The 70378-nt window shown below is 46.3% G+C and overlaps 6 protein-coding genes, 1 long non-coding RNA gene and 1 pseudogene across 7 annotated transcripts; 4 read left to right on the top strand and 4 right to left on the bottom strand.

Moving 5' to 3' along the window:
• Positions 1 to 497: 497 nt before the first annotated feature.
• On the top strand, positions 498 to 10626 carry LOC100831949 (serine/threonine-protein kinase Nek4). Its single transcript, XM_003568311.4, has 15 exons — positions 498 to 773; positions 1098 to 1320; positions 1410 to 1476; positions 1557 to 1622; positions 1712 to 1758; positions 5832 to 5877; positions 5966 to 6046; positions 6123 to 6165; positions 6281 to 6330; positions 6610 to 6691; positions 6780 to 6829; positions 7734 to 7807; positions 8112 to 8163; positions 8255 to 8914; positions 8994 to 10626. Exons 2-15 carry the CDS (start codon positions 1223 to 1225, stop codon positions 10422 to 10424), a joined length of 2847 nt encoding a protein of 948 aa, XP_003568359.1. The 5' UTR covers positions 498 to 773; positions 1098 to 1222; the 3' UTR covers positions 10425 to 10626.
• A 2709-nt stretch (positions 10627 to 13335) lies between these two features.
• Positions 13336 to 13983, top strand: LOC100822111 (transcription repressor OFP6-like; the record flags this gene model as incomplete). Its single annotated transcript, XM_024458786.1, is given in 3 exon segments — positions 13336 to 13520; positions 13640 to 13697; positions 13699 to 13983. Coding segments are annotated over 3 exon segments (528 nt in total), but the record flags the coding sequence as incomplete, so codon positions are not given.
• Positions 13984 to 14692: 709 nt separating this feature from the next.
• On the top strand, positions 14693 to 14785 carry LOC112271230 (annotated as a pseudogene).
• Positions 14786 to 18362: 3577 nt separating this feature from the next.
• LOC100831640 (transcription repressor OFP13) lies at positions 18363 to 19526 on the bottom strand. The gene has a single exon (XM_003568310.4). The coding sequence runs from the start codon at positions 19296 to 19298 to the stop codon at positions 18534 to 18536; it is 765 nt and encodes a 254-aa protein (XP_003568358.1). The 5' UTR covers positions 19299 to 19526; the 3' UTR covers positions 18363 to 18533.
• Positions 19527 to 30803: 11277 nt separating this feature from the next.
• Positions 30804 to 32051, bottom strand: LOC100831341. Its single transcript, XM_010233021.3, has 2 exons — positions 31785 to 32051; positions 30804 to 31657 (listed from the first exon to the last, which is right to left on the bottom strand). The coding sequence occupies exon 2, from the start codon at positions 31603 to 31605 to the stop codon at positions 31216 to 31218; it is 390 nt and encodes a 129-aa protein (XP_010231323.1). The 5' UTR covers positions 31606 to 31657; positions 31785 to 32051; the 3' UTR covers positions 30804 to 31215.
• Positions 32052 to 43019: 10968 nt separating this feature from the next.
• On the bottom strand, positions 43020 to 44324 carry LOC100821489 (transcription factor DIVARICATA). The gene is made up of 2 exons (XM_003566158.4): positions 43778 to 44324; positions 43020 to 43504 (listed from the first exon to the last, which is right to left on the bottom strand). The coding sequence occupies exons 1-2, from the start codon at positions 44257 to 44259 to the stop codon at positions 43327 to 43329; spliced, it is 660 nt and encodes a 219-aa protein (XP_003566206.3). The 5' UTR covers positions 44260 to 44324; the 3' UTR covers positions 43020 to 43326.
• A 16730-nt stretch (positions 44325 to 61054) lies between these two features.
• On the bottom strand, positions 61055 to 62529 carry LOC100831034 (NAC domain-containing protein 90). Its single transcript, XM_003568308.4, has 3 exons — positions 62116 to 62529; positions 61693 to 62006; positions 61055 to 61585 (listed from the first exon to the last, which is right to left on the bottom strand). Exons 1-3 carry the CDS (start codon positions 62273 to 62275, stop codon positions 61265 to 61267), a joined length of 795 nt encoding a protein of 264 aa, XP_003568356.1. The 5' UTR covers positions 62276 to 62529; the 3' UTR covers positions 61055 to 61264.
• Positions 62530 to 62569: 40 nt separating this feature from the next.
• Positions 62570 to 63764, top strand: LOC106866159. Its single transcript, XR_001406081.2, has 2 exons — positions 62570 to 63044; positions 63447 to 63764. It is a non-coding gene; the product is annotated as an uncharacterized LOC106866159 (long non-coding RNA).
• Positions 63765 to 70378: the final 6614 nt, after the last annotated feature.

The raw sequence follows: 70378 nt of genomic DNA, 5'->3' as shown, positions 1-70378 counted from the left end.
GTCTTTCGTTGAGAAAGCGTTTCATTTGTAGGCTACAAAAAATTATGGTTCTACTCTGTACATTTGTACCATACATCGAGTTTTTTTCACAATTTTCTAGAACCTTTTGATTTTTGAAAATTTGGACTCCACGAAGCCTGAGCTCAAATCCACTACCGTAAGATATGCACTTTCAAGTTTCAAAGTCCGTCATGAGTGTGTCTCACGGTTATAAATTTTCCTTTTGGGTTACAAACATTGTATCAGTCGATAGCGAGACGTCGACAGTGAATTAGTCAGTTTCGACGCTTTGCAAGTTTCAGAAGGTGTGTGTAAATGTGTGTTTGCCTGTGACCTGTAATTGGTGTTTCTATCTTTTTAATATCCCTTTTAAGCCACTAGCCATGTCGTTCCCTTAATTTTATTCTCCTGTCTTGCTGTTAACCCCAACCCCCGTCAGGTCATCACCGCCACTCGTTGTTGCTTGCAGTCATGCCCCGTATATAAGCCAGCGAGCAAACACCTTCGCCCACACCCAACACCGTTACGCCGAATCAAAACTCCACCGAAAAATTAGAAAACAAATCAAGAAGCCGAAGCGAGTAGCGACTACCAGCGAGGCCAGCAGGGAGTGGCGCCCGAAGCTGCGCGAGCGAGCTGAGGCGCCCAGCGAGCCAGGAGATCTCGCCGCGACCGCCCCCGACGCCGCGCGTGTCGCCGCCGGATCGTAGCCAGCGGTCTCCCGCCAAGAGGCGCCACCGACCGGCCGGCCAATGCAGGTGGACACCCCCGCGGTAAGCCCTCTGTCTCGGCCGAGTCGCGGTGGGAAATCGGAACGCTCTGGAGTCTGTGCCGCGTGATCCCGTAAAAATTCTGCTACCACTGTTCTGGATAACTGATGATCTCTGTCTCTGATGCGCTAGTTTTTCGCCAAGTAGTTCATCGATTCCCGTGTTATGTGTTCACCCCCCTTGTGCAAATAGTGCCTCTCCTGGTCTCCTTTCTAAGAAAAGGTCGCAAGTACTGGATGTTGTGGATTTTGAGTGGTTGGCACGTGACGCGAGTACGCTTTGATTAAAGTTCTTTGGCTTATGCAGTTGTCTCGTCGCCTTTTGCAGGACTCGGTAAAGAGTGTGGGGGATGTTTGAGCTGCGGTATGTCAGGAGGAATGTGATTCGTCTGCGCATTCAGAGGCGACTTGCTGCTGTGAAGCTGTGATTATTCCGTTACGGATTGGGAACGCATGGAGTCCAGGATGGATCAGTACGAGATCATGGAGCAGATTGGGCGTGGTGCCTTTGGCGCTGCCATCCTCGTGAATCACAGGATTGAGAAGAAGAAGTATGATATAGTTTTATTCTCCGAAGCATACATTTCGTTTCCACCCGTCAAATCAAATGCAGTTGATCACCGTATTCTTGTGATTGCAGGTATGTATTGAAGAAAATCCGTCTTGCAAGGCAGACCGAGCGCTGCCGCAAGTCTGCTCATCAAGAGGTTTGTGAAATCTTTGGCCTTTATCTGTTGATCCACTGGTGCTATTTAGAGAAATTGACTAATGGAAAGTAAATATGCAGATGGCTCTGATAGCTCGACTGCAACATCCTTACATTGTTGAATTCAAAGAGGCTTGGGTTGAGAAGGTTTATCATTTAGAAACTTCATTTTACCTTGCTTGTTGCGTTTGAATTTCCAATTTAAACTTATTTAGTTGACAAGGAAAGTTATGCAGGGTTGCTATGTCTGCATCATCACGGGCTACTGTGAGGGTGGAGATATGTGAGTGTTCTTTGGTGCTTTGAAGTTCAGTTTTCTAGTTTACATATTTTATTTATTTTTTATTTTTGTTTTACTTTTTTTCTCGAACATGCCGAGCGGCGTGTCATTTTCATTAAGAAGGCGCAATAAGCGCAAGTACAAAGGCAGCCCGAAGAGCAAAAATGCTAAAAAACAGCAAAAATAAATAAAAAAATGCGCAAGCTGGGCACGAACTCGGTGCCTCCGGTTCCCCTCGTGGACCAGGCTTCCTACGAGGCTGTCTTCGATCAGCCGCTGTCGTCTGCACAGGTGGCGGCGCTGGGTCAGCTTTACGGCCTGTCTCCACCCTCCGACCTTGGTGGAGCGCCTGCGGCGCTTTAGACTGCGATTGCGGTCTCTGGTGGTTCGCGCCATGTCGTTGCCGAATCACAAGTAGGTCGTCTGGAACGTCCGGGGCCTCAATGCTCCTGGACGACGGCTCGGGGTGCGCGACTTAGTGCGCTCTACGGGTGCTATTTTTGTTTGTCTTCAGGAAACTAAGTTAGCGGTCATCTCCTTGTATGATGTTTTGCAAACCTTGGGCAATGAATTTCGAGATTTCGTGTATCTCCTTGCTATTGGGACTTGTGGGGGCATTCTCCTCGCTTGGGTGGCCTCTGAGGTCTCTGTCTCCGGACTCAGCGTTCGCGATTTCTCCATTTCGGGCCTTGTTTCCTTTGGTCGTGATTCTTGGTGGTTCACCGGCGTCTACAGCCCCTCTTCCGGTGTGGACGCCGACGAGGTGGCCTTCCTCTCTGAGCTTTGCGATCTCCGTGCCGGCTGCACCGGCCCTTGGGTGGTCGCGGGGGACTTCAACATGATCTATCAGGCGGCTGACAAGAACAATCCCTCGGTCTCCCGTCGGTCCATGGGGTGCTTTCGTCGCTTCTTGAATGATGTGGAGCTTGGGGAGTTGCCTCTCAACGGCCGTCGTTTTACCTGGTCGAATGAGCGGGATCGTCCCACCCTTGAGCGCCTTGATCGTGTCTTCTGCTCGGCCTCCTGGGCGCAGCTCTTCCCGGAGAATCTCCTTTGTGGTTTGCCGACGTTGATCTCGGATCACTGTCCCCTCCTTGTTCATACCGAGGTGGTTCGGTCGCAGTTTAGGCGCTTCCACTTTGAGCCGTTTTGGCCGAAGTTGGAAGGCTTCCTGGAGGTCGTTTCTGCGGCTTGGGCCGTCCCCACCCCGGGTTCCTCCCCGGCTTTCGTTTTGAACGCCAAGCTCCGGCAGGTGTGCCGTCATCTGCAGTCCTGGAGTGCCAAGAAGGTCGGTGACATTCGGCTGCAGATTGATTGTGCCGTTGAGCTCATCTTCCGGCTCAAGGTCGCTCAGGAGCGTCCCCCCCCTCTCCCCGCTGGAATCCTGGCTTCGCAGAAGCCTTAAGCTCAAGTATTTGGCTCTTTGTTCGTTGCAACGAACTATTGCTCGTCATCGGGCCCGGATCACTTGGCTGCAGGATGGGATCGCCAATACCTCCTACTTCCATTTCCACGCCGGGGCTCGTCGGAGGCGCAACTTCATTGTGCAGCTCCACCATGGCGGTCAGGATGTGGTCGATCAGGAGGATATCATGGAGGCGATCACTTCCTTCTTTGAGGAAGTTTTTGATTCCCCCGATTCCCGGTCGCACTCTTTGGACTTTGACTTCCTCCAGATCCCGCGTCTTGATTTGCGCGCTCTTGAGGTTCCGTTCTCGGAGGAGGAGATTTGGGCTGCTATCCGGACTATGCCGCATTACCGTGCTCCTGGTCCTGATGGCTTTACCGGTCTCTTCTTTTCCTCCTGCTGGCCCATCATCAAGGGGGAGGTCGTTGAGCTTTTTCATTGGCTCCATCAGGGGGGGGGATTTCATAATCTGAGCCGTGCCCTTCTCACCCTGATCCCCAAGAAGAACTGTCCCACTGAGGTTCGTGACTTCAGGCCTATTAGCTTGATTCATGGGGTTGCTAAGTTGGTCGCGAAGGTGCTGTCTCTTCGGCTCGCCCCGCTCTTGCCGACCATGGTTTCGTCCAACCAGTGCGCCTTCATCCGCGGTCGTGCCATCCACGATAACTTCATGCTTGTGAAGCAAATGGCTAGGTCGTTACACATCTCCCAGCAATCCGCGGTGCTCTTCAAGCTGGACATTGCGCGTGCTTTTGATTCTGTTTCCTGGGCTTTTCTCGTGGATCTCCTGCGCCACCTTGGCTTTGGTCGTATGTGGTGTGACTCGATCTGTTTGTTGCTCTCCACCTCGAGCACTCAGATCATCGTCAATGGTCGTCTTAGCCGTGAGGTGGTTCATCGTCGTGGCTTGAGACAAGGGGATCCCTTGTCCCCCATGCTCTTTGTCATCGTGATGGATGCTTTCAACAGCCTCTTCCTTGCGGCCTCTTGGAAACGCCTTATATCCTAGTTCCGCTCCACTCCCTCGGGATGCCTTGCCTCCTTCTACGCCGACGACGTGGTGGTCTTCATCCGTCCCAGGGTGGAGGACTGCACCACTTTGCTGGACCTCCTTGAGATCTTCGGTGAGGCCTCGGGCCTTCGCACGAATATTCTTAAGAGTTCGGCTACCCCGATTCGTTGCTCCCCCAAGGAGATCCAGGTCGTTCTCCACTACCTGGCTTGCCCCTTGCAGGAGTTCCCGATCGCCTACCTGGGAGCCCCTCTCTCCATCTCTAAGCTGCGCCGCCAGGATTTCCAGCCTATTCTGGATAAGATGGATCGCAAACTTGCGGGTTGGCGTGCTGGGATGCTCTCTCGTGGGGGAAGGCTGGTGCTTGTCAAGTCGGTCCTCTCGGCCATCCCTGTGCACACTTTGCTGGCTATCGACACGCCCAAGTGGTTTGGTGATGCCATCAACCGCAAGTAGCGGAGTTTTTTCTAGAAGGGGCGGACTGATTCTCGGCAAGGCCATTGTGTCGTGGCTTGGGCCAAGGTTTGCCTCCCTGTCCGGCTGGGGGGTCTTGGTGTTCGGGATGCCAACCTCGTGAGCACTGCTCTTCAGCTCCGATGGCCTTGGCTCCAACGCACCTCGATGGATAAGCCTTGGGCCTCCTTCCGCATCCGGTTTCGGTCGCAGATTCTCTCCCTCTTCAGGGCAGCTTGTTGCTCGATTGTGGGAGACGGTCGTTCTACTTTCTTTTGGACGGATTGCTAGATCAATGGCCGGTCGATTATGTCTCTCGCCCCGGTCGTCTTTGCCGCGGTCGGTCACCGGGCCTCCCGCTCCCGCACGGTGGCTGACGGCCTTGCGGGGAGTGCCTGGATTCAGGACATTTCGGTCCCCCTTAATGCCCAAGACTTGGCCAAATTTCTCCGCCTGGCTGATTCTCTCGCGTCGGTATCTCTCCATCCCGGTCAGGAGGATGTTCTCCGCTGGACCTGGTCGTCGGCGGGTGTTTATTCTGCTAAATCAGCATTTCTTCACTTCTTTGCCAATCGCCCGAGCTTCGCCCCTTGGTCGCAAATTTGGTGATGTTGGTCGCCCTTGAAGTGTCGCATCTGGGTTTGGCTCGCTTGTGCCAATCGTTGTTGGGCTGCTGATCGCCTCGAGTGTCGCAACCTTCCCTCCAATGTGCGATGCCCTCTTTGTGATCAGGTGCTGGAATCCATGGCCCATCTTCTCCTTGACTGCTCCTTCTCGAAGGCAGTTCTCCATGCCGTCCTGTCAAGAGTTGGGGCTCTTTGCTATTTGCCTCGCCCCTCGGAAAGCCTGGTCGCTTGGCTTTCAGATGGGGCTCGTAGGCTCCGGAGGAACGTGAAGGCAATCAGGACGTTAATCAACCTCTCCCTCTGGCGGATTTGGAAGCTCCGTAACGCTTGCGTCTTCGAGGGGGTCTCTCCGGTGGTCGCTCGTCTCGTTGAGGATATCTTCGTGGAGGCGGACCTTTGGCGGGCTGCCGGCGCTCGGCAGCTTGACCGCCTCCCCCTTCACTCCCGGCCCCCCGATGTAGGGCTTAGTCTTTCTGTATAGGGGCCTGGAGCCCACCCTGCTTTTTCCTCTTCTTCTTCTTCTTCTTCTTTCTTTTTTTTTTTTTTTGTTTTGTTTTACTTTGTTCTTTGATCACAGGGATGAGTTGATGAAGAAATCAAATGGTACTTACTTTCCCGAGGAGGTATGAGATTACTTCTCTCTTTTGTTTATCTGATTGAAAAGGAAAAAGGGCATCCAGCTTTGAGCTCATAATACTGATTGATCCTCAGAAATTGCTGAAATGGTTCGCACAATTGGTATTAGCTGTTGACTACTTGCATTCGAACTATGTCTTGCATCGTGATCTCAAGGTAAGCAACAATCTATATAGTCACTATCAGTCGTTTATACGATGGTCTCATTGACAATTGTTCCTCATAAATGCAGTGCTCCAACATATTTCTTACGAAAGATCAGAATATACGCCTTGGTCAGTTTCTGATACTAGTAAATACAGTATTGCATGTTTGGAGTTATTTCATACCAACATCAACATTTCTGAACTCTTTGGCCTATCAATTTACAATTCATTGCTTTGCATGCAGGAGATTTTGGCCTAGCCAAGACTTTAAAGGAAGATGATTTAACTTCTTCAGTATGATCTTTTCCCCTATTTCCTCCAACTGTTCTTACATTACCTTAGCCTTTCGGACTGTTTGGAGGAAACTCCATTTGTTGAGCTATTAACCCCTCATATGGTACATTACCAAAGACACCTAACATGCTTTTTGTCTTGCGTATATCTCTTACTATTTATAACCCTCCCTTTTTAACCACGGGCACTGTAGAGACATACATTCTTCTGAATTGTGGAAAAGAGAACAACCTATGCTCAAACTCTTACTGGAAATTGATGGTATCATGTTTTCCTTAGGTCGTTGGAACACCAAATTACATGTGTCCAGAGCTTCTGACAGATATTCCCTATGGGTTCAAATCAGACATCTGGTCTCTTGGTAAAAGAAATTCCGACTAATGTTTCTGCACTATTCCTAGATTATAATGTATTTGCATACCAATTTATTTTAACTTTGTCTTGTACAGGATGTTGTATGTATGAGATGGCAGCTCATCGACCTGCTTTCAAGGCCTTTGTGAGCTTTTACCTGATCTATATCTTGCTTCACAGTGATTATCTAGGAGTAGCTTTCCTGGGTGGATTATGAGTTGAATATTTAACTTTTCTATGTAACATATTATCCAAAAGGGTTCATACCCTTTATAGTGGTTCTTGCTTAGCAGTTAATATATGGAAGAAAATGCAATATTTTGGTACAAGTAGCCCAAAACCTGGCTAGGTCTACCATATATATTCTCTTTAGGAAATAATTCAACAGATACTATACAATCCAGAAAAGGAGCACATAATTTAACTTTGCCTGTTTGTAAACTTATTGCCTATGTAAAGGTATAATCATTTGGAAGCAATGCTCAAATGCTTTAGGGCACGTTACAGGAACAACCCAATTAACACATGTAAGTGGTAATTGCATATGGAGTAAAATGGAACTCAGTTAATCTATCAGTTCATAACTGACAACTACTGAATTACACCTAGCTCTTCATATTTTCTAGTGTCTGAGCATAACTTTTTTTTTACGCGATCTTTCAAGTAATTTCTGTCAGTTTGTATTTTTGTTTTTCCAAAAGGAGGGTGAAGCCCCCGGGCTCTGCATTGGTTGATGCACACAGTCATAATGTAAAAAAATAAAATGTTAAAAAAGGATTTCTATTGGCTGTTTATGAGTCAGACAAAGCTAACTATTCCATTACATATTAGCATCTAACATATTAGCTATCCAAAATAATATTTACAATGGAATAAAGTTTGTATGATCTACTTTTTTCTTCAAAAAGGAGGAATTACCCCTGATTGTATGATCTACTTGAACTTTATCAATAGAAATGTTTGGTTTCCTGTTTGTTATTTCGTGATGCTAGTATCTTTAATAGCTTTTCTTAAAAAAAATCAACTTACCCGACCCACAATGCTTGCAGGATATGGCTGGATTGATAAGTAAGATAAATAGGTCCTCCATGGGTCCCTTGCCTGCCTGCTACTCTTCTTCTATGTACGTGCCTTGTCTTCATAGAGTAGCCTGTATGGAAGCTGGGTATTTCTTTTTCTTTCCTGTTTTAAAAGCGTCTTGTGACCTTGTCATTTTTCAATCATTTCCATCACATGACCTGTGCTGTAAGTCCTCGTACTTATTATATTAGTGAGAACAAAGTAATAATTTGGTAGCATCTGCAGTATTTCGGCAAGTTGTTAATATTTTCTTCCTATTTCCCAGTGATAAACTTATGATGTTATTATTATAGTGGCTCCCTAAATAAGATACCAACTCAAATGGTTCATATTTTTTGCTTTTACAGGAAATCTCTTATCAAAATTATGTTGAGGAAGAATCCTGAGCATCGACCTACTGTAAGCTACTATGAAGCGGGAAACCTTCTACTTATAGCTTTGTCTCTTTCATTCCATATGTGTTCTGAAAATCATCATGTCATGTGAGCAGGCTTCAGAGATTATGAAGAACCCATATCTGCAACCTTATATTGATCAATGTCGTGCTCTTTCTGATGCTTCAAATTCCACACGGACACCACAGAAAGCATTGTCCACTTCACGGGGCAGTCAGAGAAGCATGTCTGAGAGCCAGAGCAGTAGCATTTCTAGCAGTGATATAAACAGCACACAATCAAGTGACAGAAGCACATCAGGGGGGGCTGCAGGTACTGATATCAAGGTCGTTGATACTCTAAGCATTCATGATGTGGACAGAGTTGACTCAGATGAAAAATGTACAACACTAGAAGATCTCAGAGTAAACAAAGATGTTTCGTGTGCTGAACTGAAAAGACAAGATTCATCGAAATCCTTACATCAGCATCCTAGAGGTGAGAGTAAGCAACCAAAAATCATTGAGAAGATAATGACAACCTTAAGAGAGGAGAACAGGCTTAGAGAAAGCAGTTCTCCTGCAAGAGCTAGAGGTATAAAGCTGAGTCCTGCAGTCAGTAGTGAGAATGAAGAAGAGCAGTCATCAGAGACTTCAAGAATTAACAGTGGTGCTTCATACAGATCAAAGTCTGGTGACGATTCATCTCATGGATCGGCCAATACCAAGGATGGATGTGTGAGTCCAATTCAACCGTCACCACCCTTGAAGCAACTGGTATGAGCCTACTTCTTTTATCGTTTACATCCATTTTGTTTCTATTGCTAACTGCTTTCTTCTGTTACTGGTCTTGCAGTCACCTCATGTTGAAAACAATTCAAAGATCAATACTGGTCGGTCATCAACTCCTGAACCTGCCAAACAGGTCGTAGAAAATGGTTCTGCAGTTTCAAGGAAGTCAAAGATCAAGACGCCACCTAGTGCTACTAGACGGCCTAGCCCTCAGAGACGAGCGGGAGTAGGGACTACTAGCCTCCCAGTCATTGTGCCAAAAGGAGCTCAGATTAAGGTCATGACAGAGAGTGAGAGAAGTCCATCCCAACCTCCTCATTGTCTAGATGGTACTCCTGGTGATCTTCCACATATTGTAAGAATACCTAAATATCCGTCAGAAGGAGTGAACATCATGCTAGACCATCCACATTCAAAATCTGCTCCTCGAGATTTTTTCGCTGTAGCAACTAAGGAACACTTCAGTGCTTGCTCAAGTTCTACAGTTGGTTCTGTTGAAAAGATGGACCTGTCTGAACTATCTGAACCTTACTCACCTGCTTGCTTGATTGCATCGTACACAGGCTTTGCGCTCGATGCTGCCACAAAAGACGACGACCTTACAGCCATACCATCTTCGGAAAATATCACCAACAATTTGCAGATGACTGTGGCTAGTAATGATGATTCAAGACTTAGCTCTGCTTTGGATCCATCCATTCAAAGCGTTGAGCAAGAGTTTGTTTGCAAGGATGATGTTCAATCCAGTATGCATGGGCAGAAAGCTGCCACCTCACATAGCGGCGAGGATAAATTTACTGTCCAAGAACTTCTTTCATCGATAACACTAGATGTTGCTTCTTTTGTTCCAACCGCAGAAAATAGAATACTTGAGAAGGGGCCCAATTCCATTCAGTCATTGAAGGAACAAACAGGTTCTCATTTAGACCCACTGGTTGATGATGATGTACAGGATATTCTACACATCAATCTCCATGCCAGCAACCAGCGGTGTATATCAGAAAATGTTCAAGGGGAAACTCGGAACATGGATGCCAGCAAACTTCTGAATGTGACAAGAGAAGATCTGGACGTAAAAAGCAGCTCATGTCCATTGAACACACTGCTTTCTACACTTCCTCCTTCAGTTGCTTCCGAATTGAATGTTCCCGAAGGCGATGCTGCCTGTAGGATACCAGCCAGCTCAGACACAGTAAAATTATCTACTGTCGTCAATGTGAAATCTTATACCTCTGAGGCCAACAATGTTGTCAAGGAAGAGACATCCCCTGCTAAGGAAATGCTAGATGTCACATCATTTAGGCAGCGAGCTGAGGCTCTTGAAGGGCTCCTGGAGCTTTCTGCGGACCTACTGGAAGACAACAGATTGGAGGAACTTGCTATTGTTCTGAAGCCGTTTGGGAAGGTTAAGGTCTCCCCAAGAGAAACAGCAATCTGGTTGGCTAGAAGTTTTAAAGGCATGATGAACGACGAAGCAAGTCGCACATCTATGTGAGTATTTGTATTTGATAGCCCTGATGCTTTTTTTGGTTGCTCCCCATTGTGATATGAGTCTACTCAAAATCGCTTGATTTTATAAGAGCGTGTGGTCTGGTTTTGCCTTTTGATTCAACCATTCTTTGTGGCGTATGTGTATGTGTATACTACACAGCCAGGACTTGCAAACAGAAATAAATTTGCCTTCAGTGCTGCAAGAAGTTTCTCCGATCAAGCTGCCAGGGCTTTTTTGGCGCCCGAAAGAGGAAACGCAGCGGCCGAAGTGCGGCCAGAACCGTTTTCATGCCAGCAATTTTTCCGTTCTAATCGAATGCTTTTATATTCCTGTAAAATGTGAAGGATAGGAAGCCAATCCTGTGAAATTGTGAGATCGAGATAGGCAATCAGAGGGGGGGTGAATGATTGCGCGGAAGCAAATTAAAACTTTTCCTGAAAGTTCAAACCCTAAATCATTTTTCTGTCCGTGATAGTAAAACAGCCGTAACTTTTGATTGGATGAAACAAAAAATACGTACGAGTATGCAAAAGAAAGGTATTGAAATTATCTAACCAACGCAAGAAGAATCAGCTCAATCGGACGTACCAATCAAAAGATATGATCAAAATAGTAACAGCTGATAGAAAGTTACGAGGATTAATCTAAAACCAATTTCGAGGAATAACAAGAAAAATGAATTAATCGCAATCTTCACTTGATCTCGTGATAAACCTGCAGCAAAGTATTATGAACTCGTGATGAACCTGCACCAAAGTGTTAGAAAGATCTAGCACGAAGAATCCACGGAGATCCGAGAAAAACAGAGATGACACCGCCAACGAATCTTTTTATTGCAATGATGTTGATCGATTACAAAAGATGCAACCATGCATCCAAGAACTCTCCAAGAATTGATCTAGATCCAAAACTCTGAGTTTCCTCACGTCTTTGGTAAAACCCTAACTAGGATGCTTTCTATTTATAAGGGAAAATTCGCGACCCTAAACCGAGTCCGAATCCAACACGAACTTCTCTGTCCCGGTCGTTATTCTGCCCGTGGGGCCCACAGACGACCTCGGATTGAGATGACTCCAAAAGCAAAGTTGTTCGTCTCGACAACACTCACAACTTCCATGTAGACCACTTTTCCATCCGACGCCATCTTGATGACTCTACTGTTTAATCTTTAAACATCTCTCATCCAGCCACGGCTGGACCTACATATCTTCATGTCGATGCCACTCCATGCCATCAACTCTTCTTGTGATGTCTTCAAAACTCGACCATCACCTATCGAATATCTCCAATACTGTAAATATCCGGTATAAACAACGTACGACAAACCGGTGCCCTCCCGGATCATCGTAGCCTTCATTTCCATTGTTCCTTCGCACGAACGTCCCGCATGACCTTGATCCTCGACCTCAGCTTCTCCCAAGCTTCGTCCCTCGATCCTATCATCGACCACGTTCCTCTAGCTCCGGCAACACCTGAAAGCGAACACACAAATAACCAGTACGAGCACAATTCCACGACTTGACTCAGGGTAAGTTCCACACAACTCACGCCATGTTTTCACATAAGAAACTAATGGATCAGCACACCACTAGCAAAGCACTAAGTCCAAACAAGATACATGTCATCACATGAATATCCATATTATCCAAAATATCCACATCAATATTTCATCTAAAACACTTGCCAATGTTACACATCACATATGATTTCACAGAAATCCAGTTTTCTATTCCTGTGTTCGGTTCCAAAGGGCACCAAGAAAAATGATCTTTTTTTTAGAGGACCAAGAAAAATGATCTTATTCCACAAAAATCCTACTTACAAGAATTCGTTTTTCCAAACGAGACCTTAAGGATTCATCGCATAGGCCCATCAAAAATCAACTTTTTGCTTAGCTATCGGAAATAACTCTTTGGTGGCTAACTGCCTTATTTGGTGGAGTTAAACCCGATGAGCCCCACTCGCGCTCCTTATACTCTCCCATTCTCATGTCTTCATCTCCTCCGCATGTTGTTCTCATCTCTCTCCCGAGCAGTCTCTCTCTCCTCTCTTGTTCTCGTCACTGACTCTCTCGAGCAGCAGCCGGTGGCGACATGACGGAAGCGAGGCACCATCGATCCAGAGCCAACAATGATGCGGCCGGCCATATTGTCAGAGCCGAGGATGAGAAGGAAATTAGTCGCCGGTCCAACTTAGGGTTGTGTGTGTGGAGTGGGAGGGTGGGGGGAGGGGTGTTGGCTGGTGCTAGAGAAGATGGGTGGTGTGTTGGGTTTGCCCACTCTTATCTGCTGCGGACACTGTTCCGCCGCTGATTGCTCGCCTCGAGGCGCTAGCACATCACCTCGTCGGGGCAAGCACGTCTTCGAATTTTGAACTTGGCTCTCATAGAAAATGTTGGCTTTTTCCACTCTTATCCGCGGACACCGCTCCGTCGTTGATTGCTCGACCCGAGGTGCTAGCACATCCCGCGCCTCCCCGGGGCAATCACATTTTCAAATCTTGGACCTTGCTCTAATACCAAATGTTGGGTTTGTCTAAAGATCAATCATACGAAGACGGACACGACTATTTAGGGTGTGTTTGGTTTGCTACCAAAACATACCAAGCCAATTTTTTGGTCATTAACCAAAATTTGGTTTGGTTGAATGATGATCAAATATTTGACTAGTCAATGTCCTATAGCCAACTTTAATTCAACTTTTTGACCAAAATTGGTCAACTCATGGGCTAGCAAAACCGTCACCAATTATTTGGTGAATTTTTGGTAGGGTAACTTTGGACTTAAACCAAACAGCCCCTAAATTTATATGGCCAGAAGCACCTGTCTTGCCTCTAGGTCTATCCAACACAATGCATGGGCTTATAGTGATGTTGGGCCGGTGGTGCTCCGGCCCGTCGTGGCGGCGGACGACGCTGCAACCGCGCGCCGAGGGTGCTCAACTCGCTGCTCTGTTCCCTGGCGTCCCGTGCGCGCGGACGAGGCGGTTCCAAGCCCAAGTCGTCGCACGTTGCGTCCTCTCCTCCACCGACGATGACGGGCGTCACCACGGTCTCGTCCGTGGACTCGCAACCTACGCCGCCACCGCCAACACCCTCTACGTTCACGACGACTACGTGGAGGCGAGGCGCCGGATGAGGCGGAGAAGGAAGAGGAGCTGCGGCGGTGCTAGAAGGGAGCAACATGAGATTAACAGCCGGATGACGATGGAGACATGGAGTCGTGAGTCGTTGGCAATGGCGGTGGCGGTGGAAGTGGACTCGGCAGCGCCGTACGATCGAGGACTTCAGGGAATCGATGGTGGCGATGGTGGTGGAGAAGGAGATGTACTCGCGGGAGGACCTCAACGCGCTGCTGCACGGCTTCCTCCAGCTCAACTCGCCGCGCCACCACCCGCTCATCCTCCACGCCTTCGCTAACCTTTGGGCCCCGCGCGGCGGCCCATTCTGCCCTCCTTTCCCGTCCGAGTCGGCGAGTCCTCTTATTACCGATTGTGCACGCCGTCGTGCGCCACATAGCTATACTCCATGCGTGATGCGTCCCCCCGAAAAAGAAAAGGTGTAGTACTCCATGCGTACGTAGTCCCAGGCTCCCGGCCGTAAATCTGGCTTATGCTCTCGTCCGGATCGAGATTGTCATACATGAGCCCGAGTAACATCCAGTTGTTGTCGTACTCCGTCACTATTCTGTCGTACAGCAAAAGTGTAAAGCCGAACCTAGTACCAGTATTACCGATGGGTGCAATGATGCATGCCTGCGTGCGCAGGACACAAAGATGTGTGGACACGTGACAGGCTCGCACCTATATTCTCCATTTCAAGAGGCTTTTTGAGATGAGTGCAATTTTATTTTAGAGAGCTATATAGCGGCGCCACCCTGGCGGGCTAGCTCCCCCCGCGCAGCCCACCAGCACCGATAGCAGCCCCACAGCAGCGCAGCCCACCAACCCGGCCAAGCAGCCCAGCCGTAAAGCAGCTTGCTCGATTCCTCTCGCAGTGGTAGCAGACCGCGGAAAAAAAAATACTCCCTAGAATCATGGGTCTCGGTCAGGCCAAGCCCATTTGGAATAAACTTGAGCTCACGAAAATAACAATTCATGCTCTCAGAAAAAACCGAAAATAACAATTCATTACATTATATCCATCTCATCTCATTAAAGAAACATCAGATCCATCTCATGTCCCCCCGCCCCCCCCCCCCCCAACCCCACCTTCTTGTACGCAAAATATACAACTCCGTTGAAGATTATCCGTAGCTAGAGTTCACAAGATCCGTCGCTTCAGGGACATCCGATAAAATTGGAACGATACAGTTAAGATTAGCATGGCCCCTGCGCAAGGAGAGTTCACAAGATCCTAAATTTTTTGGCAAAAAATTAACAAAGCAAAAACAAACTAACAATTACGATCAAATAAAATGATCTCTATAGCTAAAAAAAACTTGGCAACCTAATAGTGGCAGAATAGATTGGTCGCCAGGATCAAATAAACTGCTTGCTAGGGGTAAAGAACCGAAAAGGAAAATCCACCACTAGCGGCGTGTCCCCCCATCACCGTGGCCGCACGATTCACTGGAGATCGGTGAAATCAACATTTGCCAGCCCGCGTGGACCAAACTTGCCCTTAGCTGATCGTTTTTATGGTTCTTGACCCACATTTTTAACAAATATGGGGATGGGGGGACACGCCCCTAGGGGTGGGAAAACCGCTCTCGGTAAAGAACCTGACAAATGAGTACTGGCAAAACATTGGCAACTAGGATCAAGTAAATTGGCCGCTACGGGTAAAGAATCTGGCAACTCAGTTGTGGTTAAACAGCTTGACAAGCAAGATCAATAAACTGGTCGTTGCAGCCTTGCCGGTAAAGAACCTGACAACTAACTTTAAGGGTTAAATATATGAAAACTGAGCGGTGGTAAAACAACACTACAACTATGATCAAACAAACTGGTTTCTGCGATAAAAACTATGCAATTGAGTAGTGGTAAAAAAACATGATATTAGTAGTACACACATGGCAACTAATATCTCGTCCAAAGAAGCCTCCTCTCCTCCCCTAGAATACTCATCTAGGGTTTCATCTCCGTTGTCACTCCGCTTCGCTAGTAGATCGTCGACCTTCTCCTCCTCCTCCTCTCCTCCTCTGTCCCCGCTGGAGGGGAAGTGTAAGAAGGATCCAATCTACCTGTGGGAGCAGTAGTTTTCCTCGTCTTGGGGTTTTACAGGTCTTCGTTTATCGGATCGGCAACGGCCAGACGATGGAGACATCATTGGCATGGAATAAGGTCGTCTTGCCTTTGCCTCGTTCCGGTGGTGCTTCGCACCCTCAAGAGGCTTGTGGAAGATGACGTGGTCCTCGCGGAGGCGGTGCTAAGCGGATGATGATGCTTCGTCATCGAGATAGTCTTTTGATCTACGATTTCCCTCGAGGTCGTCCGTTCGGACAGAATCGATAGAGTGCCAACGTTGATTCTCGTTATGCCCTCGAGCTGGCGAGCTTATGGTTTTCTTGCCATGCGTGCGCACTAGCGAGTTCTGATGTCACTTTCTTCAGATCGATTAAAGTGTTCGACAACGACAACTATGGCTCTGTGACACTGGTCCTTAGGGGCACGTGCACGAGGTGTTCTCGTCTGTCATCACAAGGTCAGGTCGGCTCCGGTAAAAGAGTGGCGACAATACGCGTCATCGGCTCATTCTAGCAGCAGTAGTGGTCATTCCGTGGCCCAGAACCCTTATGTACTTTTATTATGTTTTGTGGTGCTTGGTACTTTTGGTAATCTTTTATAATAGATTATGTCATTTTTTAAAGAAAAAAAATCACAACTATTATCAAATAGACCGATGATTAGTACTAGTAAAATACAATTACAGGGACATTTCAAAGCAACAGCATCGCAACTAGGTCATACGTAGTGGTGTAACATCGTGGTGGTGTTAAAAATATATATTCCGGACAAGATCTAGTGGCCGTGGGATGGAATTCAAGTGACATGACTAAGTGTGTCAAATCTACGCAGCACGTACGTTGAACACTGGTAGTGGTGTCGGGTTGGTCCAAAGAAAACATGGTGAGTTGGAAAGCTGGGAACACCGCGCCAGCAGCTAACTATTTGGTGCGGCCCGCGGGCCCGGGGCACACACTTTGCTGGCTGATGTGATACGGTCTCGTTCTTTTCCAGCTACGGTCACGGATCCGCCGCAAAACGGCAAATGATTAACCGGCCCACCGGCCGCTCCCAAGCTCGAGGTGTTTTGTGCCCTCGGCTAGCCAGCTTCACTCTTCAGTCTTGATGAGTGACTCTTCCGCAAAGGTTGAATTCACAAGTTTAAATGCAACACTGTGCGTGTGCGAAGTTAACTACGGACTACGGAGCAAACAACCAAAGACATCGTAATCGTACTCTTGCACACACATACATACGTGAGGGCGACCCTGCAAGCATGCAACAAATTAAATGCAACACTCTGTGTTAAAGCTGCACCGCCGAGAAGGCAAAGAACGCGAGCTAGCGTAGCGTGCAAGAGCTAGCACAGGGCCTGTACCACACTGCCGCGGCTGGCTTCAGCGGCCCTGCATTATGACGCCGCTAAAAGGCTGTGCGCGCGCGTTCGTCGTCGTCCACGGCTTCCTGCCGGTGCGCATCTCTCTTTTTCAAGGGGGCAAGCAAACGGGCGATAAAACATGCCGCTGCCGTACGCCGGCCGGCTACTTAGCTTGCTGACGAACACCGCCGTACCGTGGCCGTTTGATGAGTGGATTTCTTGCAGTGCCGTACTCAATGACAAAAATTTAGGCAGGAAGGAAATAGCATTTTCAGAAAGACCTTCCAAGTGTCCAATGGCAGATTTTTTTTCCCACTATATACTCCCTCTGTTTTAAAATAAGTGACGTGAATTTGTATAAAAATTTACTCCCTCCGTCCAACAAAAGATGTCTTAATTTTGACTTAAATTTGAGTACATATATACACTAAATCACATCTAGATATATTTAAATTTTAATAAACTTGAGACATTTTTTATTGAACGGAGGGAACACATGTGCTACGTTGCAGTCACGTAGTTTTTTTTTTGTTACCTGCAGCTACATGCTCGAGGTATCACTTGTACAGTGTACTACCGGCCTACAGCCTCGTAATGACCCCTGTCAGCCGATGACACATGGATTCCGGGTGCGGGGTCAGCAGCACAACAGTGAGAGCTAGCTAGGGCTAGGAGGGTAGAAAGGCGCGAGGCGCCATGGAGGCAGAGAGAGGCAGGGGAGGGGGACCGTGGGCCAAAAAGATTCTTTTTATGGAAGCAGTGCTGCACATCTAAATGAACGAAGAAGGTCTCAAACTATTGAATGGCGTCGGACAAAACGGCACAGCTGCCACACGTTTGGCCGGCTATATATCTCTGCGTGGAGGAGACACAAGCTAGCGGTTGCCCCCATCCACACATCAACACATGAGAGAGACTAGACCAGTACGTGAAAAGGGCGTTGCGTTGCATGGAACAGTACCCAGCAGGGGACGCCGGCCAGCACCCGTTTTCTTTCACCTGAGAGAGACGACACTAGCTCTAGCCGTGGCGCAAACGGCCGGGGCACGTATTTGGCAGTTCAAAACTCGGCATGTTACCCCGTCGTCGTTGCTATACACCGATGATGATATGCATGGATCGCGACGGCACGTGCATGCCCGGGACCAAAAGCTAGCAGCTGCCGATAAGATGTTCGCTGGAGCTCGTCGTCTCACATGTATCCATCGCTCGCAAGCAAGCGCGCGTGTATACGTATATACGACGAGATCTGTTACGTCGATTTCGCACTTTGCATTGCAGGCCGCTCCTCAGAAAATGGATCGGAGCTTTTTTTAGCTGTTACGCCGGGATGTTGTGCCGGCAGTAACGGTTAGTACTTTTAACACAAGCCGGCTTATGAATCATGCGCGGCCCATGGACCAAGTTAAGCGTGACTGCGTGAGCCATCATGCAATTAACCAGAGGCTATAGCTGATTAACTAATCTGGCACGTACGGAGTAGTACTGCCAAACTTACACACATGACAAAATTAATCGAGACACTCATCACGAAAGCAGCAGTACACACGGCCGGAGCAGCTGAAAAGTTCACCTCAAGCGGAAAGAGACATTGCCGCCGGCGCTGCCGCTGCTGCTCTCCAGCTCGCTCCCTGTGGCGAGCGTGAAGGAGGAGTGTCCGGAGGAGGAGGAGCCGGCGGCGGTTATGGTGACCACCAGGTCGACGAACGCGGCGACGATGGCGGCGTGGGTGTCCTTGCCGTTGGAGCGGAGGTACCAGCCCAGCATCTTCTCCAGCCAGTCCCAGTCCCACTCGCCCGCGCCGTGCGCCGCCGCCATCATCTCTTCCATCGACGCCCGGAAGTCCCCGTACGGGTCCGCGGACTCCAACGCCAACGCGCTGCCGCCAGGAAATGATGCCGGCCCCGGCGCCATTGGAGGAGGCTGCGGCGGCTTCTTCTCGAGGATTGAGCTTGACGGCGCGCGGGGCTCGAAGCGGAGGCGGTCGGACCGGAGGCCGTGGACTATGGCGTCGGCCATGTCTTCGGCAGAAGCCGAGGCCTCGGTGGAGAGGCAGCTGTCGGAGGCGGCCAAGTCTTGGTCGTGGTCGTGGTGCATGCGGGCGGAGGAGGAGTTGGTGAAGGAGGAGGAGGACTCGGCGGATTCGACCAAGAGGTTCTTTGTTGCCGGGGTGCGGCGGGAGGAATGGGTTCTTGGGTGCTTGCAAGAAGGCCACATCCATGCCTGTGCCACGGTGGCCTCCGGAGCGGGAGGTGGACACGGTGGAGTAGTAGTACATTCTTTGGCCGAGTTGATGGTGTATAAGAGAGAGCTCAATGGTAGCTTCCTCACCATTGGCGTGCGTGACAGTTGATATGTCGAGGGCAGGGGAGGGAGGAGGAGAAGCGGCAGCAGCAAGCCAGCAACAGCTAGCTAGCCAGCAGAAGTTGTAGGAGGAGGATGAGAGCGAGGGCGAACATGGTGCAGACGTGTTTGTAGACGAAGTTCGTGTGTGTGCGCGCGCGCGCGTGCGCGCTTTTGTTTGTCAGTGACTTTGAAACTTGGTAGTTTCCGTGTGTTTTTTTTCCACTCAACCCTTTAAGAAACTTTTGACACATTTTTGCCTCTTAAGATTTTGATGAGTAAAATACGTCCGCGGCACTAAGTTTTTTTATAGGTGTCAAGTTATTTCTAATTTTTTGAAAATGCATATCTGGGTTCTAAACTATTTTAAGTGGTTCATCTCAGGAACCAAAATTGTTTTCGCCCGTCTGACCGGTTGACGTGGCGCGTTGACCCAGCCACACCAGCCTGGGCCCACATTTTAGGTAAACGTAAATTTGCACAAACCCCCTACATTTCTATTCTTTTCCAGAAAACCTAAAATGGCCGACGAGGTGGGCAGGGTCTTACCAGTGAGGTCCACTAGCAGAGGCAGAGCTCTGCTGGGATCCACCTGCCAGCAAACAGCTCCGACAAACTACGGCGGGGACCTCGCCGGAATCCCGCAGGACTTGCATGCTAGTGCGGCGCAAGGCTATGAAGCGGCGAGGGAGCAAGCTAGCACTAGGCTTCATTGAAACGAGCCAGCACAGGAGTTATCCTCCCAGGAGGCGCACCGGCGGCGAGCTCCTAGCGGCGGCGGCGGATGACGTTGCGCGATAGGGCACGAGAGGGGTAGGGATTAGGGGTAAAACCTTCGGGGGCTCACCATGAACCTCAAGGCAGCGTCGGGTGGCGGGGAGGAGGCCCACAATGGTCCACCAACGGCCACGGCTGAGGAAGGCATGCGGCGCGGGAGTAGCTCAGGACGTGGGAGAGCTCAGGGAAGGCACTACACAACTCCTTTGGACGGCACAGAGCTCGTGGAGGCACCGTCGGAGTCCAAATCCTACCGGAGAGGACTCTAAGATTTTTGTCTGTCATCATAGAGTGGCCTCACATTTAAGGCCTCCATGATGCCTCCACAGAGGCATGTCTCCTGAATATGCTCAAACTGGTTTAAATTTTTTGGCAACCCAAAATTTCAAAGGTTTTTGTATTATCTCTACTGAAATTCATTTAAGTTAAGCGGACTTTGAGCAAACTTAAACGACAATATTTTAATTTTATTTGAATCTAGTTTTGATGTTTTGAGGTAGAAATTTATGTACCCATTGACATTTTGAATCTTTTGTTGAAATTTGAAAATCCGTGCACGAGGTGCCCGAGCTATTAGGATTTTGTCGACGGAACGGAGTGACCACGTAGGCCTAACACATGTGGGGCCAGTGTATTAGGATTCAAACATAATTAAATACTAGAATCAAGGTTTGCTCAAAATTCTATAACTTGAGGAGATAATACAAAATGATTTTTGAAATTTTGGTGAAGCCAAAATTTAAAACATGGTCTGAAGCGCATTCAGGAGATACACCTTCGACGTGGAGGCGCTACATAGGCTTGACATGTAGGGTGATTTATTAGGATGTCCAAATAAATTAAATGGAGTAACGATGTGTCAAGAGTTTTTGAAATGGGGTAAAATGCAGGAATTTTTGCTAAATTGGTAAAATGTGTCCGGAACTTTCATAGAGGAGGTTAAAGTAGAATTCACTCTTAAAGAAAAATTATTTTCCCTAATTTCGTTAGATGCATGCATAACAAGATTACACAAGAGTAGGCCTATATGCTAAGAGCTTGTTTGGAACGAAGGAATAGTAAAGAAATTTCGAGATGTGTTATTCTATGGATTTTTTTTTTCTTTAGGGGTGTATGGAACAAAGGAAACAATACATGCTCATCCGGTTTGCAGGATTTTTAGAGGACTCTTACGGATTACAAACTTTATGTTTTTTCGATCCGTGTATTAATTTTTTGGCATGAAAAAAGATTCTAGATTCGTATGAATTATGTCTATTGCTAAAGATTCTTAGCATTAGCTGAGACCCCGTAGAAAAATTGTAAAGGTTGAAGAGCGTATGGCATCCCAATGCTTTACTTTTCTTATTTTCGTGATTTCAAAATTCCGTGGACCGAATAAGCACCAAATTCCGTAGGAAGAGGACCAAATAAACAAAACATTAGCCGGGACCGAAGCTTTTCAGTGCCGTGTTTTCATTCCCAGTGCGGAGCCGGCAAAATCCGAGGCCCTGTGCAAAACTAAAAAATGGGCCTACCTCCTTACACAACCATAGAACTAACGAAGCATAATATACATTCATGCTTTCTTATTTTCGTGATTTCAAAATTCCGTGGACCGAATAAGCACCAAATTTCATAGGAAGAGGACCGAATAAACAAAACATTAGCCGGGACCAAAGGTTTTCAATGCCGTGTTTTCATTCCCAGGGCGGAGCCGGCAAAATCCAAGGCCCTGTGCAAAACTAAAAAATGGGCCTACCTCCTTACACAACCATAGAACTAACGAAACATAATACAAATAATATTTTCTTCCTTTTCTGTTCCGCTTTTCGGCATTTTCTGTTCCGCTTTTCTGTTCCGCTTTTCGGCATTACATTAATATTTTCGGCAGCTACCTCATTCTATACACAATTATACTACTCCTAATACAAAAACGGTAGCATGCATGTGCGTGTATATATAGTACATGCATGTGTGTGTATTAGAGTGGACTATGTATATCTCGTCAGGGTCACGCAGGGAGTAGGAGGCACCGGTCTCGATCCCATCACGTAATTCATTTCATTTTGGGAAAAAGTAAAAAGTAAAAAGCGTCATCTCGTGGTTAACTCATTCACGTGTTTTTCCTGACGTTGCTAGCATCAGTACAAAAGAGAAGCGGACACACCATAATTTAAGGCATCCTCGTTGTTACCGTTCGTCCCTGATGTGTACTGGGAAAACATCGCCGTGCCTCGTGAAGCCTTTTTAAGAAAAATGGAATATAATTAATCATACATTTAATACAAAAATGGAAGTTATTAAACGTACATATTTCACACAAGGAACGGGGTAATTGAACACAAGCCGATCTGCGCTGATCTACTTACCGAGGGATTCGAGCAAGAACTGGAGGGCGTTTTCCTTGTCCCATTTGATGGACGGCCTGATCTTCTTGTTGAGACGAAGATCAGGGTAACCCTGTGCAAAACTAAAAAATGGACCTACCTCCTTACACAACCATAGAACTAATGAACCATAATACAATTCCCAAAACAAAAAAAACCATAATACAAGGAATGATTCCTCTCTTTTCTAAAAACACGTAGGTTTTCACTTTACTCTATCTCATTCATGTTTGTTTTAATTCCTGCGTTCTAAGTAGGGCCAAATCTAATTAAGTCATCCTTGTCCATGTGATGCGGGTTGTCCCAAATTAAAGTTGGTAGCAGCTCACGCGCGCCCGTTCCCGACGGCCAGCGGTCGAACGCTGCACAATGAGACGTCGGGGCGCCTCGTCCGCTGTATCATACATTTCATCAAAAAAAAGTTTGTATCATGCATATATATGCACCGTAGTACGTAGAAGATGTAACTTGCTACAGTATGATACTATGATGTGGGTAGGGTGCTAGGGCCAACTTATAAACAGAATCCACGTTCTCGTTGTAAGCATGCAGGGAAACAGACAGATCATGTGAACTTTACTCTAAAATTTCTGGGCGCCATGTCCCAGCTGGGCAAATAGATGGACACAGGACAGCTACCCTTCACTGTGGGCGGCGTAAGCTGCAATTTTTGGACGTGTCTAATGGCGCCGTTGTCCAGGCCGGGGACTATTTACAATGATGACCAAGGCTGCGAAACTGCTGTACGTACGTATGTGTCTGTGGTATCTATAGCACTGTACGGGCTTGCCTGCACGCTGCACCAAGCTCGCCGCGCCTCGGTTAGTCGGCGAGAAAGCAACTGCGTCCATCTCTGCAATATCTGATCTCAGTTAGTCCTCGAGCTTTTTAAAATCAGATCGAGCTGAAAAGTTTCCAGGCGAACTGCGTCTAGCAGTTTTTGAATGTATTTTTTCTCGGTTTTGTAGAGAACCAGCAAGAACCATCCGATCTAAATATAAAGATGTTACCCGAGTTTGCATGCCTGCATGTCCTATAGGATGATGTACAGTCGTGGTAGCAGCAACAGAGATAAACAAAGAAGAATCATGGCATGTGACTCTTTTCTTGCAATCTCATAGGAGTAAAGAAACCAAGTCTTTGGCGATATGTGGTGGAGTAGTAAAAGTTCCTCCTTTTCTACCTTCTATAGGCCAGCGGCGAATCCACCCAAAAAGATCATCACAGTTCACATGGAGGCCAGCCTTGTCTTGCGCTGCACATTGCCATCAGAGGAACAGCAACCGGTCAGGTTGTTGTTAGTACCATCCCTATTTCCATGATTCATATATCTCCATCTTCTTCAAAGTACCCGCCCGGCCGCCCTCCCCATCATGATTTCCTTGTCTCTCTTCGACAGCACCACAGGAAATTGCATCACGGACATATGAACAATGCTTAATTTTACCTGTCTAATTAATCATTTATGTTGCCTTTTTCACCTTTGGGGTTTCAGGGTTCAGAAAGGTTCGCACAGCACAGGACGTGCAATAGGTGCATCATTTTTAGTAACAACCTCCCCAACAAGTTTTTCAGCTTGTTGCCAAGACAACTAAAGTTATTTAATTGTTGCATGTATGATTGATTTCTAGAGACCCACAATGAAGCAAAGAAGAGAAGAGACGGGCAGCTAGGCACTGCCGCCATTGGGCTGAAAAACAATCTGCAGGGGTACATATGTGTTCCTTGCAGCACTGATGCGCGTGCACTGCAAACAGAGCTCTGAATTTGCATCTGGGTCGTTTGAAATATGAGGAAAAATGGTTGTTTATTCAGGAGCCCGGCCTGCAGGCCTGAAGCTCTGTTGCATCGTCTGAACAAGTCATCATAAGATGGTGCAGCCTACCAAGTACGGATCATGTGTTCTTCCCACCTCCTGCTGACTGTCCTGTACTCTTTGCAGATTATTTTTTGTATCTCTCGGTTTCGTGGAGCTGGGACATCAAATTTGCTCCGAGTTTCTTGTGGAAATATGTCGGAGAAGTAATAATAAATTTGTAATTATCATAAATTTTTCTTAATAAATGTTTATTATCCATGCTATAATTGTATTGACAGAAAACTAAATACATGTGTGGATAAATAAACAAATACCGTGTTCCTAATACGCTCTACTAGATTAGCTCGTTGATTAAAAGATGTTCAGATTTTCTAACCATAGACACGTGTTGTCATTTACTAATGAGGTCATATCATTAGGAGAATGATGTGATAAACAGACCCAAACATAAGCGTAACTTTTGATCGTGTCACTTAAGTTTAAATTACTATTGCTTACATAATGCCAAGTATCATTTCCTTAGACCATGAGATCATGCCACTCTCTAGTACCGGAAGAATACTTTGTGGACATCAAATAACCATCATCTCGTAACTGGGTGATCATAAAGGCGTTTTTCACATATCTTGGAAGGTGCTTGATAGGTCATATGGATCAAGATTGGGATTTTTCACTCCATGTGACGTAGAGATATCTCTGGCCTCTTTCGGTAATATAACATCCTAATGAGCTTGCAAGCATGTGACTAATGTGTTTAGTCACGGGGATATTATATTGCGGTACAAGTAAAGAGAACTTGCCGTAACGAGATTGAATTAGGTATGGTGATACCGACGATCAAATCTCGGGCAAATAATATATCGTGCAGACAAAGGAAATTGGATAACGGAATAATTGAATCCTCGACATCGTGGTTCAACCGATGAAATCTTCGTGGAATATGTGAGAGCCATTATGGACATCCAGGTCCCGCTATTGGTTATTGATCAGAGAGCTGTCTCGGTCATGTCCACATGTTTTTGAACTCGTAGGGTCACACACTTAATGCTTAATATCGCTAGGGTTCGATGAGATAAATAGATGGTGAGACCGAAGTTTTGTTCGAAGTCTCGGATGGATCTGGGACATCACGAGGAGTCACGGGAATGTCCCAATTATCTTTAGAAGGCATGGAAGGTTCTAGAAACGTTCTAGAAGGTTCCAGAAATTCTCGAAATATTCTAGTATATTTTTGAAAATTTAATTGGCCTTTTATATATAGTAATTACTAGAGAATTATAATTAATTATCTGTCTAGGCCCATTAGGAGAAGGGGAGGCAAAAACTCCACTGTTCGGAGGAGGTACCACGCTCGTGGTATTCGGTCACGGGCAGGGAAGTCTCGGAGGACTTCTCTCTCCCCTAGCCGGCCCTGTAGGAAAGGAAAGGGGAAAACATAATTAGGGAAGTGATCCATATGTGATCAAATTCCTATTTCTTCAGAGGCAAGTATGGAAAGATGAGATTGTCTCCTTCGCCTGCCTTGCCACCGGCCTCATCCCTTATATAAGGAGGGGAGGGACTGTCCCCTGACTTAACCCTGCTCCTCTCCCCGACCTTCTCCTTTCACGCGCACGGCGAAGCCGTGCTCATGGAGAATTCCATCATAACCTACACCACACCGTCGTGCTGACGGATCTCGTCAATCTCGTCCCTCGTCTTGCTGGATCAAGAAGGAGGAGACAACATCAAGACGTACGTGTGGATATCAAGGAGGTGCCGTCCGTTCGGCATTGATATTGATCTCATCGATAATACGACTACGCCAACAACGATCTCATCACTACAAGAGAAATAGCCCGTAGAGACACTATTTTTGGTTTGTAGAGACACTATAATTGTCTTTACATAACTTTAGACACGCTTGATATAATGCCACAAAGCTGCTACTATGGACAGCGTCGCTATGTGTGATGAGACACTAAGAAAATGTCTCTATTGTTTTAGACATTGCATAGAGACACCATACCGTCTCTACGTGTCTTTATACTTTTTAGACATTTCATAGAGACACTATATTGTTTCTACATTCAACGTGACATTTTGTAAAGACATTCAATTGTGTCTCTATAGTGATGTGCTAGAAAATATGCATTGAAAAATCATGTTGAAACCAATCCTCGAACTCAAGACCTTAAGGAAAACTACACACTCACCTAACCATCTTAACCTGATACCAATTCTTGCTTATACTTTTAATGAAATTATTATGAGTAGTTTGCTACATGTGTCAAACCTTCTAAGAATGCCTCTACATAACATAATATGTGTCTCAAATAGTGTTTCTAACCATACCGTAAGGTCATTTCCTCAAGTATCTCAAAACCATGTCTCTACATGAGTTTTGTGACAATCTATTAAATGCCTCAAAAAATATCTCTATACCATAATGTCTCAACTAGTGTCTTTATATTTAAGATATTGTCCATAGCACCTCATAAAATGCCTCTACATGAAATTCTGTCTCAAAATTGTCTCTAGGTAAAGACAAAGAGTACATTGCCTCAATGAAAATGTCTCTACAAGACATATTTGTTGTAGTGCATGATCGTAATGCTTTGTGATCTTCTAGGGTATGAAGCTCACAATTTTTTCTCGCTACTTACATCTACTAGATATGATCTTGGGTTTCTTCCGCACTTCTCGTAACTAGATATGATTTTGGGTTTCTTCCGCACTTCTCGTAAGAATTTTTATTTTTAACCCATCATTTCTCAGTTGTACTAAAACGGTGTGCTGAACCGTGCGTGCGCCTGCTTTGTGCATCCGAAGGTGCTGTTTCTAGCCTAGCAGCTGTATGCTGAATGATGCAAATGCATTGCCCATTTCATAGGTACGGCGCCAATTTGAGCTGGGCGGAGACGAAATCATCAATTCATCACGTACAGCCAAACTAGCACAAAACTTCCTTGAGGACTTTACATTGCATTTTGATAATTTGTTCCGTATTCTTTCACTCACTGACTCACACGTGACTCCAGACCACAAATGTAATCAACATAGGAAGGGACGAGTAATCAAAATTCAATGTAAATTGGGACATATGATCAAATCTGTCCCTCACTTAGCTTCCTTGAAATAATCGCAGCTTAATTACAAATTTCATAAAATATTTGATTTCAAATTGAAATAACACCAATGGTAGATTGGATTTGATTTTTCTTTGATATTTTGGTTTTTAGTAATATTAAAATATGAAACCTGAATTTTATTGGAATTTCTGGAGCTTTCTTTGCATTTTATGTTGGATTTCGTGGAGTTTCAGTCTTTATTTAAAAGGAAAGGAATTTTCCCCATTTCCTGGGCCTAAGCCCAGCTTCTCTTCTCCCGCCGGCCTTGCCAGCCTCTCTTCTCCTCTCTGTTTTCTCTTTGGGCCGTAGCCCACCTCTCCCTCACCATCTCTTTTGTTTTTCTCTTGGGCTCCTCTCCCTTAGCCCATTCTGCAGACCAGCCTGCACTGGCCCAGCTGAGCGCTTCCGCCTTCTAGCGAGCTCTGCCCTCTGCCTCGCACGCCCGTTCGCGGCCTGTAACGCACGCGCCGGCGGCGGCTGGAACTGCCACTGCCTTCTCTAACGGCCGGGGCTTCCGGCCACACAAAGCGTCGCGCCGCCGCCTCCTTTCTCTCGTTCCCGGTGGCCGCGCCGCTCCCCTTTGCCCTACCAGGCGCCCCCGCACACGGCACCGCCTACGGCCGATTCCGGCGAATCGGAGGCCCGCAGGCTGAACATCGCACCAGGAGAATTGCCACGACGTCCTAGACCAAACCCCCCGACCAATTTCTGGGATCGACGACCACGCGCGACGAATTTCGGCTTCTATCGCGAGGAGATTTCATCGACGTCAGTGAGTCTCCGTCAAATTCCTTCCACGCGTCTAGACTGTGTTCTCGTCCAATTATTTGTGTTCAATTGTTTGTGTTGGCCGCGTTTTGTCAAACCATGTCGACCGTGATCGGCGTGGCCAGACCATCTCCCATCCTGTTGCGGTGAAATCCATTTGCGTCACTCGTGATCTTCATCTTCACTAGTCCAAAACACAAGACGGATTTTCGATTCGATCACGCTCCGACACAATCAATGCCATCTTGATGACGACCGACATCGCCATAGTTCCCATATTCTGTCGATAATCTCAGCCCGACCTCAACGTATTTTTTTTTCCTTTTACCCTTAGGAACCATATGGCAGAACCGGATTTAAAATCTGATGGGTAGAATCTAAACTAGATACTGTACTAGATTTAAATTGAGGCAAATTCGAGTCAAATTGAAATATAGTTTGAACTGTATTTATACATTTTTGCTTTGCCTCTTCATAAAGTTTGAATGATCTTCAGATCGATGTTGCCATTGTTGTAACTTGTTGAGCTAGGGCTATGCCTATCTTTTTCTTTTTGGTCCGTCGAGCTCTTTTTCATTTGATATATAGATATATTCTCTCCATTTCGAAATACTTGGGGTTGTAGAAAGCGTGGAGTCAAAACTTCTCTACCTTTAACCCTTAATTGATAGAAAAATCATTTTGATTTCTCAAACGGTCAAATTTCTCATCGAAGGTTCGAAAACTAGAAAGTCATGCGCCATCTATTTTGGTGCCGACGGAGTAATAGATTTCTCACCTCCATGATGCATGCTGAGAACTGCTTTTTCATGCCATGCTCCTATTGCTATGAACTGATTTTTTTTTCATGCCGTGCTACTACTCGATCGACCTGTCCTCCGCACTTGTGTTAGTACTATACTAACTCCCCAATTTCTTTTTGTAGCTGTAAAGGCGTATTCTAGATGGCCACATTGAGCATTTATCAAATGGGGTATACGTAGTACGTACTCAATTAAAATCTAATCTGAACAACATTCGGCATGCACGATTCGTAGATGCATATGGCTCGTTGTATAGAAAGAAGAACAGCTCAGTAGGAGCTGTGACCCTGGCCAAGCAGCAGTCTTATTCATGAGCACTTATGGGTTATTACTAGTCTGTACTGTACTCCGTACCTATCCTTCTCTCTAGGCACTATATGCCCTTTAATTGCGGCGAGGTTAGGAGCTGATCTTTTAGCTAGCCAGCCAGAGAGTGGGGGTTTTAAAACGTGAGTGGTTGGTCTGACTTTCATTGGTCCGTTTAACTTGCTTGACAATGATGGAACCATGCATGGATGCATGCCATTGTTGCCGTTTACTGCTCCTCCGTCTCATATTAAGCGATTAAAATTTGCACAGATATGAATACATTTATATTCAAAAAGTGTCTAAATACATATAATATTTCGTCACTTGATATGGGACCGAAGGATTACTAGCTGCTCCACGGCTAGCTAGCTGCATGGCCATGCTCTGCAATCACGCAGTTGGCACGCTGCACGGACAGTATGCCATCAGCTGAATGCAACCATAACACCACTGCCTCATGCATCTTCCTAAAAGTACTCTTTATATCGGTGGCTTCTCCGAGATCACTGTTCGATAGGCCCTTTTCAGAAAGGACGGCATGCATGGACTTGCCTTACTCTATACTGTTGTGGTGTATACTGTAGACTATATATAAATCCTGCTGGTAATTTGTATAATCCATCTTCTTGCTTGCTGCTGCTGCATGGATCGAGCTTGCATTTGCATACAATGCGGCTTGATTCTGCGTGCAGAAGACTGAGAAGAGGGTACAGTGCGTCCGTAGAGCGTAGCGAGTACTACTACAGTACTAGTGGAGTGGAGTGGAGTGCGTACCAGGCAGGCACAAATGAGGGCGCCATTTAGTGGGCTGGCTGGCTCGAAGCAGTGTGCCAATCAATTCGGCCTTGTCTTGCAACAAACAATGCATTGAAGCGACAAGCTGGGTTGGCATGAACTGTGGTTTTGATGCATCATGCACCACCCTGACACGATCCCCCCTTCTTATTGCGCCCGGCCTCAACTGTCCTCCAATTACTCGTGCATTTATTTTGGGTTTAAAAGCGAGTTAATCCGCAATAGTCTCCCCTTTGAATGACTCTAACCACCCGGCATCTCCCTGTGCCTGCCTTGCTCTCATCTTTCTCTCCCAAGTCCCAACCAAAAAACAAGCAAACTTGTTTTGCAGAAAAAAGAATACGTCTGAACTTTCGATATTCTTACATAGATCGCCTCCCTGCCTGCATTTTGGCCCCTACCAATTTCATGATTACATTGTGTTACTTGTGCGCATACATTTAACAAGGAGTATATATGCATATTTGTAGGAGTATTCAGAGAAATATAAGTTTCTTCAGTTAATTATGCCAGTGTACGTACGTAGTACGTATCTAAACGTGTATATATGATTCGACGGACGCAGTGCTGGATCATGTGCGCGAGTTTATTAGCGATGAGCTGCCTAACTAGCCGCTAGCTCGACGTCGGTCCGTATGAAATGCACCCACCGCTATTTCCCACGTCACTGCAGCGTATTTATGCGGCGTCAAGCTGTGGCAGTGCCAGTGCCTGGGCGCCCGAGACATGAGCATTACTGCCGTCTATAAAACCTCCAAGACAAAATCTTAATCCTTGGCAGTACCAGCCCGTACAAACAACACATGCAACTTTCACCAGAGATCACACTACTACACCATCACTCGTACAGAGAACACATCGAAGCGGCGCGGAATTATTACCTAGACCCGTTCCATTGGCACCCTAATGTCCGACACACACAAAAACCACCAAAGCCCCTGCACTGCAGGCAGGGGATCTGGTTAAGCTAGCTTACGCGTATCTCCTGGTTGGTCCATGGAGGAACGGGTCTACGGAATAATTCCGTTTTGATCACACCAACGAACACGCGACACACGACCAACACAAACACGAGTACTAACAAGAAGAGATGGATACTCCAGTACGCAGCTACGGAAAGTGTTTCATCGGATAATCGTCATGGCGGCAGGTCATCGATCAGCCGCGCTTGCCCTTGTTGCCGGAGCCGACGTGGCGCTGGTCGGCGCCGCCGTCGTTGAAGTCGAGGAGCACGGTGCTGTGGCACTTGGGGCACTTGGGGTCCTCCCGCGATAGCATCACGTACATCATGCACCGGGGGCAGCCCGCCAGGATCATCGACGCGCCGGCGCCGCCGCTCGCCTCGGGGCTGCCCTCGGACGACACGCACGAGCTCGGCGGCGACGCCGACGACGAGGACGAGGACGACATCCTCCTCGGAGAGTTGCTGCCTCCCGGCACCGCCGCTGCCGCCGCGGACGACGGACCGCCCCCGGCGCCGGTGCCGCGCAACCGGGAGAAGTTGAGCCGCAGGTCCAGCTTCGGCCCCTTGCCATTGTTCCTGCTCATCTTCGATCAAGTAGTTAACTCTCTGCTGATGGTCACCAAGGAGCTGCAGTCCCTGCACAATGTACACCAGCTAGCTAGCTTATGCCATTTACCCGATCGATCGCAAATACGGAAGAACAACATTACCATCTACACGACAGATCGATGCAATCGACGTTGCAAGGCAGTGCCAAACTTACCTTTTGGATCGAGTACTGCGTACGTGCGTTGAAGCTTATCTTAGCCTAGTTCCACGGTTAACAGGAAGCTAATGTGGGGGGGGTATAAGGTGGAGAACTAGGTCGCAGGGGAGCGGGCTTGGCCGTCCACTTGCATATATATTATGCACTGCACGTACCGGCTGCCGGAACGAAGGACGGAAGTGAAGCCCCCCTGTGCCTGGGTATTTGAGGGGTGGTGGTGCAGCTCCCGTTTGCGCTATATAATGAGGAGGGGGCGTGGCGGGCAGCTAAGCTCGCAAGCTGCGTCAAGGCGGGGAGGTGATGGTGTTCTTTATTGCCATCAACAGAGGCATTTAAATTCCTTCCTGTTGCGCTTCAGCCCCTCCGTCCCACGATGCGTACGTTCCGATGCTGCTATAGCAGCCACTTCGTTTTAAAAAAAAAGTCTGAATCGTACGTCATTAACAAGCTAAGAGGCAAGGGCAGTAGTGGGTTGTGTGCAAAACTGTGTTTAAGTGGTTTGAAGGATTTTTCACCTCTCAACTGAATCTTATGTGTTGAATTCAATGGTCCATGAGAAAAGTTTGCAAGTTTGAGCTCTATAATGGGGCGACCATAGTTTTAAAACTCGGGACTGCCACTGCCAGTTGAACAGAAAAAACTCCGGAACCGGAGACCTCTCCGGTTTGTTAAGCGCACGGGACCGCCGCCGTCATCGAACTAGAAAAAACCGGAAAAACCGACTATGAAACCGGCGAACCGGACTTCGAAAAACGGCGAGCGGTTTTTTATGACACCCCTTGTTAGATTTATTTTTATGTGAAATGCAGAGGTAACTTCAGAAACGGAAGAAGATGATGTTATCTCTGGATTTTTCCAATCGACCCCGGTTCACTCGGTGGAATTATTTTGTGAATTTTTATTCATATCGCCAAGTCTGAATTTTGCAGCATACATTTTATCAGTTTATTGCACAATTTATGAACAAATATATATTATTTTATTTATATCTTAAAAAACCGAATAGCGAACCGTTGAACCTGCGGTTCGAGTGTTCAACCGATAAAAACCTTAACCGAGAGCCTCACTGGTGTTAGGTTTTTAAAACTATGGGGGGCGGTGTATCTAGTGCAAATCTTCATTCCGCGTAAATTTGTAAACTATTCATGTATATTATATATAGGATCGAAAAAGTGCGATGTAGATCAAATGGGGAATCAAAACACCCACTTAAACATGTTTTCTACATAACCCTTGCATTTGTCACACGCTTGGTAACACTTAATTCCCACTTTTGATCTTCACCGTGCGTTAGATCAAATGATCCAGATAAACATTTTGTAAGAGTGAAGATTTGCACTGGATATCCTGCCCTATAATAGTTTGCACAATTGCACTAAATAAGTCGTCTAAATAAAAGAAGAAAGCAAATAAAAATGGGATTGGAATGGATTAGTCAGACTCCTGGCCTAGCATTGCCTACAGGCTACAGCATGCGTGCAAGAGCAGAAGCCTGTTATTCGCAAAAGAGAAGAAGAACTGAAGCCTGTTGGCCCAATCCTTGCACCGGGTCCAATATTGCCTACCTCCTGGGATCCTTTGTTCTGAGCTGGACTCCTGGGCTCGTAACTGTTGCTAGAATGGACCGGTACCAGTATGACTGGAATAACGTGTTTCGGCCGAATTTTCGGAGGTAGGAATGCACAGGCTTTGTAGCGGTCTAATAGCAAAACCGTAATGACACGGTCTTTCGCCCGTACGGAATTATTGCCTCCGTTCACAGTTGCGAGAAGTCTACTTTATCCTAATTCAAACTTCTTAAATTTTGATTAATTTTATAGAAAAATGCACCAACATATAGTACTCTGATTAGTTTTATTAGATCCATATATATTTTCAAGTATATTTATTTAATATTCTACATGTCGCATTTGTCTATAAACTTAGTTAAACTTACGACAAAGTTAGAACTTTTTACATTTATTAACAGAGGTAGTAATAAAGTTTGATAGTACCGTTGCTGTTCAAAAAATGTTTGACAGCATGTCTATCTTTCAATAAAAATATTCAAAAACATAATGCCTTGGACAATAGCTTTAGACAAACATTTGAAACATTCAAATAATGTTTTAGAAGAAATTATCGACCATGTGAAAACCAAATGTATCGATTTACCTTGAGAAAAACCCTTCTATAATATAGGAAAAACAAAACCGCTTGTACGAGTCCACGTTTGAGCTATTGATATGTTTTTTTTGTAGGCAAACATTGAGGGAAGGGGAGGTGGGAGAGAATCCACGCCTAAATATGTTACTTCAAAGAACCAGAGTTTCAGATAGGGGGGTAGTTTAGGTCGGTGCCAAGGATCCAAACCAATTTCATACAAGCTCCACAAATGATCTTTTGGACTACTTGGAAGTTGCACAACCAAGTGGTCTTCGACAAAGAGTCGGTAATTGCGAGAGATATTCTTGAGGGTTTAGGACGTTAGGGAAAAGCTTGGGTCCAAGCTGAGATTTTTGAGTGGTGCAGGTTTCGGGCACTTACCGGGTGGCTTGCCGTGGAGAGACACTGGCTAAATTGTATTTGTAACTGTAACATGACTTCTTAGGCTTTTCCTTCTATATAAAAGATGATACACTTATTTGGTGTATTCTAGAAAAAAACATAGGGGGGTAGAAATCACGCTACAAGCCTGCGACTATCTTTTAACATTTGTTATCAATCTAAAAGTCCATATATTCCAAATCATCCCGAATAGAGTTCAACCATTGTAAACACCGAACCACCAGCCATAGGAAACGACAAGCTATCATCAACCAGGAGCCACACCATCATCAAGCCTAGACCTCAATACTCGCCATCGAAAGGACGACATAATCATGGGGGGATATGGGGAGACTACACAAGGACATGAGAAGACTCCGTCTCGTTGATCACACATAGGAAGGATACGAAAAATCTACACTGGAAGGGTGGTTGTGTTAACCGATGTAAATCCTAAGAGAGTTAGGTATAGATTGTATAGCTGTTGCCGGACGTATCTACTGTAGCATATTCGGCAACACAACAACCTATGTTGTTATCCCTTGTAATCAGCGTGTAATCATCTCTTGATGAGTATATATATGAGGCAGGCGGTGAGGTTTTACTCACGGCAAACTATCCTAGCTTCCTCGTTTCTAACTTGGTATCAGAGCCTAGATCCAATCTCGCTCACCATGGCTCTCGCCGTTGCCGCCGCCGCCGCAGATGCTGCTGGTGCCATTGTCAACCAGCCCGATGCCGTCAACCCTCCTCCTGTCTCCATCTTTGCCATCACCAATCTCATCACCGTACGCCTCACCTGCGACAACTTCCTTCTCTGGGAAACCAAAGCTGTCCCTGTCCTATGGACGCAGCAGCTCTACGGGTATGTCGACGACACCCTTGCCGCGCCTTCCCAGACCATCCTAGAGGGCGAAGGAGACAACGCCAGGAAGATCGCCAACCCGGCTTTTCTGTGCTGGTACCGGCAAGATCAGCTGGTCATGATTGCACTTCTTGCCTCCATGACTGAGGATATCCTCGGTCAGATGACGCAGCTCACTACTTCACGCGCCGTGTGGGAGGCGCTCCACGAGTCCTTTGCAGCGCAAAACCACGGCCACGTCATGCAGCTGCGCTACCAGCTCTCCAACCTGAAGAAGAAGGATCTGACTGCCTCAGAATACTTCAACAAGATGAAGGGGCTAGCCGGTGTGATGGCATCAATTGGCAAGCTCCTATCCGACGAAGAGACTCTCGGCTATATGCTGGCCGGCCTTGGGCCGGAATATGAGCCACTGGTCACGTCCCTCACCACCAAGGACGAGGCAGTGACTCTCGACAGCTTCTACGCCCACTTCCACAGCGCTGAGCTTCGCCTGGAGCAGCAAAACGCCGCCACCGACATCCACTCCTCCTCTGCCAACTCCGTCTCCCACGGGAACGACCCCAACCGCAGTGGACAGAACCGAGGACAAGGATGCGGACAACAGCGTGGCCAGCAGCAGTCGCGCAACCGCGGCAACGACAACAACAAAGGGAGGAGCAATCTCAAGTGCCAAGTCTGCTCCAAATTCGGCCACGACGCCCTCCACGCCGCCGGTGCTTCAACCACTCCTACCGGCCAGAGGAGAACCGTGAGTGCTCCGGCAACGCCGTCAACACTGGAAGCTACTCCGTTGACAACAACTGGTACCTGGACAGTGGGGCTACGGATCATCTGAAAGTGATCTTGATCGCCTTACTGTCCACGAGCGCTATGGCGGCAAGGACCAGGTGCAGGTCGCCAATGGAGCAGGTTTGAACATCTCCCATGTTGGTCATTCAATGATCTCTGGCTTGTCCAAACCCTTACATCTTTGTAATGCTCTTCATGTTCCACACAGCAACAAACACCTTCTTTCTGCAAATAAACTTGCTTTTGATAATAATGCTTTTGTCGAACTCCATCCTAATTCTTTTTGCGTGAAGGACCAAGCAACGAGGGCAACCCTGTTGCACGGTAGAAGTTGGAGAGGTCTCTATCCGGTGCCAAGCCTCAAGCCAAGTTCCTTCCCTACCGTGTCGCCTCGTCGTGCTTTGTCCAGCGCCAAGATCACATTAGATCCGTGGCATCGAAGATTAGGTCATCCCTCCAAAAGTGTCGTTGATTCTGTTCTTAGAGAAAATAAATTTGCTTGTGCACCCTCAAACCAATCTAGTATTTTTGATGCTTGTCAACGTGCCAAAGTGCACCAATTACCTTTTCATGAGTCTTCTCATGTGTCTCATGTGTCTCATATGCCTCTTGAACTTGTTCATTCCGATTGGGGGCCAGCCATCACATCTGTTGGTGGATACAAATATTACATAAGCTTTGTGGATGACTATAGTAGGTTCACGTGGATCTACCTTCTCAAGCGAAAATCCGACATTGAACAAGTTTTCTACAACTTTCAAAAGCTTGCCGAACGCCAATTAAACGCCAAACTCAGAACGTTCCAATCGGATTGGGGGGTGGGGGGGGGGCGTATCATCGCCTTTCTCGGTACTTCATGAGAGAAGAGATTTCCCATCGTGTTTCTTGCCCACACACTTCTCAACAAAATGGGATTGCCGAACAAAAGCATCGGCATCTAGTTGAAATCGGCATTGCTCTCCTTGCTCACTCTTCTTTGCCCGTTCGCTCCTGGGATGAGGCCTTTCTAGCTGCGTGTTACCTAATTAATCGCATGCCTACCCGAGTCCTTGGTCATTCGCCCCCCCATTACTCGCTTATTCAATGAGCGCCCCGATTATACCTTTCTCCGTTCTTTTGGTTGCGCTTGTTGGCCAAACCTGCGCCCCTATAACAATTGGAAGTTAGAATTTCGCTCTCGGCAATGCACCTTCCTCGGCTATAGCTCCATGCATAAGGGGTACAAGTGTTTAGATCGGACGAGTGGGCATATCTACATCTCCCGTGATGTCATCTTCGATGAGGAACTCTACCCCTTTTCCTCCCCATCTTCTCCGGCTCCGCCTCCCATAACACCCACATCTATATTTCCTCTCACCGAGCCAGTAATTGTTGATGACCACATGAGGCGTTCTGATGTTTCTCACCTTGCGAATCCTACTTCTAGTGGTGATCTTCCTGCCGCAGGTACAGGACGAGGTGCACCATCCAACTCATTGGATTTGTCCTCCGGCACGTCGGGCTCCCCTTGCGGCGATCACCCTGCAGAACGGGCTGACTCGGCGCACCACTTCCTGCCACGGCAGACCGCGTCCGGACGTGCCTGCGCAATAACATCACCAAGAAGTTGGTCCCGACTGATGGCACGGTGCGCTATGATCCTCGTCGCCGAGCATTCTTTGCCGAGCCTACATCTTATCGCGCTGCTCTTGCCGATGCCAACTGGTGGCCTGCCATGGAGGCTGAGTTCTCTGCCCTTCTTGAGATTTGCACGTGGACTCTTGTCCCTAGACCGCTTGGGCAAAATGTGATCAGCTGCTAGTGGGTCTTCAAGGTGAAGCACAAGGTTGATGGCTCAAGGCTCGCCTGGTTGCTAAAGGCTTCACACAGCAACATGGGATTGATTACTCCGACACGTTCTCTCCCGTTGTCAAACCGGCTATTGTGCATCTTGTGCTCTCTCTTGCTGTCTCCCGTGGCTGGGCTCTTCACCAGATCGACATCAGCAACGCCTTCTTACATGGCATTCTGACCGAGACGGTGTATATGCAACCTCCTGGTTTTCAAGATCCTGCCAAAGCCGATTATGTGTGCAAGCTTCACAAATCCTTGTATGGCCTCAAGCAGTTGCCGCGTGCCTGGTACTCTCGCCTCAGCGACAGATTGCAGCAGTTGGGCTTCATGCCGTCCTCCTCAGACACATCGCTCTTCATTTTCTGCCAGGATGGAGTTACCATCTACATGTTGGTGTATGTTCATGACATTGTCATTGCCAGCTCTTCTTCCACTGCTTTGACTGCTCTCTTGCGGAACTTGTCAGTATCGTTTCCGGTCAAGGATCTTGGCCGCCTGAGCTACTTCCTTGGGATTAAAGTGTTTCGCAATTCAAGGGGAATCTTTCTTACTTAGCAGAAGTATGCCCTTGATCTTCTTCGGCGCACTCATATGGAGAATTGCAAACCCATTTCCACCCCAATGTGCGTCCAGGAGAAACTCACTAAAGAGTCTGGTTGTTCTCTTGGTGAAGATGATGCTTTCCGTTACCGCAGTACAGTTGGTGCCCTACAATACCTCACTCAAGGCCGGATCTATCCTATGCTGTCAACAAAGTCTGTCAGTACCTGTCACAGCCTACCGATGTGCATTGGGAGGCCGTGAATTGCATCCTGCGTTTCGTCAAAGGCACAGTCTCCACCGGACTAACTATTAAGCGGTCAAGCTCCACTTTGCTAAGTGTGTTTACAGACGCTGATTGGGCAGGTTGTGGAGATGATCGCAGATCCACTGGAGGCTTTGTAGTGTTCTTCGGTCCCAATCTCATTTCATGGAGTGCCCGAAAGCAACCTACTGTGTCTCGTTCCTCTACTGAAACTGGATACAAAGCTCTAGCAAATGGCACGGCTGAGGCAACCTGGGTACAGTCTCTTCTGAAGAAGCTATCCGTGCCGCAGCCTCGAGCTCCCGTGTTGTGGTGTGACAACCTTGGAGCAACCTATCTCACAGCGAATCCTATATCCCATGCTCGGATGAAGCACATTGAAGTGGATTTTCATTTCGTCAGAGAGAAGGTTGCAATGGGAGCATTGGAGGTGCGCTTCGTCTCATCTGCAGATCAGGTAGCCGACGCTTTTACCAAACCGGTCACCAAGCAGATGCTAGATCAACTTCGGCGCAATCTCAACCTCACAACCGGTTGACATTGAGGGGGAATGTTAACCGATGTAAACCCTAACAAAGTTAGGTAAAGATTGTATAGCTGTTGCCGGACGTATCTATTGTAGCATATCCGGCAACACAACAACCTATGTTGTTATCCCGTGTAATCAGCGTGTAATCCTTATCTCTTGATGAGTATATATATGAGGCAGGCCGGTGAGGTTTTACTCATGGCAAACTATCATACCTTCGTCGTTTCTAACTGGTTGGAACCCGGATGGATGAGGAGAAAGAACTAAGAGAGGGTGACATGATCATAGAGAGTTCCACTAATGAAAATATGTCCACCAAGAGGGGTGTATGAACCATGAGAGGGAGTGTCAAGGAAGAATACTACACAACAACAAGGTGAGGAAAACAGAGGCAACTAGCTAGGTAGCGGCCGGAAAGGCAAAGACTTTGGAGGAGCTAACTAGGAGGGAAGGAGGATTGACATGTGCATTTTGCTTTCTCCATCAAATCTAGGTCATGCTACTTCACATCGGAACATAATCGTGTTCCTTGTTACCATTTGTTGTGTTTCTTCATTCAATGTTGCATATTCTAGCATTTTGCGGGTTCTATTTCTCATCGATGAATGGCATACAAACCATAGAACTCTGGGTTATGTGAGATGCTTGATTCATCTAGCAATGAAAAGTAAAATCTAACACGAGCACTTTTGCTTCATATTTCAATTAAGTTTTTGTATCATTGGTGATCCTCTTAACTTATCCCTCCTTTGGCATGAGTAAGCAAGCACATGTAGCAACATGGGAATTTGATGAGCCAGTGCAGGTCATATACACACATTCAGTGCTGTACCATGTTGCTACATGGAACACTGAAAAGCGGCAGTCAAAACATGTGCGCGCGCGCTCACACACGCGCGCGAGAGAGAGATAGATAGAGAGATAGAGAGAGAAAGAGAGAGAGAGAGAGAGAGAGAGAGAGAGAGAGAGAGAGAGAGAGAGAGAGAGTGAGTTGAAGGATGTCTGGAAATTTCCCTACCTAGCGCGTGCTGAAGCTGGCGGTTACACACACGTGCAGGGCATTTATGAGATTGGAACCGATGCAACTTTAATCCTTTTGCGTCATGGGAGTTAATGTCCGTATGGCGTGTATACACACGAGTGGGACATCATTGGTATTCAGAATCCAATCAAATGCTTAAAAGGAGGTAGTAAAATTTATGTAAACAACCTAGGTGAGCTTTGAAACATGAATTCAAACGAGTTTCTTTAGGTCCTAAAGTTTAGTTTGATCAAATTTGGTAACAAACTTGTTCCTTTTTTAGGATTTTTTGGGTGTCACTTGGTTTGCTAAGGAAGGTTAGAAAGATCCATTGCCTCATTACTTATTAATTTTCTTGCCAAAAGTTCATCAATTCATCAAAAAATGAATTGCAGTAATGCCCAATTTTGCAATACGTAGAACTGTGGCAATTGATCTTAAATGTCATGACATGATTACATCAAAGAAGATTGCCACATGTTAGCATTAAGACATAGCATCCTGGAGATAGAAACGCTACTGTGATATCTTGACACGTAGCGGACACCTTGCAAACATGCAAAATGACATGTCACCCTTAATAGTTGTATTCCTTTAATGTTGCTGATGGCGAGCACCGAAACATGCATGAGAAACAAACGAAGTCACAAAGTCTACTGACTTTTGGATTATTATTCATCATACTATTTGTCGGATATCGTAGTGTAGGTTTAATATTGTGAAAGTATGCTAGCAACGAGCATGGAACCACTTATTATGATAAACAGCATTCAAGATGGTCCAATTTATGCTTTTATAATCAGACTATTTATCACCTCTCCTACACTTAGATTGAGCATACATAAGGCAAGTCACTCGATCACGAGGAGCATCGAAAAAGTTTAAGAACAAACAAGCGAGTGGATGCACTTTGTCTTATCATCATCGGAGTGTTTGTCAGTTCGGACTCAAAAATCAATTAAAGTATTCCAAATTCCAAATTGAAAAGGGGAAGGGGGGGGGGGGGGGGGGAGTGTAGGATTGATCATTTGAAAGGCAAGTTGCTGGCAACCATCGCCGAACCAACTTTAGAGACAAACAACCTTGGGTGTACGCTTTGTGCAGCCTCTGCCATCAGGCTATTTATCGGACCTGGCAGCGTACTTTTAAGAAACAAACAAATGAGTATGTGTGCGTCGTGCACCTATTACATTGGACTATTTGTCGAATCTAATTAGCTTTGTTCCCGTCTAGCTAACTTTTTTTTACCGGACCTCCATCTTATCCTTTTGTGTGCAGGGAATGCTCTGAGTTAGAGGTAAACATACTTAATTACTAATGATTGTGATTTTGTATGACATAAACAATTATGATAAAAATAATTTTTGGTCAATGATCTGTCTAAGACTAAACAAATTCTGTCGTACAAAAAGATACAGATGGACTAGATTGTACCCGTAGCACCACCAGCTAGATCCGTCATGGAAACACAGGCTACTAATGGGCTAACTGCAAGCACCACCCAGAGCCACCTCACACAAAAATTCACACACGAAACCCATCGTCCACATGAGAGTTAACAAAAGTTCAGTACTATTACATATATGCATGATTCATAGTAAAAGAGGAAATAATTAATGAGCAAAGTATTAGAAATCAAATACAATGAGTACACATAAAACACTAAAATGTACTAAAAAACTACTCCGTATAATAAAACACTACGGTATATCGCTTTCATTATGATCATTCAATCGGTCTGATTCAATAAGGATTTCACAAGCGAATATTTACTCTTTACACACAACACCATAAACTTTACCAACATTCCGCATATAGGAAGTTCATAATTAAAAATGCGTTAATAAATCGAGTAACCCAAGGACGGATAATCTGACTAGAAATCGGACCATTCTATATATTTTTCTCTACTATGCTAGGTTCAGTTTCGGAATCGGAATCAGATTTGTTCTGTTCAGATCGATGACACAAATCTCTTACCATGATCTATCATCGGATCCGAAATAGTTTTAGTCCGGATGGCACAAATCTCTTACCATGATCTGTCGTCGAATCCTAAAATAGTTTTATTCCGAATTATCCTAACAATTTTCACCGCTACGATTGAGTACCTAGCTTGTTCCATGATGTGACCTGCCAAGAATAGTTTCAGTTGGAATATTATCCTAACACCTACACACCTACTTCGAGTACCTGTTTCGATCGCAGGGACTTGACAAGAAGAATGGCTCGATTTTTTTGAGAAAAAACAGTAGGCAAAATTCGTACTGCAATTATATTAATATAAACAAAAAATATGTACATGAAGAATGACACGATAGACGATACTCCCTCCGTTTCATAATTATTGTCACAAATTTGCCTAAAAATGGATGTATCTATTCCTAAAAAGTGTTTAGATACATGTAATATTTCGACGAGAATTATGGAACGAAAGTAGTACGTATTAAGATTACATAAAATTGTAAACTTGGACGACGGTGATGATACTGTGTGCGCCGCCAGGTTAGCAGGTTGGTCTCCAGTACAAAGGCATTGTTCGGTAGCTTGCAATCCACCACGTGCCTTTCAAATCTGTATAGTTTAGTCCCGTGAGACCAGCCGCTAGGACTATCTAGCTATGTCACGGTCGAACCACTTTCAGTGCATGTCACGAAGTAGCAACGCCCGGTAAAGGACACATGCAACTTGTCACTAGCTAGCTGGGATATATAGATGTGTTGAAAGGATGACACAGCGGGCTGATGTCAAAACGCCAATACTACTGTCATCAACGCTAGATCATTACCGTCATCTCTAATATAAGAAGGAAATGAAAACAACAATTAATTATATTATTACCAAAAATTCATTCCGGCCTCTGTTTCTTCCTTAACATAACACATCATATGGTACTACTACGACATTATTGTTTCTCGACATGTCCCAAAGGTACATGGACACGGTTTATTCAATCATAACATAACGCTAAAAAGGAGATAAATATAGAAGCTATGAACCGCAGGTTCCAGCCAAAGCTAGCTCCACCCTGCATTTGTACTAGAGGCCATCTACCGATCCCTGAGGGCAGCAGGCAGGGAGATCGAGGGTGGCAAACGGGAGAGATGACAGGTGGAGTAGCTCGAACTGGACCGGATTCTTGTCGCCTGCCCTGGATCCATCGCGCGCTCAGGGGTTGGTGATGTCGTGGATGCTCTTGCGCTTGGTGTCGCCTTTGCCGGCGAGGCGGAGAAAGTACTTCTGCGCGTGGCTGGCCACCTGCGTCGGGGTCCGGGTCTTCACCGACCAGCGGGAGATGTTCCTCCAGTCCCCGCGCCCGTACTTCTCCAGCCCCTCCAGAAACAGCCTGCAGATGTAGAAAGGTTACTTGCTAGATCTGACATATACAGGACGCGCATAATACTGTCCCAAGTCCCAGGTGGGGTAGACTACTTGGCGAGGGACATCGGGCCATAAGCCCATAGATCTGAGGTGGAAAGGTTCCGGAGAAGTATCTAGGACCTCGAACAAAGCCATAAAGTGGTAATACTGACAGGGAAAAATGACAAAACGAAACAAGAGAGTTGAGATTTCGACGGCGCGGCCATCGGCTGCGTGCACTGCACGGACAGACTCATACCTGTGCTCCTCCTCGCTCCAGGGCACGCCTCTGCGGCGTTCTTCCCCGCGGCCGCGGCGAGCACCGCCTCCAGCGGCGGCAGAGGCGGCAGCGGCTGCCGCGGCAGTCGTGGCAGCGGCGGCGGCGGCGGCGGCCTCCTCCTCCTCGTCCCAGGACTCAGGGGTTTCGATGAAGCCGGCCTCGATGAGGTCGACGTCTTCTATGAGCGCCTGGTAGTGCTCCCAGGCCTCCTGAGCGGTGCGCCCCGGCAGCTGCGACGCCACGTACGCCCAGCGGTTCTGGACGTGCTCCGGGAACGCCACCAGGGCGCTCTCGAACACCTTGTCCTCCGCCCTGGTCCACGGCCTCACGCTGGGCATCGGCATGGGTGGCGCAGCAGGCATCATCGTCATCGGCTGCTGCTGCTGCCCAGGGGCCTGGGACGACGACGAAGCGCCCTGGCCTGCACCCATGCCCATGCCCATGCCGCCGTAAAAGGCCATCTCTCGATCCGCGTTCGCGTTTGCGTTTCAACGACCTGCCGTTTCGAGCTTCTTACGAGGAGATGTCTGTGTGCTCTCGCTTTGATGGTCTCGTCCTCGGGGTCAAGGCGCCTTATATAGAGATTTGGAGAGGGGGTCGCCCGGGGCCCCGGCGGGCATCATTCCGCGTTTTGCCCCACGTTTTGGGCATGACGGCTTTGGCGTGCCCAGTGCCACCGCCTTGGATCGGGGCCGCTACCATGTTGAATGGTGATGAATTGTAACTAGATTAACAAATCTATGCCTCACAATTTGATGATCATCATCTCCTTTCCAAAGTATCAAGTTTTCTATAATTGACAAGTAATTAATGCATGCTAAATAACTACCTTGGATTACTTGTAGATAAACATTGCACCATTACTACCCGCAAAAAAAAAACATTGCACCGTTACTCATTTGGGAGAATGTATATATCCACAATGCAATTTTTATACTAGTTATTTTCTTTCATATAAAAATCATAATCCTCAAATTAAGTTGGATCTTGATCAAAACTGCGTCACAACATCGATCATACGAAGTATTTTCGAACCGGGTAAAGAATCCAGAAGAGATTACGCTTTTAGGTCTCCTCTTTTGGATGATTGGATTGGATAGACGCAGTTACTCCAGAAGTAAAATTTGCTATAGGTGAGGGTAAGCTTACCTCTAGTCCTTGGAGTCCTAGCTGATCATTGCGACCGGCAAATCTTAATTTACCTCTAGTCTTGTAGTGCCAGAACAGAAGAAAGAGCATCGTGATCAAGCAATGATTTCGTACTACAACAACATTGTCTACCAAGTATCAGGCCGCACTCATTTTAATGACTCCACAGCAAGCTAGGCCTCCACATATAACATCCCCAAAAACTTTAGTTTCTTGTTTGGACAATTCATGTGATCAAGATCACATAGTATAGGTTATTTTTTACAAACCGCGTCAGAGGGCAGAATGGTCCTGCAATTACTTGAAGAAGCATAGGTTGGTCCATTTATGAGAAAAACTAGTCTGAAAACCTAACAGCATTTGTTAGACGTACTTGCGTCGAAACTCATAGTATTGCTTTCATGATTAGATAGGCCAAGTTAATTACTAATTGAAATCGTATGATAAACCTTACCGATAGTCTCTAGAGTTCTCTATATTGCTCCCAAATTTATGGTATGTTCGGCAGCTAAGAAAATTAAGTCTTTGCCATTACGAAGGTGGCACGGCTGTCACGTCATTGCACGTGGTGCAATTACGACTGCTACAACATGGTTTCTCAAAAAAGTAAAACCGAGAGTCTGTGACTATCGATATGCCAGGGCATTAATTAGCGCAACCTTTCTCTTGAGTTGTTCTCTAACAACAAGCACGTGGTGGAGTTGGCTGTTTGGATACGCACATTAATCATGTGTGTATCCAGAGCGACGCTCGAGATAATTAGCAATGATTCCGGTTACCATATTTCAAGGGGGGAATGGGCGCGATCGTTGGCCAATTTAAAACCAAAAATTCCGCCCTCTAGTTGCATCTCTTCATTTATATCCAGGATTTTGTTAGATGCCTAACATTACTGGAAAGATGGGAGCACACAAATAAAACCCTATGATCAAAGAAAAGACCTCATTACCGTACGTACTGCATTGTAGTGAATCGAACGTCCAACAAACATGATAATCGGTCCCATTTTTCCTCCACAAGCGGCCACATAATACCGACAAGCCGCATTTATGTTTACTTAATAAATGCTCATTTACCTTTCCATTAGATCTATATAGCTCCACGAAGAATACCTGGGATACCCTCTCTTCCCCTTCCCAACCAAATTTGTACTCAAGGAGACTTCGCTCCTTAACATTTTGATATATTCGTTTGAAGTGGAAACATACAAAAGGTATGTCCACAAAACTATGTAGTGCACATATAAAACATTTGTTCTGAAGATATGAAATGGTTTTCATATAACAACAAAGCAAAGTTGATGAGATGAACCTAAAATTAAGTATATTTAATTATTCATGGTATTTTTTTTAGGCCATTCACGGTATTTTCTGTGATAACCAAATTGCACCAGAACTTTACAACGGTATTCTTGATTTCAAGCATATCTGGCACCCCCACCCCTTCCCCTCGTCATCTCCTTCCTGCACATCGCATCGGTCGATCTTGAAGTACAAAGCACTTTTCATGTGTCACTCCCGTAGCCTGAAGGGTCCAAAAGGGGCGGCAACTGCTGTTTTTTGGTTTTTTGGAGCACCGTATTACCAAAAATTAGTAAACTCTGTCCGTTCTGAATGGATATTGCTACTCTTGCCATCTTTTGCTAGCTGAGCGTGCATGTGGTCCTCTATCCACCGTCCTCACTGGATCCTGCTCCCAACAGGGCAACAGCCCTCGCAAATCTGCCGTCATCAGTACTCAGTAGCTGAAGGCACAATCGCCATCTCTCAGAAACAAAAATAAGCTAGCCTCGATCATCTTTAGTTGTCCTTGCCACCGTGTTGCAGCCAATAAGTATTGTTTAAAATACTGTGTATGGAAATGATACGTGATTTTAGCAATATGACCATTAGGACATCCCTAGATGCTGACTCTTAACCGACTCTCAGCTCACTCACCACTATGTTGGCGAGGCCATTTTCTGCTGTTTGCTTTATGGCACAAATGATTCTTCGATCACGAGAGAAATTAAGTTGAGACGAGACAGTCCTTGTCGCGGTGCGCGTCTCGTAGGCGCCAGGCCAGGTGGTGAGCCTCCTTTTGCACAGATTCGCGCGGTGCCATCCTCTGACGCGGCACTCGCTGCAGCCAAACACACATTGCAAAGAGAAAAGCAGCGAGAGGGGCTGAGGGCTTGCACGAGATGATATTAACAGGCCGGCAGGTTAAACTCATGAGTCTGTGTTATTTTATCCACCTTGAGATTCTCCGAATGATGGGATTCGTGATCCGGCCGCCGCCTGCCCGCCCGTACAGCTTTTGCTGACGGAGCGAATCGTGCAGGCTTGTGTGGACCCGCTGAATGAAAGAGAAGCCAAGCTGATTTGTACAATAAGCAAAAGATGCCGTGATGGATGGATATGTTACGCTGAGGAAAGGAACACGTGCATGTGCACCAGACGACCGAGTGACAGAAACCACAAATACCAATAGAGTACTAAACAAAAACAAATACCAAGAACTTTCAATTTTTTATGTACAGTCTGGGGATTACGCTTTTACGACCTATATTATCTGGTACGTCCGTGATTAGGGATGCAAACGGATTCCGCGAAATCCGCTTCTAGTTCAATTCTCGAATCTTTCATTCAAATTTTGAGAAATTTTTTGAATAAAAGATTTGAGAAATGAACTAGAAACGGGACTTTTGTGGGATCCCGTTTGCATCCATATATGTGATGTCTCTGTCTGTATAAGCCATGTATTACATAGTGCCTACCTCCCTTTTTTCTACAAATCCACCTACCTCCCACCTTGCTAAGCTTATTATGTAACACGGTGATCTTCTCAAATCACTTACTACCTACAAGGTTAGATCAAGCTTATCCACTTTTTTTGGCTAGACACTTGAGCTCTCCCTCAGCCACTTGCCACCATATTCCCTGCCATTTTCTCCCAACACCTTAAGCCGAATGCTTTTGTTGAAAAAAAATTGGATGAGGGTCTAGAGAAGCGGGCTTGCGGAATAGGGCTAACCTTGGCTGCCCTGGCAGACCTATCTATTTTGCGAAATGTTTTGCAGGACGTGGTCCCATTTGATGCTCCAGATATCAGGTGTCTAAAAGACGGCTTCCTGCTGTCTACCGTTGGGGCCTACTTAGCGGTCTCTGCTGCCCCAGCGGATGAGAATGCCGAATGGATTTGGCAGTCCCACGCCCCAAACAAGGTGAAGATCTTCGCTTGGCTTCTATTAATTCAAGGATCGGCTCAACACCCGTTCAAACCTGCTTCACAAAACTATTCTTACGTCCGCTGCATGCGTGCGCAAGATGCATATATGGCCCCCATCGAAGACCAGCTGCACCTCTTCGTCGAATGCCCCCTTGCGGTGCAGCTCTAGGAGGCTATCCATATGGACGTGGCAACTCTGACTTTTGAAGAACTATCACGGTGTATTGCGCGGGAAATGTCTTAATCATCATTATTTTCTATCCGACATAGATATATAGTACTACCTCCGTCCAACAATACGGGGCGTATTAGCTTTCGTTTGACCTATGGTTTGACCACAAATTACTCTAATAATATATAATTATACGACATAAGTTGATATCCATTATATTCCTATTCAACGATATTTGCTTATCGTTATGATTTTGATCATATTAGTCATATATTAAGGGAGTAATTTGTGGTCAAAGGTTTGGTCAACCAAAACCTAATATGCCCCGTATTGTTGGACGGAGGGAGTATATTGTTTTGCTACTTACACACATGTTGCTAGAAAGACGGGATTAATGATCCCAGTATATTTGGAAAATTATAATCGATCAATCTCACAACCCCTAGAAATACGAAAGTATATTGAGTCAAATTTGTTCCAAAACATGAGACGGTCATTTATTTGTATGCGTTTTTATATTGAAATCAAGAACTGAAGTTTAGATCACACGTTGACTGGTCGATCAACGTTTTGCATCAGATGAATCGATTATTGGTATGTGATATTACCTTACGTTTTGTAATTAAAATTCAGATCACCCTCAACTGCTACTATTTACCTAACACGGTTGATCAGAGGTGATATACTTTACATAACATTTGTAAACAAAAGCGGTTGATCAAAGGTGATATACTTTATATAACATTTGTAAACAAAATTCAAATTGAGCTAGATGTTTGTTTTCTACGGTACTTTGGTACTTTGTAGCAATATTTGATAAGGACGTGTTTGGTTTCCTAGCAGTCATTTCCTAATTACATGTTGTCAATTAGTAGTGAGGGTAAATTTTTTGGATCATGTATTGATAATGGTTATAATTTTCAAATGCCGGCTAATAACTGATCCGCCCAAAAGGAATAGATTATGACGGATGGAGCTGCGCTCACTGCTTACTATCCTCATGATTCGTGAAGGAACAACGAAAATAAGCATGAGATATCGTAAAATATTGATCGTCTAACAGATTTTAACACTAACCGCAACATATTGGGTCTAGGTGGGCCGTAGACTAATTTGATGTTTTTTGAATTATTTACTTAACACTAATTTTAACATGCTGGACTTAGGTAAGCCCTAAACCAATTTGATTTCCATGATAATGATTTGGATCAATGTGATGCCTCCTCTTAGTATCCCTCTTCTTTTAATATCACGGGAAATATGTGTGCATCTTTATTTTTGACTCACACATATATGTGTTGTTATACTATTTACACGACTCGTGCTAGAAAGACGTAATTAATCAACCCCAGCATATACGGTAAGTATGAAAGTATGTTCAGTCAGGTCATGTTTTAAAATAAAACAATATATTATTTTGTTTGATTACGATCTGGCTGGTCAATCAACTTTTGCATGAACTGATTGATCGTTTTATAGGTGATGTTAGGTTACTATTTGAAATTAAAGTTCATCTCGAACATATTTTAATTACATGTTGTCGAAAAACAACCACAATGGAAATTCATTAAGTATCTAGCCGCCCAAGGAATATAGCGTCCTGAGCCTTCTAAACAAATCTGCAATGCGGGGAAACATAGTGAAGGTGTTCTTTTGATTGCTTGCATGCCACAGCCCACAGTACGCCAGAGCTAGCCATCGTTGGACTGCAAATGTCTAGCTCGATTGCTTGCCGAGGCCAAAAGTAGGATGGCAGTAACTAATCAGATCGAGCCACCCAGCTGCAAACAACTTCAGAGAAACAGGGACAGGGAATAAACCGTACCGTCCGATGAAAACACACGGGGATAAACGACAAGATGTGTAACGGACATTATGGTCCCCCCCCCCCCCCCCCCCCCTCTCCTTGGTTTACCTCAGTGCTGTTGGCCGCGATCTTAATTGCCATCCTTTAGAGGATTTGGAAATCAAGAAATGGTAAAGTCTTCTCAAACGAAGTCACCCCCATCCAGGATCCAGGTGGCGATTCAGTCACTAATTCAGGATCTCACATTATGGTCTTTTAGATTGAATTGCAACTATAAGAAAATAGCCGCCGGTCTGTGGCGTGACTATTTGTCATTCCTATTGTAATGCTTTTGATCTTGAAGTAATATATTCAGGTGGGGAGCCTCTCCCCCTGTTGATTGCCTAAAAGAAACATAGTGCTACCTCCTTTCTAAATATAAATGTTTTAGTTTTGTCCTAAATCAAACGTGTTAAAGTTTGATGTACTAAATTATCGACACTTATTTTGGATCGGAGTGAGTTGCTTTTGCAATATCAAATAAGTATTCTATAAAAATGTATTTCATAATTTACTAAACTAATTTAGAGCTGTATATGTTGGTAGTAAAAACATTTGGAGACAGACACACATAGTGATGCCTTTTCAAAGATTTTTAGTGTATTGATTTGGTATATTTAAATGTCAAAAGTTTGACAATCGACACAGTTTATATGTCTTGTATTTAACGAGAGAGAACATTATATTTTACATAAAAGAGAGGGAGTGCATTAGTCATGGTCTTAACTAGATGCTAAATTTGCCTCTCGTTTCAGTCCGGTTGGCACCTGGCAAGTCAGGCGCCAGAATGTATCGTTTGCTGTAACGAGCATGACTGTAACCCTGTTGTGGTTTAATGAAAAAAAAACTAGATGCTGTCTTAGGCACGGATATGACAGTGGACGGTGCTTTTACCACGTAGAACGGTCTTAAGTGTTTGGGAACCGATCGTTGGATGGGAGAGCCAGCGAAGCGAGTGTCCTCTTCCACCCCCTGAGGAATCGTTCCCCACTAACGTTAAGTTTTGGGTCTTATCCCTTTGACCCAGTTAATCCATCTAGTCTATATAAAAAAGATGAGACTACCCCTTGTACGTACTATTGAGATCAGAAATTAATAAAGAGCTCCTGTTCTTCTCTACTCCCTGGTGTTCATCTACTTTACTGTACTTCGTGATTGTGTGTGTGATCAACTCCTTCGACTACGATCTTGGTGTACAACCCCGGAACCGGCCAGCCGGCAGAGGTTGCACAACACGTTATCAGCACGAGTCTCTACCCTGAGCCTTCATCGAGCCTGCTCTCTCGACATAAATCACGGAGGTATTAGATCCAAAATTTTATTTTTAAAAATGGATTCCTCTTTGTGTTACGATTCCGTTTTTGCGATTAGATTATCTTTCGGATTTTTCTACCCACGGTATGGATTTTCCTCGCGAAATGTTGCCGACCAAGTCGCCGGCCAATGCCGATCATGCTCGCCGCACAAGGGACTTGTTGACCATAACCATGGGGAGACGGTGTCGCACTGCTGTGCTCACCGCCGGCCACCGCAGGCTCCATGCCGCGAGCCGTCCCAAGCCACCCCATGGAGTTGCTGCAGCGGAGCGCGCCGTCAAGCACTGCTGCGAGGCGCTGGCCTGGCCGCTGCTCCGAAGTCGTCGCCTCGCGCGCGATGCCGCACCAGCTGCTTCAATGCGCGAGCACCGCCCTCTGGATGTGCGCGGGCCGCTGCAGGCACTAGCTGTGTCGGAGCTGCCGCTGGCAACGAACACCTCCGCGGAGTGCTGCTGAGTGCCGCCGCTAGATACCGCGCCTCGCCGCCGCGGCCGCCAGACATGTTTGGGCGCGTGCCGCAGAGAGCCGCCGCCGCGCCCCCCCGCGTGCGCTGCAGCCCCGCTGCCGTCGAACCGGTGGCCGTCAGGCTCCGCCGCGTTGATGCGAGGCCTCGCGGCGCGCCCCTACTGGCGCTGCTGGCCCTGGACGCGCGCACCGCCCACGCCGCCTCAGGAGCGCACCGGGCACGAGCGCGCGCCGCCGCAGCGTGCACTGGCCGCCGCCGTCCCCACCTTGTGCGCGGGCTGCCGCTCAGGCCCCGCCGCCGCGCCTCGACAACCTCTGCTGCTGCCCCGTGCACGGGGCCACCGCCGTCGCTCCATTTGCGGGCACGAGCGCTACCGCCTTGCCACAGAGCACGCAGGCGTAGCCGCCACGGACGCCGCCTCAGCCGCGGGCATAGGCCTCCGCCGTCGCCGCCACCCAAGGGGAAACCCTAATGAGGGTTGGCGCGGCTGGGCTGGGCCAGGCGAGGCAGGGAGTTGGGCCACCGGCCCAATAGGCGAGCGCGCGGGCCAGATTCGGTCTGGTCGGTAGATTTGCATTTCAGCCCTTGGTCTTTTTGTAATTACGCGCATTGTTTACTGTGCTGCATTTTTGCGACTAAGGCCTTTGAATTGTCAGTTTTTGCTGAAATCGCGTATTTTGGCTCAAAATGGCTTCGGGAATGTGTTTTTGGGGCTAATTTTCACGTTTAGGAAACGTTTAACTTGCCATCTCTATGCACATGCTTGTATTACCATGTTTTACCGTTGTTGATTAATTGTACATATGCTTTATTGCTTTTAATCATTAAGTAAGATATGAACTCGCATGTTTTAAATATTAGAACGTTGTTATGAACAACTATATCATTTTATCACATTTATGCGATGGGTTACATGAGGTTACCTCGAGATTATATGTTGAAATCTCGTAAAAATTTGCATTAATGATATGAATCATGAACCTGCAGTTCGAGGAGCGAACCTAAAATGGTTGGACTTGATTTTTGGACGTGGATTTGTTCTCGGAGCTTGGTAACTTTTGAGGAGGTTGATCGGCTTGGTGTCTTATTGACTACCACCACCACCCTGCGAGGAGAACATTTAGGCATTGCACCATCTCTTTGTACTTTTGGACAAGTACATACATGTTGGGAAAGTGTTATGCTTTACCGGATGATCCTGGTTCCACATGTGTTGTTCATCCTCGCATGTCATAAGTATTTTCAGGCTATGTAATAGCGCGAGGTTTAACATTGCTATAACTCAGAGGGGGAGGCGCAAAATGGAAGCACTAACTGATTCTATTAATCTTGGCCAACCCCCGTTGAGTTTGTGCTATGTGTGCTTTCACACACGTCTCTCCCGACTATCGCTACCGTGATAGCCGATAATGGGATGATACCATGCCGAACTGTGACATATGCAGAGGATGAGGACACCATCATCAAGTGCACTTGGCCCTCCTAGTGGTTGTATATGCTCTGAGCAAGCAAAACTTTGTTCTTTCAACGCTTAGATGATTTGTGAGTTCATCCATTAATTCTTTTATTTAATATTGATGGCTTGGTATGTTCTGAAATATGTAATGCATTTATTTAATTATGTTGCTACTTCCTCGCTTCATTAATTAATTAGATGCTATATTTTAGAACACGTGGCGCTCGAATAGAGGAAACGTGCCTTGTGGATAGTTGTACCACAAACACCATCTTGAGAGAAACTCGTTATTTCGACTCCATTAAAAGGACTTCGGGGAGTATCATGACTATCGCAGGGGGCAAGTCAAAAATAGTAGGCTCTGGACGAGCTACTATCATGCTCCCCATGGGAACAACTTTGCTCATTGCGGAAGCATTATTGTACCCACACTCGACTCGAACTCTCTTGAGTTTTAAGGACATCCGCGCAAACGGCCTCCATGTGGAGACTGATGATGATAATGGCAAAGAGTGCCTACTTATCACAAAGGGCGATGCCCACGGTAAGCATGTTGTTGAAAAATTCCCTTCATCGCTTTACTACACTAAAGATAGTAGTGCCGCCCGTGTACACTACCTTAAAGACTATATTTAGAAGCTCTGAATTATTTTGCTTATGGCATGATAGATTAGGCCACCCGGGTATTAGAATGATGAGAAATATAATTAACAACTCAAATGGGCATGGGGTGAATGTTAAAAATTTCCCGAATCATGATGATTTCGTGTGCTCGGCATGCGCGACACGGAAATTAATCATTCGACCATCACCATTGAAAGTGAGGGATGAAATCCCTGCATTTTTGGAACGCATCCAAGGGGATATATGTGGTCCGATTCAGCCCCTTTCGGGGCCGTTTCGATACTTCATGGTGCTCATAGACGCTTCATCTAAATGGTCATGTGTTAACTTATTGTCTACACGGAACCATGCCTTTGCCAAGTTGATGTCGCAAATCATATAAATGAGGAATAATTTCCTGGATCATCATATAAAGTCTATTCGAATGGATAACGCTGGAGAATTTTCTTCAAAAGCGTTCGATGATTATTGTATGGCATTTGGTATTCAGGTTGAGCACTCTGTACCGCATGTACATACGCAAAATGGACTAGCGGAGGCATTGATTAAGAGGATTAAATTCATTGCCAGACCACTCCTTCGGGGTTGTAATTTACCAACCACGTGTTAGGGGCATGCAGTGTTGCACGCTGCAAATCTCATCAACTATAGACCCACGGCCTACAACATTCATTCACTTGTCAAACTAGCGCAAGGGTCGGCACCAAAAATTTCCCACCTTCGTAGGTTCGGTTGCCAGGTATATGTACCAATACCACCCCCTCAGCGATCAGCAATGGGACCGCTCCGTAAGTCGGGGATATACGTTGGTTATGAGACTGTGTCCATAATCAGGTATCTGAACCCCATGACAGGACACTGTCATACGGCCCGCTTTGCTGACTGCATTTTTGACGAGAATCTCTTCCCGACTTTAGAGGGAGGAAATCAACCTCTTGATGAGAAAAATCAAGAATTGACGTGGCAAGCCACGGGGATCCACACAAATGACCCGCGCACAAGTGAGACACATAGAGAAGTCCAAAAGATAATAGATTTGCATGCTTTAGCGAATCAACTGCCTGATCACTTTAATGACTTGAGAAGTGTGACAAAACCACATGTGCCTGCGTGCAATGTATCGGAAAGGGTAGAGATACCCAAGGATCCTGTGGGTCTACCCGCTCGAGTCCAAAGGCCTAAAAGGACGAGAAATCCGGTTCCTCAAATCCCAAGTACTCGGGGACGCCCGATGAAAAAGGACAAGGAGGATTTATCACACTCGGTTACTAAAAAGCCCTGAGAGAGTGAGGGGAGCCAATTGAGACCTGGCACAAGTACATAATCTCCAGCGCAAGGAATTTCGGACTTTAACCTTCCAACAGTGGAAGCATCCAGCGGAGATGTGAGCGCACACATCGGCGCGGAAAAACTAAAGGACCTCGCTCCAGGAATGGGAAATCCTGTTGAGACAGAGGATGCGCACGATGCGCCCCATTACGACATGACCAGAGATTATGTTAACACGGGAGAATCAATAAACCGAGCGACTTCTAATGTTGACATAAACTTTGCTAAGAAAATTGCCGTAATCATCGATCTTGACCCCGAGCCTAACTCGCTCGCTGATTGTAAGAAGAGGTCGGATTGGAAAGATTGGCAGAAGGCAATAGCTACCGAATTATTATCTCTGCACAAAAGAGAGGTTTTTGGACCTGTGTGTCGAACCCCTCCCCACGTACGCCCCGTCAGCTATAAGAGGGTATTTGTCCGCAAGAGAAATGAAAATAATGAGGTAGTACGGTATAAAGAAAGGTTAGTTGCTCAGGAGTTTACTCAACGACCTGGGGTCGATTATGAGGAAACCTACTCCCCGGTCATGGATGGAATTAGATTTAGATATTTGATGTCAATGGCAGTCAATATGGACTTAAAAATGAAATTGATGGATGTTGTTACTGCTTACCTGTATGGTAATTTGGATTTGGACATTTATATGAGGATACCTGATGGTCTCCCAGTTCTGAACCAAGATAGAGCAAACAAAGGTCTATACAGTGTTCAACTCCGGAAGTCACTGTACAGACTTAAACATATGGGTAGAATGTGGTATAATCGGCTAAGCGATTTTCTACATGAAAAGGGCTACACGAGCAATGAAGATTGCCCATGTGTATTTATATGATGATTCCAAGATGGATTCTATATAATCTCGGTATACGTAGATGATTTGAATATCATCGGTACACCTGAGGTTATTGAGGAAGCAAGTTCCTACTTGAAGTCGGAATTTGAGATGAAGGATTTGGGTAAAACCAAGTTCTGTCTAGGTTTGCAGCTGGAACATTCCCATGATGGGATTCTAGTGCACCAGTCTACCTACACTCAAAAGGTGTTGGAAAGATTTGGATTTGACGAAGCATATCCTTCAAAGACTCCCATGATTGGGCGGTCATTACAGCAAGACAAGGACCCTTTCAGTCTGAAAGAAGAGGGGGAGGAAGTTCTGGGTTCAGAATTTCTTTACCTGAGTGCTATTGGAGCACTCATGTACCTCGCGAATTGTACACGGTCGGACATTGCGTTCGCCGTCAATTTGCTGGCTAGGAACAGCTCTGAACCTACCAAAAGGCATTGGAAAGGTGTTAAGGATGTCTTTCGGTACCTGCAAGGGACCAAAAATCTTGGGCTATTTTATAGAAGGAATTAAGACCTATCTTTGATAGGCTATGCGGATGCTGGGTATTTGTCGGACCCGCATACATTCAAGTCTCAGACTGGATATGTTTTTCTATGTGGTGGAACTGCTGTTTCATGGAAATCGTCAAAGCAAAGTCTTGTATCGACTTCGACGAACCACTCGGAAATCATAGCACTATATGAAGCATCACATGAGTGTGTATGGCTTTGATGGATGGTTCGTCACATTCAGCAGACCTGTGGGCTGAACACTGTCCAGACCCTCACCATTATCTATGAAGATAATGCAGCTTGTGTTGCACAAGTACAAACGGATTATGTGAAGAGTAATCTCACCAAGCATATAAATCCTAAGTTTTTCTATGCACATGAGTTGCAAAAGATGAACGAGGTAAAGGTCTTGCATACTAAGTCGTGTGAAAATCTTGCTGATTTATTCACTAAGTCACTACTGGCATCCACCTTTGAAAGGTGTGTGCGTGAAATCGGTATGTTGAAACTTACGGAAATGCAAGGTTCAGGGGGAGATACTTCACATACTCATCGATAAATCTTGATCATGGCGATCAAGTACTCATCTTGGAGATTGAGTAGATTGTACTCTTTTTCCCTCAGCGAGTTTTCTTGTGTTTCTCACATGAGGTTTTTAACGAGCCAATCTGTGTAACATAGCAACGTATCCTATACGCTCTTTTTCCATGTGTTTTTCCCACTGGGTTTTTTCGGCGTTTTTGAGGCATATGGTATACGAGTATCGGCCCAAGGAGGAGTGTTGGGGAACCGATCGTTGGGGTGGGAGGGCCACCGAAGCGTGCGCCCCCCCCCCCCCCCCCCCCCACCCCCTGAGGAATCATTCCCCCACTAATGTTAAGTTTTGGGCCTTATCCCTTTGATCCAGTTTTGCCATCTAGTCTATATAAAGGAGACGAGGCTACCCCTTATACGTACTGTTGAGATCAGAGATTAATAAAAAGCTCATGTTTTTTGTACTCTCTGGTGTTCATCTACTTTACTGTATTTCGTGATTGTGTGTGTGATCGACTCCTTCGACTCCGATCTTGGTGTGCCAATCCCATGCCCATCGGACTCCCAGCCGGCGGCCGTGGGCCTTGTGGGCCAACGCTCTTCCGGATAAGATCGAAGCCCACTAACTTATTTGAGTTTTTTTTCCGTTATTTATTCTCCTCTCGTCCTTTCCTTTTTCGTAACAGACGTCACGCTCAGTAGGACTGGAGAAAAAGCTTCCGCTTATAATACACTCTCCTCTCGTGTGCTTGAGAAAAGGAGCGACCCTTTGCTCTGGATTGGCTTCGTGTGCACGCTCGCATGATGAGCCGCGATAGTTTAGCTAATCCGCGATAATATACGAAGCTGCGTTCGTTTGCATAATTCATGTGGCGACATGACTGACGGCAGCAGTATCCCTTTTGTGTTTAAAAGGTTTGCAAAGCGTTTGTCATGGGCCTTGACAGTACTATTTTGGCTTTGGCTCAAGATTCGTGGAACTCTACACCTTATTGTTTGCACGCGCCGTCATGAGTTCATGACCCGTCCACATTGCAGACTAGGCCACATGTGGGCAGAAGGAGCATGCCAAAGATCAGATTTGTTAAAGCCAAAAGAAGAAGAGATATCTCAGTGACGGCGAACGGGTACCGGATCCCTCAAGGCCAGGCCAGGAGGCCGGCCGGTCGGCCCCCCGTCGATCTACGCAGCGCTTGCCTTTACCTATCTCGGGCTTCCAGCTTTAGAGTAATTCCTATCTAAAACGCTTCGCCATGATTCGGCCACCAATTACGCCAAAGAAACCGAGATACTCGTAGTACGTATCAAAGTGGACGGCACCAGATCCTCTACGAGTGCTGTATGGATCCCCTGTTTACTGATTGGGTCAGGATCGTCCTCCTGGTTTTGAGCATGACTCCCTGTCATCATTAGCATTCGTCTTGTAAAAGTTTTCATCGGTCTCAAGACCTATCTGGGCTTTCGGGGCTTCAGGTACGGTGCATGTTCTGTGCCGGATCGAATGAGAACATGGGGTGAAGGTTCGGATGTGGAAATGCAGGTTCCAATCTGGACTGTGAGCACTGAGCAGCACCGATCGATCGGAAGTTCGGAATCTGATACCTTGGCAGCTTGGCTCTGGATAGCGTCCTGGGTGATCAGAATTCAGTGGCCACTGCCTCCGCTCGGAAGCTGCAACGCAGTTAGGGCTGTTAGGCTGCTACACCTTTTCTCTTTGGTTTTATTTTTGCTACACCTTTTCTCGTTTTTTCCCCTCGAAAAGGGTATTATCCTCGCCTCTGCGTCAATGGGAACACGAAAATTTTATTGCAGCGTTAACCAGAGTGTTATCTTGTGCTCAACGTTTGATCAAACAAAGAGACTCCAATGCACATGTTAGTTATATTTGGTCGAGAATCTGAGTGTCTTTTTGCCTAATTTGAGTGCCTTAGGGTTTGATTCGGTTCATAATTTAAGTACATGAGATGCATAGCATATTTGGTAAATATACATATCTCCATCAATAAGCTCCATGCCCTCATGACAAGTGGGAATCTTACCAGAACCACAACAAATACTAAAGTGTGGTTCGAAGGGACATTGTGACAAATTTGGTTTCAAAGTGTCATAAGAATATAGCCTAAACTATCACCATCTCAGAAATGGGTGGACTACTTTACGGACGCCCGTCGGCACGGGTGGTTTCAGTCTTCCAAACACGGACATACGAGGGAGAGGAAAGAGATGAGGCAGGCAATGGGGCTCGCACGCCGGACTGGTGCATGTCGCTGTCCACGCTTACCACCGGGCCGGGGCAAGCACATACTAGGAGTAAGTACCTCGTCTAAAGTAAATTTGAGGGTTTCCATCGGACGGGCTGCACGTTTGTGGACGTATTGCCTTCTGGGCTTCTGGGCCATGAGCGGTGAGTCAAACAGGCGGCCTCTTTGTCGTAGTGTTTATGTTTGTTGCAATTTCTTCGATCCAATTGTCAAACAAATTTTGCTATAGAAAACCGTCAAACAGATAATTTACGGAAGAAAACAAACAAATACCGTGCATGCACGAGACAAAAAAAACCTTGAGATACATGAGAATTATGGACGATGGGTATCGTATATGTCAAAACAAAATTGGTCAAATCAAATCGAGTAAATTTCATAAACCACACTTTTTTTGGTAGTGGTCTCACAAAACCACAACTCTTGCGGCAATGAGTCTCAAAAAACCCTAATCTCAATGATTAGGTGGCTTGATGGTGTTTCTGACGATCCGGGCCCACAAGTCAGTTGCCATGTCAGCCTCCCGACCCGTCTCCAACACCACCCGGGCCCGCAAGTAGGTTGCCACGTCAGCCTCCCGACCCGTCTCCAACACCACCCGGGCCCGCAAGTAGGTTGCCACGTCAGCCTCCCGACCCGTCTCCAACGCCACCCGGGCCCACAAGTCAGTTGCCACGTCAGCCTCCTCGACCCATCTCCAATGCCACGGCCCACAAGTCAGTTGCCACGTCCGCCTCCCCGACCCGTCTCCAATGCCACGTTATGGGCTTGGGTCGTCAGAAACACCATCAAGCCGGCTAATTATCGAGATTAGTGTTTTTTGAGACTCCCTGCCCCAAGAGTTGTGGTTTGGTGAGACTGTTAGTAACAACTGTGGTTTTGTGATACCAATGCCATAAAAAGTGTGGTTCTATGAAATTTCAATCAAATCCTACCAAATACTAGTATACTGTTAAGTATATCACCTTCGGTACATGCATCGGAAGGTACGCCACTTTTCTTTTTCAAAAGAAAAGATATGCCATCAGCCTCATTCGGAAAATGTTGCAATGAAATGGATCATATATATACTTCCTCCGTCTCATAATATGATGCACGCATACCTAGATTCTCAATTTGATTAATTAAACATGTATGTTTTTTTTAAAAAAAATACACCATTAGATTCGTTATCAAAAGTCCTTTCTAATGATATAATTATTTAATTTATATTTAGTTAACTAATTTGACGATTTAGGGATGCGTGCGTGTCGGTACATGCTTAGGTCTGCCGCCTGTGCACGAGCTGCAAAACAAGACGGAAGACTTTCTAAAGCACGGCATGTATACAGTATGGCGCATTGGCGCCACTCGTCCGGTGATCCGAAATGGAGGGGAGTGCTCGCGTTCTGTCAGCGATCGAGCGTAGTTTCAACGGATAGTCAAGCGTGGGAATTGACGCCCGGCCTGGCTTGTTACGTTTCATCATCCAACCTCCTAAATGAGAGATGTCGCTATCTCTTTAGTCTTGAATGAAAAAAGGAATCTTTGCATGTACCCCTATGGACAAAAGTTGATTAAAATTAATTTCCTTGTTCCACAGCGAAAAGGGTACAGAATGCCATGATTGTGTCGATGCAAAAGATCTTACAAAAATACTAAAAAATTAGCTTATCTAAAGCTTGGGTACGAAATTGTGTTTATTTTTTGAAAGAATTTAACAATTTGTAATCAATAAAATTGTGAATTGTGTTTCTGGTCAAGCTTCATAGACGTCCATGTATCAAATCCAGTCCAAAAACTCTGCCCAGTCGATCATGTAGTCGGCGAGCTCCTCCTCCTCATCGGCGCCTCCATGCGTCTGCCGCTGCTGCATGAAGCAGGCGGCGCTGCTCGACGATGCGCCGTCGTTGGGCGCCGCCTGCCTTTTTCTCTTCTGACCCCTTCCCACTTCATCTTCCTCGTTCCCCAACGCGGCAAACGACGACGACATCGGGTCCTCGGCGCTGCTGCCTGCCGCGGCGCCAGTGCACGGCCGGCGGTCGAACTGCCGCGGGCACCCCGACTTGGTGTACAGCCGGCACAAGGTGAATTCGCTCCTCGGCTACAATTAAACGAACAAGCAAAGAAATGTATGATCACCGTTGTCCATTGCATGAAACACAGGGAATTAATGATAAACGGAAGGACCGTCAAATACTAGATTAGTACGTGGAGAGCGAAAGGGTTGGGTGCCGCCGGAGCAGCTGCGGCGGCACCGACGTCGTGGTCGAGAGCCCTGTACTCGTTCATCTTCCACTTGGTCTTGGTGCCGGCCGGGGCGCGTCCGGTGTAGAAGACCATGGTCTTCTTGGTCCCGATGGGGTGGCCGTTGAGTTGGACTGAGTAGACCAGGCCCGGGGTGCCCGCCGCCTTCCAGTACCCCGACGGCGTCGTGCGGCTGGGCCTCCCGCCGCGCGCCTCCCGGTCCTGCCGCGCGCAGAAGTAGAACCACGGCTCCCCGCCCCCCACGCCCCGGTGCGCCTCTGCATGTAAATTACGCGATCATCATCAGCAATGCATTTAGGCAGCAATATATCAGCATGTTGTTAATTACGAGATGTATATATGCTTGGTTCTGTAGATTGTACGTGCCTGGGAGCTGCCAAGGGTCGAGGGAGCAAACGTCGGCGACGGGGATGACGCGCTCGATGTCGCGGGCGCGGTGGCCGCCGTCGAGCTTGTGCCGGAGGTAGAAGCGCACCAGCTCCTCCTCCGTCGGGTAGAACCGGTACCCAGGAGGCAGCTCGCCCATGTGGTGCCGTACGTTATTCCGCCGGTCGATTTATCGTCGTGGAGCTCGAACTGAGTGAGAACGCACGTATAGGCTCGCCCATATGGCTGGTGTACGTCGTCTAGGGTGCCGGTCTGAGGTTATATAGGAGCGCGCAACGGACTCGGCTGTTTGACGGACTGCAGGGGGCTTAATTGTGGGGAAATTTCTCAGGCTGTGGTGGAAATGGAATAGCCGGGAGTACGTGCGTGATGTGGTGGGGGAGGTGCATGGACCGGGTCAGTCTCTCCTACAATTGTTTTGTTAATTTAGGAGTTTGGTTTAAGTATCTCCTACAATTGTTTTGTTAATTTAGGAGTTTGGTTTAAGTATGCTTCATTCGACTTTTGGATTTAAGGGCCTGTTTGGATCACTACCAACGCTGGCCTTACCAATAAATTGGTCAGCCCGTGATTTTCGGCCACTGTTTGGATCGATGCCAAATTTGGCTCGCCCTGCTCGAGCGCGGCCCTGTGTAAATTTCGCCAACGCGAGGGCGCCGCGAGGGCGTGGAAAACGTCCGCCAAAATTTTGGCGACCAAATCGGACGTGATTTCTCGTCCTGGCATAGAAGCTAAGCTAAGCATCAATTTCCTTTTCCATTACTTTCTCTCCTAAACTGCAGTGCTGCACACCGCGAGGACAACAGAGAAGGCCCTCAGATCTGCAGCGTCGCCGGTCGGCCGGCGGTGTGAACCGGCGTCTCCACCTTTCTTCCTCTCCTCTCCACGGATTCAAGTTGCACCCCAAGGTTAGAGCTCAAGAATCCCGTCAGATCCGTCCTTATCCCCCTTACATGTGGCGTGATTTACTGGTTCTTGGCATTTCGGTTTATGATCTTGTTAATCTGCTGAATGAACTAACTTTGTTCTTATTATATTAGAACTAGATCGTTCATTAGCCACCCACTGGATGTCAGTCCTATCGGCCAGATCTGAAGTATCCATACTAAACCGCTCTTCCCCTTTCCCTGTGTTTCTAGATAATAATCATAATATGCATGTCTCTCCCTGAAGTAATAAGGTCCTCGATTAGTATACTTCTCCTTGCTATCCTTTTTCCTGATTGCAGTACATCTAGCTGTAATGTATTTGATCGCTGAAGCACCTGTGCATCTTACCCTTTAATATGCATGCAAATTAACCTTGATCAGACAGCATCCATCGACATTGCTCAAAGGACATGGCTGACATCATATTGAGCTTCATAAGGACAAATCAGTGACTTTCAAGTTCAAGAAACAACACCACCTGCAGTGTGGAGATGCTCTGAATGGCAAGTTTTCTCAGACTTGGGTGCATAGCAGGTCATAGTGTCTTAAATGATCTCGAATTGTTTGGTGATGGGTGTGTTAGTTTATGAACCTGATTTTGTTTTCACGGCTAGATCTGGTGTTTGAATATTGTATGGCCTAATATATGAATCGATGTTGTTGTGAATTTTCAGTATGCAGTGGTACTATATTCAGTCAGGTTGCACGTTGCATGTGTTATTTAATTTATTTTCTTTCATATGTGTATCATGTGATATATCTTAGATTAATACCTACTGGTTGTTTTTGGCAAGTATTTGGCTTAACGGAGCAAAACAAACGGCAGCCAATCAAAGTTGCCAAGTACTTGGCAAGTTATTTGGCTTGAAACCAAATAGAAGCCAATAATTTTGCCAAAATTTGGCATACACAATGGCTACAATCCAAACACCCACGTGTTGCCAATATTTTGGTCATGCCTTTGATTTGGTCATGCCAATATTTTGGCAGGGCTGGATGGGCTCAATCCAAACAGGCCCTAACTGATCGATCTGGCTGCTTTTCTCGCCGGGCGCCATCGTCCTTGATGTGACATCGCTACGCATGGGGCGGCAGTAACACAGGATACTACTAACATATGCATGACGGCATTCGAATTCAGGTTCTTGGGCGTGGTTTACGGTGGGAACAACAAGGAGCGAAATGTCAAGAAGATCCATGGCGAACGTGCATATGAATGGTTTGGCAAAATTGGGGATGATGCTCGGCTGAAGTAGTGCTACTACCAAACTAATACCACAACATTTTGCACTCAACATGGGTTGCATATGTGCGAAAGCAGATACTCGCAGATATATAATTAGGTTGTGCGCAGTTACTTCTTCCGATAAAAGCAAGAATTTTTACTGGTTGTCGCGTCGCATCAGGAATTTCAGGATGATACAACAGAAAGTGTACCAAAAAGAAACTTGGATATTGGTCCCTAGCTAAGAGGGGCAATGCCCAACCCACTATACCGCGTACAAGTTTTGAAAGCTTTTTGGTGGAGGCATTTTCTTAAATAGCCTTAGCTAATCATTTTAGATGGCAATTTGATGAAATGCCTTAAAAAAAACAAGGAAAAGGAGGCAAATTTAAGAGAATGCCTCAAAAACAATTAACAACAAAGCCATTTCAGAAAAAAGCCTTAAAAACTTTGGATATCAAAGGCATTTTCGAAAAAAGCCTCAATAGATTTCAACATTAAAGGCTTTTAAGAGAAAAAGCCTCAAAAAGTATGTACAATATGCAAATTAGCCCTTCCACTTCAATGTCTTCACATCATGTGCCCTTACCTGATGGCCTCCCAGGCTCCCACATTGAACCATCGATCCCAACGACGGCAATGAGTATGGCCTCCTCTTCCTTCGCGCTCTGCCATGGAAGCCCGCTATCTTCTTCCTCCTCTGCCCGCAAGGGATCTGGTGTCACCCCGGCCCCTGGGTGCTCCTCCGCCGTCCTTCAGCGGGTCCCGATCTCGTGCCAATGGATGCCTTGCCGTCGCTGTGCCGTCGTTCGCCCGTTCGTTCCGCGGAGGCTGCGGACGTCGGCTAGTCCCCTCTCTCTCTCTCTCTCTCTCTCTCTCTCTCTCTCTCTGCGCGTTGTTCTGCTTCAATTCGGGAGTCGCCGGCGGCGGTCGTCGGCACGAGGGCGGCGGCGCTGATCTACCTCCTTAGCGCCAGGCCAGCTGCCTCCGACGCATCTCCGTCGCGTTATGCGCCGTGCCGTGTCCCGGGGCGCCACCGCTCCTCCGAATCCCCCTTGCAGCAGTCATGGACGAGGCTTGCCGCGTCATGGACTCATGGTTGCCTTGGACATTAGTCCCACATCGTTTGCTGACAGAAAAATCCACCGATTTATAAGTCCATAAGCAGTTAGAATGGCAAGAGAAAAAGAATCACGGGGGGCGAGCAGCAACAATGCCCAACTCTTCCGATCGTCATCAATCTATAGACTCCACTCAACTGATAAATTGACCTATCATCATCGATCAGAGTATAATGAAGGAAGAATGCTAGCACTGCCTAGCTACACATAATCTACCGGAGAGCGGCCACTAGCTAGGAACGTACTAAATCTGACATCCCTCTTTGAGAATTGGACCCAATAAGCATCCTTGGAAAAATGCCTCTGTTTGACAATTAAGTCAATTTTAGAAATGCAGCAGACAACAATTAAAGGCAATCTAAAAATGCATTGGTTGCTATCTTTGGAGGCTTTTTTTTCAAATTGCCGTAAATGACATTTCCCTTCCCCAACTTCCTCGTCATTTTTTATAAAGCCTCCAAACACTTTTGAAGGCATTTTGCCTGCTTTTTTAGGCTTTTCAAAGTGCCTCTGAATTTGAAACATGGTATAGTGACCATGCACTCTCTAGAATGTAGCTCGGGAGACATCGAAGCAGAGCATTCTGTATAAGCCGTGAAAGTGAGCTTGAGATCGAGCCACAGTGCGAGGACATCTGTACAACTTGTATCTAGCTGGTACGTTGTAATTTCGGTTCTCAGTATCGTGCCAATGCTGAATTTTACCTGTCACTGGTGGCTGTTGACCTGTTGTCAGCTGTCGCATTCAGCGTGCAGAGAACATTTCGCATTTGCCACTGATGATCCAGAGCAACCGCTTGTAACTAGTTACTTGACCTCTTCAATGACGATCCACAATCGAGATCTTGTGTACAAAAGTGAAGAATGGTGGAAAATCATCGATAGAGACAATCGGCCGGGATCCAACACAGTAATTGACCGTGGAACCTTGCAAATTATTTCCATGTACCTGATTGTAAATTTGTAATGGTTAGTGGAAAAGTACACATGGAGTAAATTTATGACGAGCAGCGCTACATATAATTTTGTTATAATACAACAATTAACACTTAGCTAATCTTGTGTAGCATAGCAGATTAGGTAACACATAACAAAATCATAAGCACGGTGTCGTATGTGGCACTTATGATTTACTAGAGTTGAGGGAACAATGAGACTGCTATTTTTTTTAAGACAACCATACTCCTTTATTTTTCGTATAAACCTATTTGCGCCTTGGCAAAATGCTTTTGGAGAAACAGTAGTCCTTGGCAGTAAAATGATCCGGGAATCAATTAGCCATGGCTGGCAAAACTGAACCAGACAGAAGCCGGCTGATAAAATTCGTTGACTGGAAGAGCTTATTCACATCGACGGGGATGTCTGCAGAAGAAATTAAAGTTTTGGTAGCCTCCCAAATCAAACATGCATTAACTAATGTTTATGGAGCTGGAGACTTTCACTAAAGCATGCACATAAATAGATGAATGAATGATTACAAGGCAAGAAGATACAAATCTAGTGTTTGACTTAGAACTTGTACATGCTCAGCTCACTAATTCTAAAAGACCAATATAGTCAGTCAAGAGATATGGACAAGCAAACATCACTATACTGAAATAGTGTATTAGGCAGTAAATGCACAGACATAGACTTTCTACGTACAACAGATACGGATAGGGGCTTAACGTGGTGAGGTGGCTAGTTAGAAATAGTTGGTGACAGAGTCACGTTGTTACCTGAACCATTAGAAACCGCAAATTTTTAGGCCTAGTTTCATTACCTAAGCAATTTCATGGCTTTAGTTTTATTCCCTGCAAAAGCGTGATATTAGACATAATCCTAGTTAATATTTTTGAACTTTGACCATCAACATTTTTAAAAATATTTTGATTTGATATGCAAAATAGCATGCATGATTTCTCCTTTGCTCCCAAAAACTTAATTGTGTAATATTAATTACTCCAGATTGTAGTCGAAATTGGTTAAAATTCTGTCGTGATATTATTGACATATTTCTAGTTAAAATTCTGCTCAATATGCAAAAATAGTATCCATGATTTTTTTTTCTTACCTCCAACAACTTTAAGGTGTAATATTCATTAGCTTGTAATTATACTGTAGTCGAAATTAGTTAAAACTATGTTTTAGAGACCAATATCAGTATCTAAAAGTTTTTTTAAGGCGAGGGAGCAGTGGAATATTGCACCTGATCTGCAGACTGCATCTCCGTAAGTCTGAGGGTGTTGACGGTCGTCCAAGCCTCCTGGCGCCAGCTCCAGCTCGTTTACCCGAGGTGAAGCGCGTGATGATACGGTCTCTGTCCAATATGCACGGAACTCCAAAGCTGAAGGTCCACACGTCGCACTTTTTATATCCCTTCGTCCTAATCTATGAGGCACGCACGCATCCCAAAATCATCAATTTAACTATCAAAATATAAATTATATGATGAAAAATTATATCACTGGAAAATTTATCTAACTACGAATCTAATGATATATTTTTTATGAAATATAATTTAGATTTTGCTAATTAAATTTGTAATCTTGGGATGCGTGGGATGCCTCGTATATTGAGATGGAGAGAGTAGTCACGACGTCAGCCGAGACACTGTCCACTCCTTCTTTTCCGGCTTGTTAACAAGTCAGACGACACGACGGTCCAAATCAAAATTATTAGTAGTACGTCGAGAGGCATCAGGCTACTGTTCGCCAGCGACCACACGTACACAAATGCACGTGTCAAAATACTTCTCCTGCTCGATATGTTTGTCGAGTAGCGGACCAACTCCAGTAAAACGACGAAGCTGGTGCCGTTGCCGCGGGTCGATCTCTGCGGATTGGATTTCTGTGCCGATCGGCTGCTCCCTGCTGTATCCTCGCTCTGCTTTCAAGGGGAGACAGCTACCGCTGGCGCCTGGCGAGGAGGACTTTGCACGGTGGACGCCGCGCGCGACCCAGTCATGAACTCGAAGTACTCCAACATGATCAAGGTCGAGGCCAGTTTTCTGTGTCATGCTCCTGTACTCCGTGGACATTCCCGTAGTATGGTACGATTCTCAAGCAGGGACATCTGGTGCTACGTACCAATATACTCGGATATATATACTCCCTCTATACCATACACTTCGAGATTAAACTTTCGACAATCAATTAAAGGACAAAAAACAAATATTCTAGTTTTGGACCATAGAAAGTTCAATTTTTTTCTGAAAGTATAGAAAGTTCAATTTTCTTCTTTTTGCGGGTAAGGAACCTAGTTTGTAACACGTGACCGGTCTGAGCTTTGTTTCTACGAGCAAATCATTGTTTATCGTCCGTCTCAGCGCTTCAAACTATCAACTACTCTCTTCGTCCCAAAATAACTGACGTGGACTTGTATAAACTCTTATGCAAATCCACTCACTTATTTCAGGACGGAGGGAGTATGTTTCTTTTCGCGAGTAAAAATACATAGTTGAGTTTATCATGCCACCGTGACCCATCAATTATGCAAACCCAATAAGTACAGATCAATCTAATCACTTTTTCCACACCAAGTAAGTTGGAAAAGTTTCAATAACTTATGGAAACACTCATTTATTTACAAATTAATCCTATCAATTTAAAGTTGCACTATCTATTTGGACATTTTTCTCACTGATAATCTTTTTGGGACACTAGGCGTTAACCAGGGGATGGGTTTAGGACATGTCCACCCATCCGCCACCTCTCTAGCTGTTGGAACCCCTTAAAAAGCTGATTGTCGTGGCATCAAAATCCTGCATGCAACATTTTTTGTTTGTATGTTTGCAACGTTAGTCCCTTAAAAACCTAGAAAAGGTTCAACATATGCAACATAAACCGGTGTTTGCATTGTCGAAGCAAAACCCCACAGCGCGCACAGAAATTGTTGCAACATAATGGACTTGTGTACGTAGCAAGAAAAAAATGTTGTAGCATATAGAAAACCGTTTTGCAACAACGAATGGGAAACAAAATCCGTTCAACTCTCTTTCTCCGTCGGTGGCAGTGGCCACCGACGGTTGCTGCGAGGCACAGAGTTGTTGCAGCGGTGGTGCTGCGATGTTGCTGCACACGCCATTCTTTTCGTGTTGCTTCTGAACTGTTGACAGCAGCGGGGTAACGGCAGGGCCGCCAACAACAGCTAGTGGCAGGGTCGCGCTCCCGCGTAGGAAGGCACCCTTCGGCGACAGATGGACATGCGGCAAGGTCAAGCTCTATCAGAGGAAGACGACGGCGAGCGCAGTGGCGGAGGCAGGGACCAGGCCAGCCCTGGCCCTGACACCCCCCCCCCCTCCCCCCATGATTTTGTATTTCTACTTAACTCATTGTATAATCTTTGCAAATTCAGCATATGAGGTTCATCTATACCAATATATTAAATTGGAGTTGGTGGTGATGGTACTGGTGTCGCGGTACGTCACTTCACCGGAATTACGAATCTGCCATCGATGTATCCACTTGTCTTTTTATCCTAGCTCCCGCAGTCTTCAATCGCAGATAAAACACGTACCGCCTAAAAAAACAACAACCTCCTCGCTCCTCCTCCTCTCCTACGAATCTCACCCCCACCCCCTGCCCGATCCGGATCTCGCCGCCGTCCTTCGGATCTCGCCTGCCGCCGCTCTTGTCGCCTCCACCAGATTAGCTAAGTCTCCACGGGCTCGTGCGCGCTAGTGGCTCCCCGCAGGACTTGGACGGCGATGGGATCGATGAGCCTGAGGCTGGGATGGCGGTGGCCTCGCTCAAGGAAGCAGGGACCGCGTCGGCGTGAGCCATCGGTGGCCCTCCGGACGGGCAGTGGCGCGCGGCGACCAGTCGCCGGGCGCGATGTGTGGGCGGCGCACAGGCATACCTGGCGGCAAGTGGGAGTAGACAGCGCGCAGGAGTGGACGGGCGGCAGGAATCTACGGGCGGAGGCGGTGCGCACAAGCGGGCGGCCGCGCATGGCGGCATGATGTTTGGTGGCAGGATGAATCGGGAC

This window comes from Brachypodium distachyon, chromosome 2 (genome assembly GCF_000005505.3).
Source record: "Brachypodium distachyon strain Bd21 chromosome 2, Brachypodium_distachyon_v3.0, whole genome shotgun sequence".
Lineage (NCBI taxonomy): Eukaryota > Viridiplantae > Streptophyta > Magnoliopsida > Poales > Poaceae > Brachypodium > Brachypodium distachyon.
The sequence above is the reverse complement of the archived record's forward strand: the minus strand, read 5'-3'. Positions and strand labels throughout refer to the sequence as shown.

Excerpts from the sequence above, each read along its gene's own strand:
- LOC100831341 (XM_010233021.3), bottom strand. The coding sequence starts at position 31,605 with ATGAGCAGGAACAATGGCAAGGGGCCGAAGCTGGACCTGCGGCTCAAC.
- LOC100821489 (XM_003566158.4), bottom strand. The coding sequence starts at position 44,259 with ATGGCCTTTTACGGCGGCATGGGCATGGGCATGGGTGCAGGCCAGGGC. Across the intron at positions 43,505-43,777 it reads TGGAGCGAGGAGGAGCACAG|GCTGTTTCTGGAGGGGCTGG; the intron begins GTATGAGTCTGT and ends CTACATCTGCAG.
- LOC100831949 (XM_003568311.4), top strand. The coding sequence starts at position 1,223 with ATGGAGTCCAGGATGGATCAGTACGAGATCATGGAGCAGATTGGGCGT. Across the intron at positions 1,477-1,556 it reads GCAAGTCTGCTCATCAAGAG|ATGGCTCTGATAGCTCGACT; the intron begins GTTTGTGAAATC and ends GTAAATATGCAG. Across the intron at positions 6,692-6,779 it reads ATCAGACATCTGGTCTCTTG|GATGTTGTATGTATGAGATG; the intron begins GTAAAAGAAATT and ends TGTCTTGTACAG.
- LOC100831640 (XM_003568310.4), bottom strand. The coding sequence starts at position 19,298 with ATGGTGAGGAAGCTACCATTGAGCTCTCTCTTATACACCATCAACTCG.
- LOC100831034 (XM_003568308.4), bottom strand. The coding sequence starts at position 62,275 with ATGGGCGAGCTGCCTCCTGGGTACCGGTTCTACCCGACGGAGGAGGAG. Across the intron at positions 62,007-62,115 it reads CGACCCTTGGCAGCTCCCAG|AGGCGCACCGGGGCGTGGGG; the intron begins GCACGTACAATC and ends ATTTACATGCAG. Across the intron at positions 61,586-61,692 it reads CCAACCCTTTCGCTCTCCAC|CCGAGGAGCGAATTCACCTT; the intron begins GTACTAATCTAG and ends GTTTAATTGTAG.